Source organism: Lepus europaeus, chromosome 7 (genome assembly GCF_033115175.1).
Source record: "Lepus europaeus isolate LE1 chromosome 7, mLepTim1.pri, whole genome shotgun sequence".
Lineage (NCBI taxonomy): Eukaryota > Metazoa > Chordata > Mammalia > Lagomorpha > Leporidae > Lepus > Lepus europaeus.
Genome location: NC_084833.1, coordinates 112,310,134 through 112,382,222, shown reverse-complemented (window position 1 = coordinate 112,382,222; position 72,089 = coordinate 112,310,134). Strand labels below are relative to the sequence as shown.

The following is a 72,089-nucleotide window of genomic DNA, read 5'->3' as shown; positions in this document are numbered from 1 at the left end:
TTTCTGTAATCATTTCCTTAAATGTACTTACTTCTCTCCTGTTCTTCTCAAACCCTTATTGTATGAACATTAGGTCTGTTTTGATTGTGTTCCATAATGTCTGTAGGCTTTCTTTCATTTTTTTCTGATTACTTTTTTGTTTTATTTTTCTAATTACTGTAAGCTCTCTAATTATTTTTGAGTTTCATCAAGTCTACTATTTCAGCTTTCTAGTGCATTTACCTATTCAGTCATTGTGTCCTTAACCACTGATATTTCTAGTTTCTATACCAAAATATTTGATTTGCTCATTAAAGTTCTCGTTTTTACATATTCCATTTGCAATTAAAATTATCTGTTTATTCTCGTAGTTCAATCAACCAATTTAAGAGAAGTAATCATTCTTTGCCTGCTCTTTCATCAATCTCTACTTCTTTTGGATCCATTGTTGAGTGTTTCTTGTTTCTTTTAGAAATATCATTGCATTCTTAGTCCTTCCAAAACTATGTGCTTGTATTAGGGCATGTCTTTTGGAGTAATAGTCACTAATTCCAACCTTTTCAGGGGTTTCTCAGTAGGTAAATGACTTCACTATTAATACAGTGTGAGATTCTTTGCGTACAGGCTGATAACAAACCCACAGAAGCCTGACTTGGGGTTCTCTAGATAGCTAGAATGCGACCTTTGGTGTGAATTTTGGTGGGGAAGCTGTCTGGGTTCTGCTGGCTGGTGTAACCATTGGAAGAATTAATTCAGCAATTTTGAAGATCTGAGAAAAGAGCACTGAAATAATCTCTACTTGAACTTGGAGGCAGAGTGTTTTCCAGGACAAATTGGTGTTATTCTTCATGTCTTTGAGTTGGATAGGATTGCAATTCAAGTTCCAGGCAACAAACAGAGTCACTATTCAGGATGAACTGCACCAACTGTTAGCCTCATTAGAAATATCCCATTGAATTTTCCCTCCCAGCATATGTAGGAACTTCAGGTGGGCTTTGAGACTGTGTTGAGAAGTATTTAAATATTTTGGTAAGGTGAAAGTAACTCCCAGTGTTTGTTGCAATGAGTGGTGCCATGCATCTCTCTCCCTGAGTGCTGAAGATTGACTGTTTTGAAATTCAAGCCAGGTATATGTAGCCACCACTTCAGGAAGTAAGCAGATCAGATCTGTGCACTAGGCACTGTGTGTTCTACATCATTGCTTTATTTCTACCTGATCCATGGTGGTACAACTGTATAATTAGCTACTGGGTTCCACATGAGGTAGGACTGGAGTGGGCTTTGGGGAAACTTCTTGGAATCCTGTTGAAAATGACTGCCACATTTGCAGGCACTTTGGTCTGTACAACATTCTTTGTGAGGCATCATGCCAACTTAGCAGAGGAGAGGCATGATGTTGTCAAAGAATATCATTTCCCTGCCCTTTCTAAGACTCTATTCCATTCTGTCGTCTACACAGGTTTCCCAAGCTGGTTTTAAGGTACTCTTGTATGTGGGTAGTTGCTAGCTAACTTTCCTGAGATAGGGTTTTGAAACTTTGGATCTCATATTCTGTCATCATGCTGTTTTCTTTTTTCCTGAAAGTTCTTGAATTTTGGAAGGACAAAGCTGTTTGTTCAGAGCCTGTGCTAGCAGTGCTGTGAAGAACTAAATAGCAGTGTGTACATGGGGAAATGTTAGAACACTAAGTTTTAAAGAGTAAAAACTTCTATCGGCATGCAACACATGCAAAGATATTTTGGAAATACTCCAAGAGAGATAACACCTGAAGTGAGTTATGGAAGTCATTCCATGCTAAGTGAAATAAATCAATCGCCAAAAGACAAATATCATATGTTTCCCCTGAATTATAACTACCATGCAGCATACAAAAAGTGTAACGTGTATGAGCAGAATGGACATTTTGAGATTTGATTATAAAAGAAGGAGGGAGATTGGGAGTGATGTAAGGAGAGAGGATGGAAAGTATCATTATGCTCTTAAAATTGTATATATGAAATACATGAATCTTGTTTCCTCTTAATAAATTTTTTTAAAAAATTATACAAAGAATAAAGAAGCAGGAAGACAGACCTCAAGGAACATTTTGTTTAAGATGTGGGAAGAAATTGGGGGAAAATCCATTTCCCTACAGAGTTGAAGATCATGGAGAAAGATTAATTTTGGCCCCTCCTTGGGAGAAGTATATCTCTTTTTTTTTTAACATGCAGAGTTAGACAGTGAGAGAGAGAGAGAGAGAGAGAGAGAGAGAGAGAGAGAGAAAGGTCTTCCTTTTTCCATTGGTTCACCCCCCACACGGCCACTATGGCCTGAGCATTTCAGCCATCGCGCTGCGCTGATCTGAAGCCAAGAGCCAGGTGCTTCTCCTGGTTTCCCATGCAGGTGCAGGGCCCAAGGACTTGGGCCATCCTCCACTGCACTCCCGGGCCAGAGCAGAGAGCTGGACTGGAAGAGGAGTAACCGGGACAGAATCCGGCACCCCGACTGGGACTAGAACCTGGGATGCCGGCGCCGCAGGCAGAAGGTTAGCCTAGTGAGCTGAGGCGCTGGCCAAGGGAGAAGTATAATCTTGAGAATGAAGTGATAACCTGAGTAATATATTGAATCATTCAGCAGATAAAGACAGGTCATGATCTGATGTACATCTATAGTCTCTTTATTTATTTATTATTATTGTTACCTAGAATATGTTCCCTATGACAGAATGAGCATGTCTTTACCCTGCTTATCACCAAGTACACTACATCATTAAACGCAAGTTAAATCTCTGAGGCAAATGTCCTAATGGCACAGGTTGCTTAATTTCCCCTGGTACTTGAGATGGCAAGATTATAATCATGAATTGTGACCAGCAGCTCTGAAAGCTTATGACAGAATAGAAAAAAATAAGTCTATGCTATACCCTCTTAGCATAAAAGAAAGCAAAGTTACAGGGCCTGATACAGGTCACAGCAGGACCACAGAGGGAATAGCAAAATGGAAGCACTGAGGCTTTCTTCCCTGTTGAAGGTGAGTTTAGATTCTCTTCACATTAATATTTTCTTTTTTTGGCACTTTCATGGAAATATATATGAGGTACACAATTTAATGTTCTGAAATACGTACTCATTGTGAAATAGTCACAATGATCAAGTTAATTAAGATATCTGTCACCCCAAAGGCAGTTTCTCTTTTGCGTTTTATTTTGTCTGTGCATTATTGAGAATATCAGCTTACAAATCTATCTTCTTAGAAAATATAAAATACAGTAATAGAGTAATTTTTAAATTTTATTTAAGGTACACACATTTCATGTGTTTTATGCATACAGATTTAGTAATTAGTGATGTTTCCCACCATACCCTCCCTCCTGCCCACATGCCTACCCCTTCCTGCTCCTTCCTCTCCTATTCCTTCTCTTAGTTGTTATAATGACCTAATTTCAGTTTACTTATACTTATAAGATTAACCCTACACTAGGTAAACAGTTCAATAAATAGTAAGAAGAAAAATAAAACACTCATGGAACTGCTATACATTTGACCTCAAGAAATCAATCATCTTGCATAACTGAAACTTGGTAAACTTTAACCAACCCTACGTGATTTCCCCTCCCACTGACTTCTGGCATCAGGCATAGGGCTGCAATAACTTCATAAGAAAATTCCCTCCGCATTTTCAGAATTATCACACTTCCAGATTAGTAACTTTTGTTGAGTGACAATAGACAGTAACCAACCTCTCACAGACCCAGGTTCCTCAGTTTTAGTTAGAAACTGTCTCAGGGGCCCACCCTAGCAAATTCCATTCTGCATTACTGGTAACACCAAATTGTTAATTTCTTTTCTGATTTTATTAGTTGGGAAGGATTTAAAGCAAATGAGAAAATGAAGAGAGGTGAGAAGGACAACTCTGTCCATGTCTTCACTTCTTTATCTTTACCATTCCACTTTACCAGCAACTGAGTTTGCATATTAAAGCACTGGCATTCTCTCAGATGAGAGATAAACTGGTGTTGTATTTTGCTTTGTTTATCTTCTAAGCCTCCAATAAGGGATGCAATATGACCTTGTAAAGGCAGATGCTGTGACTTCATATGGGAATGGTCACAGAAATTCATGATAATTGACCTTACACTTATGTGTGAATATTGTTTTGAAAGAATGGGATTCTAATGCAATTCCTTTTCCTTGTGTCTGCGGATTCCCTCAGAGAAGAATGGAAAACACAATGGCTCTTTTGTAACAGAATTCATACTGGTGGGGTTAACAGATCAGCCAGTTCTCCAGCTGCCCCTTTTCTTCTTGTTTTTAGTCACATATATGATCACTGCTTTTGGAAATCTGGGCTTGATCATTTTAATTGTGCTGAATTCACATCTGCACACTCCCATGTACTTTTTCCTCTTCAATTTGTCTTTCATAGACTTTTGTTATTCCCCTGTAATTACACCCAAAATGATGATGAGCTTCGTATTGAAGAAGGATAATATATCTTACATTGGATGTATGACACAGTTTTACTTCTTTTGCACTTTCTCTCCTACAGGAGGGCACTTTGCTCTGTTTACCATTTAAGGCTTGCATAATAGGGAGACAGTATCACCCAGTAAAGGCAAATGCTGTGAGTTCACCTTAGGATAGTCTCCGACATTCACAATAATTGACTTTACATTTACATGTGGAAATATTATTGAATGAGGGGGGAATATAATGTAATTTTTCCCTTGTGTTCACAGATCTCTTGAAGAAGAATGGCACACACAAATGGCTCTTTTGTGACTGAATTCGTCCTGATGGGATTAACCGACCAACCAGACCTCCAGCTGCCCCTTTTCTTCTTGTTTCTAGTCACATACATGATCACTTCTTTTGGAAATCTAGGCTTGATCATTTTAATTGTGCTGAATTCACACTCCCATGTATTTTTCCTCTTCAATTTATCTTTCATAGACTTCTGTTATTCCTCTGTAATTATACCCAAAATGATGATGAGTTTCGTATTGAAGAAGAATAGTGTCTCTTACATTGGATGTATGACACAGTTCTACTTCTTTTGCTTTTTTATCATTTCTGAATGCTATGTGCTGACATCCATGGCCTATGATCAATATGTGGCCATCTGCAAGCCACTTTTGTACAACACAATCATGTCCCCTAAAGTCTGTTTCAACCTTATGCTTGGTTCATACTTGACTGCCTTTTCTCACACCATGATCCACACTGGATGCATTCTCAGGCTGAACTTCTGTGATACAAACACCATCAACCACTACTTCTTTTTTTTATTTATTTAATGAATATAAATTTCCAAAGTACAGCTTATGGATTACAATGGCTTCCCCCTCCCAAAACTTCCCTCCCACCCACAACCCTCCCCTTTCCCACTCCCTCTCCCCTTCCAATCACATCATGATTCATTTTCAATTCTCTTTATATACAGAAGATCAGTTTAGTATATATTAGGTAACGATTTCAACAGTTTGCCCCCATATAGTAACACAAAGTGAAAAAAAAATACTGTTGGAGTACTAGTTATAGCATTAAATAAGAGTGTACAGTACATTAAAGACAGAGATCTTACATAATATATTTTTTAAAAAATTAATTTTCTATGCCATTTCCAATTTAACACCAGGTTTTTCCTTTTTTCATTTCCAATTATCTTTATATACAGATCGATTCAGTATATAATTAGTAAAGATCTCATCAGTTTGTACCCACGCAGAAACACAAAGTGTAAAAATACTGTTTCAGTACTAGTTATAGCATCACTGCACATTAAACAACACATTAGGGACAGATCCCACATGGGATGTAAGTACACAGTGACTCCTGTTGCTGACTTAACAATTTGACACTCCTGTTCATGGCGTCAGTAATCTCCCTAGGCTCTAGTCATGAGTTGCCAGGGCTATGGAAGCCTTTAGAGTTCGCTGACTTTGATCTTGTTCCGGTAGGGTCACAGTCAAGGTGGAAGTTCTCTCCTCCCTTCAGAGAAAGGTACCTCCTTCTTTGATGGCCCCGTTCTTTCCACTGGGATCTCACTCACAGAGATCTTTCATTTAGGTCTTCTTCTTTTTCTCTTTTCCATGGTTTCTTGGCTTTCCATGCCTACAATACTCTCATGGGCTCTTCAGCCAGATCCAAATGCCTTAAGGGCTGATTCTGTGGCCAGAGTGTTGTTTAGGACGTTTGCCATTCTATGAGTCTGCTGTGTATCCCACTTCCCATGTTGGATCTTTCTCTCCCTTTTTGATTCTATCAGTTAGTATTAGCAGACACTTGTCTTGTTTGTGTGATCCCTTTGACTCTTAGACCTATCAGAGCCATCGAATGTGAACTGAAATTGATCACTTGGACTAGTGAGATGGCATGGGTACGTGCCACCTTGATGGGATTGTATTGGAATCCCCTGGCACATTTCTAACTCCACCATTTGCGGCATCTGATTGTGCATGTCCCAAATTGTACATCTCCTCCCTCTCTTTTTCCACTCTTAAATTTAACAGGGATCACCTTTCAGTTAAAATTTAAACACCTAAGAGTAATTGTGTGTTAATTACAGAGTTCAACCACTAGTACTAGAACAACAAGAACAACAACAACACCAAATACTAAAAAGGATAAAGTATTACATTGTACATCTAGAGCCAGGACAAGAGCTGATCAGGACATAGTTTCTTATTTTGTCCATTTCACTTCAACAGTTTTCCCCTTTGGTGCTCAGTTGTCATCGATCAGGGAAAACAAATGATATTTGTCTCTTTGGGACTGGCTTAATTCACTCAGCATGATGTTTTCCAGATTCCTCCATCTTGTTGCAAATGACTGGGTTTCATTGTTCCTTACTGCTGTATAGTATTCTATGGAGTACATGTCCCATAATTTCTTTATCCAGTCTACTGTTGATGGGCATTTGGGTTGGTTCCAGGTCTTAGCTATTGTGAATTGAGCTGCAATAAACATTAATGTGCAGATGGCTTTTTTATTTGCCAAATTAATTTCCTTTGGGTAAATTCCAACGTGTGGGATGGCTGGGTTGTATGATAGGGTTATGTTCAGGTTTCTGAGGAATCTCCAGACTGACTTCTATAGTTGGTTAACCAGTTTGCATTCCCACCAATAGTGGGTTAGTGTCCCTTTTTCCCCACATCCTCTCCAGAATCTGTTGTTGGTAGATTTCTGAATGTGAGCCATTGTCACCGGGGTGAGGTGAAACCTCATTGTGGTTTTGATTTGCATTTCTCTGATTGCTAGTGATCTTGAACATTTTTTCATGTGTCTGTTGGCCATTTGGATTTCTTCTTTCGAAAAATGTCTCTTGAGGTCCTTGACCCATCTCTTAAGTGGGTTGTTTGTTTTGTTGTTGTGGATTTTCTTGATTTCTTTGTAGATTCTGGTTATCAACCCTTTATCTGTAGCATAGTTTGCAAATATTTTTTCCCATTCTGTTGGTTGCCTCTTCACTTTCCTGACTGTTTCTTTTGAAGTACAGAAACTTCTCACTTTGATGCAATCCCAAATGTTAATTTTGTTTTTGACTGCCTGTGCTGCTGGAGTATTTTCCAAGAAGTCTTTGCCTGTGCCTATATCTTGCAGGGTTTCTCCAATGCTCTCTAATAATTTGATGGTTTCAGGTCGTAGATTTAAGTCTTTAATCCATGTTGAGTGAATTTTTGTGTAACGTGAAAGGTAGGGGTCTTGCTTCAGGCTTCTGCACGTGGAAATCCAATTTTCCCAGCACCATTTATTGAATAGACTGTCCTTATTCCAGGGATTGGATTTGGATCTTTGGTCAAATATAAGTTGGCTGTAGGTGTTTGGATTGATTTCTGGTGTTTCTATTCTGTTTCATTGGTCTATCCATCTGTTTCTGTACCAGTACCATGCTGTTTTGATAACAACTGCCCTGTAGTATGTCCTGAAATCTGGTACTGTGATGCCTCTGGCTTTGTTTTTGTTGTACAAGATTGCTTTGGCTATTCGAGGTCTTCTGTGTCTCCATATGAATTTCAGCATCATTTTTTCCAGATCTGAGAAGAATGTCTTCGGTATCTTGATTGGTATTGCATTGAATGTATAAATTGCTTTTGGGAGAATAGACATTTTGATGATATTGATTCTTCCAATCCATGAGCATGGAAGATTTCTCCAATTTTTGGTATCCTCTTCTATTTCTTTCTCTAAGGTTTTGTAGTTTCCATCGTAGAGATCTTTAACGTCTTTGGTTAAGTTTATTCCAAGGTATTTGATTGTTTTTGTAGCTATTGTGAATGGGATTGATCTTAGAAGTTCTTCCTCAGCTGTGGCATTGCCTGTGTATACAAAGGCTGTTGATTTTTGTGCATTGATTTTATATCCTGCTACTTTGCCAAACTCTTCGATGAGTTTCCAGCAGTCTCTTAGTAGAGTTCTTTGGGTCCCCTAAGTAAAGAATCATATCATCTGCAAAGAGGGATAGTTTGAGTTCTTCCTTCCCAATTTGTATCCCTTTAATTTCTTTTTCTTGCCTAATAGCTCTGGCCAAAACTTCCAGAACTATATTGAATAGCAGTGGTGAGAGTGGGCATCCCTGTCTGGTACCAGATCTCAGCGGAAATGCTTCCTACTTTTCCTCATTCAATAGGATGCTGGCCGTGGGTTTTTCATAAATTGCTCTGATTGTACTGAGGAATTTTCCTTCCATACCCAGTTTGCTTAGAGGTTTCATCATGAAAGGGTGTTGTATTTTATCAAATGCTTTCTCTGCGGCTATTGAGAGAATCATATGGTTTTTCTTCTGCAGTCTGTTAATGTAGTGTATTACGTTGATTGTTTTGCGAATGTTGAACCATCCCTGCATACCAGGGATAAATCCCAGTTGGTCTGGGTGGATGATCTTTCTGATGTGTTGTTGCATTCTATTGGCCAGAATTTTATTGAGTATTTTTGCATCTATGTTCATCAGGGATATTGGTCTGTAATTCTCTTTCAATGTTGCATCTTTTTCTGTCTTAGGAATTAAGGTGATGGTGGCTTCATAGAAAGAATTTGGGAGGATTCCCTCTTTTTCGATTGTTCTGAATAGTTTGAGAAGAATTGGAGTTAGTTCTTCTCTAAATGTCTGGTAGAACTCAGCAGTGAATCCATCTGGTCCTGGGCTTTTCTTTGTTGGGAGGGCCTTTATTACTGTTTCAATTTCTGTGTCAGTTATTGGTCTGTTTAGGTTTTCTATGTCTTCCTGGCTCAATTTAGGTAGGTTGTATGTGTCCAAGAATCTGTCCATTTCTGATAGATTTCCCTGTTTGCTGGCATCCAAGTCCTTGTAGTAATTTCTGATGCTTCTTTTTATTTCTGTGGCGTCTGTTGTTACGTTTCCCTTTTCATCTCTGATCCTATTGATTTGGGTCTTTTCTCTTCTTTTTTTAGTTAGTTGGGCCAATGGGGTGTCAATTTTGTTTATTTTTTCAAAAAAACAGCTCCTCATTTGGCTGATTTTTTGTAATTTTTTTTTTATTCAATCCTGTTGATTTCTTCTTTGATTTTAATTATTTCTCTTCTCCTACTGGGTTAGGGTTTGGTTTGCTGCAGATTTTCTAGATCCTTGAGATGACTTGAAAGCTCATCTATTTGGTGCCTTTCCAATTTCTTGATGTAGGAACCTATTGATATAAACTTTCTCTTAACACTGCTTTTGTCATCAACCACTACTTCTGCGATGTTCTCCCTTTGCTTGAGCTCTCCTGCACCAGCACTCACATCAATGAGGTAGAGATCTTCATTGTAGCAGGCATTGACATCATTGTTCCCAGCCTCATGGTCTTCATCTCTTATGGTTTCAGTCTTTCCAGCATTCTGCACATCAGCTCCACTGAGGGCAGGTCCAATGCCTTCAGCACCTGCAGTTCCCACATAGTTGCTGTTTCTCTGTTCTTTGGATCAGGTGCATTCATGTATCTCAAGCCATCTTCTGCTGGGTCAATGGATGAGGGAAAAGTCTCTTCTGTTTTTTACACCATTGTGGTTCCTATGATGAATCCTTTAATCTACAGTTTGAGGAACAAAGATGTTAAAATCGTCTTGAGAGAAACTCTGAGTAGGATCCAGTTTTAATTGGAAACACTATACTTCTGTGTATATAGTTAAGCACATATAGAATTTATGATTTGTCTTATTTTATTTTTATCGTGTAAGTTCTTCCAGGACAGGAGCCACAGTATTGATTTATTTATTTTAGGTGTCTTTTGTTTTTCCTAGAAATCGTTTATTCAAGGTATACAAAGCTTTTTTTTTTTTTTTTTAACAGGTAGAGTGGTGGACAGTGAGAGAGAGAGATAGAGAAAGAGAGAGAAAGGTCTTCCTTTGCCTTTGGTTCACCTTCCATCGGATGCTGCGGCCGGCACACTACACTGATCCAATGGCAGGAGCCAGGTGCTTCTTCTGGTCTCCCATGGGGTGCAGGGCCCAAGCACTTGGGCCATCCTCCACTGCACTCCCTGGACACAGCAGAGAGCTGGCCTGGAAGAGGGGCAACCGGGACAGAATCCGGCACCCCAACTGGGACTAGAACCCGGTGTGCCGGCACCGCAAGGCGGAGGATTAGCCTATTGAGCCGCGGCGCCAGCCACTTTTGCTTTTCATAAATACAACTTTAGGAACATAGAATCTGTGATTTAATTACAAATTGTTAGGGGCAGATTTCTTTCCTTATTCTTTCTCAGGACTCTCAAGAAAGTGTTCTCCCTCCTTTTTCCTTGTTGATGTTCTATTTACTATGCTTTTTTATTCTTTCATCACCAAGCACACATTTTCTGCTTTCACCATTTTACTTGACCAAGAATGTAGCTGAGGAAGAGATTTATCCTTAGTCAACACTGTAATTATGAAGTATATTTCTCTATAGAAGTGATTGATGTTCTGCAAGTGACAAAGTAAAGAAACAGGAGATTGACATTATTCCAATGGGTAGGACATGACAGTTCTTACCACTGGTAATGATGTGTACCATCCACCACTCGCAGGAGCATGATTCTATCAGACTTCAGAAACTCAGAGAAATAGACAATTTTATGTAGACAATCAATTATAACCCACAATGTTGTTGTAAACTGTATGCATCTAACTACGCAGGCAGAGTTGTTAAACTTGCTGTTCTGCTGTTGAACTTCACATTCTACATTGTCTATATGTATTTATTTTGTGGACCATGTTCTGAAGCTCTGAGTTTTTTTTTTAATTTTTATTTAATGAATATAAATTTTCAGTGTACAGCTTATGGATTACAATGGCTTCCCCCTCCCATAACTTCCCTCCCACCCGCAACCCTCCCCTCTCCCGATCCCTCTCGCCTTCCATTTGCATCAAGATTCATTTTCAATTCTCTTTATATATAGAAGATCAATTTAGTATAAAGATTTCAACAGTTTGCACCCACATAGAAACACAAAGTGAAACATACTGTTTGAGTACTAGTTATAGCATTAAATCAAAATGTACAGCACATTAAGGACAGAGATCCCACATGAGGAGCAAGTGCACAGTGACTCCTGTTGTTGACCCAACAAATTGACACTCTAGTTTATGGTGCCAGTAACCACCCTAGGCTCTCGTCATGAGTTGCCAAGGCTATGGAAGCCTTCCAAGTTTGCCGATTCTGATCATATTTAGACAAGGTCATAAAAGAGTGAGGATAGTAACCAATGATCCTAAGAGTGGCATTAGCTAGGACTAAACAATTATACAGCATTAAGTGGGGAAGAGGACCATCAGTACACACAGGTTGGGAGTAGAGCCATTGGTGGTAGAGTAGAGGTTATGATTACGGAGGAATGAGGCCCAAGTGCGCTAGACAGGGTCTAGAACAAAGGACAGAGTCATTATTAGAGGAGCTAAGAGAGGTGCTGTCTAAGCTACAATTAAGTTTTCTGATTGAGAGGCAAATAGAATCTGATAGAAGGAGCTTGATAATAATCTGTTGGTCTTTAGGCCTTGTAAGTTAAGAGGCCCAGACCTATCTATCTCTTCACATGGGGTACATCCTAAGGGAGGAGTGAACCTCCTAGGGGAAGGCACTCTGTTGACTTTCATTACTTGGCTGGGCTGGGAGGAGAGCTGGCCAGGTAAAGGCAGGGGGCATCTCTAACAAGAAATTTACAGTTCTGCCTGCAATGTTGCTGACCCTACTTGATAATACCCTCAGCTGCAGTGGTCACTTTGGAAGTAGGGCTGAGTGAAGGGCTTTTCAGCTTAGAGACAATAAGATCTGTGGCTCTGACCTGGGCATCCTTCAAGTCCAGGGCAGGTCCATTTCCAGTGATCCAACTCTTGGCAGAGCTGCCAGGGCTCTTCACACGCTGACTTCTGATGAAGCCCATGCTTACCACAAGAAAGCCACTGCAGTGGACTGGCCTGTTGGGTCTCCTTGAGGGCAGATCACTGTACAGATCAGCCATTAATAGGCCTGCCACCCATTGCTTCTGATGCCTAGCTTTCTTTTCCTCCTGGTTTGTGTTAAAGCAGACCAGAGGATGCAAGTCAAGGGAGTGCCCATGTCCCATTTCTAATCTTTGGTGGCCTGAACTACAAGTCTATAGTCACAGGCATGTTCTGTAGTAGTTTTTCTAAGGTAGACAATGCCCATGAGGAAAATTATATTCTCACTTTAAAACTTTCTTTCCCTTTGGTCTCAAAGGGAGGTTTTTTCTACATACTGTATACTTCGCTGATGGTGAAGTGAATCTAGCTATGAGATTATTATTTAAGTTCTTATTTTGGCTATGCTATTACAGAAAAATGTTAGCCATCTCTTTTATAAGGTCTAAAGATTAAATTGTGCGTCCTACAGATTCCTTCATAATAGAATTAGTTTCCTACCTTGAAGAGAATAGAGAAATGAAAGAACAAGATGGGCTTAGAATAGAGAAATGAGGGAGCAAGTCCTAGATCGCTTGCTGACAATAGCAATGTTACATGAATACTTAGCAAACCTATAGGAGGACAGCTAAACACAAAACCAACAACGCTTTAGTTTTATGAGCAGCAAATCATATATAACTGTGGATGACAAAAGACTTTAAGTCGCCATATTTAAAATTATAAACTCATCAACCAACAAGAGGCACTTGCTTACTTGACAGTATTTTTGAAAGCACCTGTAGGATTTTACAAGTATTTAACCCTTCAGGCCTCTGGGGCTTTCTCATTAAGATAACTATCATGTCTAGTAACACAAAATCATTAGACTTTTTAATTCTCAAACATTTGTATTAATAGCATTTTCCATTATACAAACATAAAGTTTGGTACCACATCACATCTTGACAGTATTTCTAATATAATCCAAATAGCCTGATTAGTTGGTGTCTCTATGACAGACATAGGTCCTTCAATTTTTTCAGTTGGACCCAAACTGGAAAAACCAAAGTCCAGGATTTACTGGAAATTTAGAGTCCAGATTGTTTGAAACTTTGATTTTTTGAATGCCTGTCAAGAATGCCAAGAAGGCTCAAAATCCAAAATATCTGGTTGAAATAAGATTCCTTAAAATCATGACATAACATAGACCAAATTTGATCATTGTTACAAGGTGATTATTCAAATCTTTGAAAATAAACACATATTTAAATAACCCATAGCTCTTAATAAAAATTCAGCTGTTTTTGAACAATTAGAATTTAACAGACATCAAGAGAACAAAATAGATTACTTTAACACATTGCTTTAACAGAGCATCAGAGTTTAATTCTATGTCAAAGAGAACTTGTGCTTCCTGTGACCTTTTGCTGTGAGGTTTCCTTCCTTTACCTTCTTTCATATTGGTGACCATGTTTCTGTGTTTCTGTGTGTAACACATATTTAAGCGTCTTTTGCAGGGCAGGATGAGGGGCAACAAATTCTTTCAGTTTCTGTTTGCTATGAAAAGTCTTAATTTCACCTTCACTCACAAATGAGAGCTTTGCAGGATATAATATTCTGGGCTGGCAGTTTTTCTCTCTTAATACCTGGGCTATATCTCGCCATTCCCTTCTAGCTTGTAGGGTTTCTGATGAGAAGTCTGCTGTTAGTCTAATTGGAGATCCTCTAAGAGTAATCTGACGTTTCTCTCTTGCACATTTTAGGATCTTTTCTTTATGTTTCACTGTGGTGAGTTTGATTACTACGTGTCGTGGTGATGATCTCTTTTGGTCATGTTTATTAGGGGTTCTATGAGCTTCCTGTACTAAGATGCCTCTGTCCTTCTCCAAACCTGGGAAATTTTCTGCTAGTATGTCACTGAAAATGCCTTCTAATCCTTTCTCCCTCTCCATGCCTTCAGGAACTCCTAGAACCCGAATGTTAGGTTTTTTAATAGTATCCTGTAGATTCCCGACAATATTTTTTAGATTTCTAATTTCTTCTTCTTTTCTTTGGTTTGCCTGTTTCCTTTCCTGTTCTCTGTCTTCTAAGTCTGATATTCTCTCTTCTGCTTCGCCCATTCTGTTTTTAAGGCTCTCTAATGTGTTTGTCATTTGATCTATTGAATTCTTCATTTCATTATGATTTCTCGTCACTATCACAGTTTCTTGTTCTACTAGTTGCTTCATTTCATTTTGATTCCTCCTTAATATTTCATTTTCTCGAGAGAGATTTTCTATCTTGTCCATGAAGGATTTCTGTAGTTCAAGAATTTGTTTTTGAGAACTTCTTAATGTTCTTATCAAATTTTTGAGATCTGCTTCTTGCATTTTTTCGATCTCATCATCTTCATAATCTTGAATTGGGGTGTCTTTTTCATTTGGGGGCGTCATAGTGTCTTCCTTGTTCTTGTTACCTCGGTTTTTGCGTTTGTTGTATGGCATGTTGGAGATATTTGGTTTCTTCACTGTGGTGTTTTTTCTTGTTACACTATGGCTCTATATTAAGTGGACTGTCTGCTTTCCGTGGAGCCTTAGAGGCTTGAGATGAGTGTGGACTGAGAGCTGTGTTTGGTTCCTCAGGGTTGAGGGTGTGTCAAAGATCACACTCCCAGGTTAGGCGTGGTAAATCTCTCTTTCTTTCTTTTTTTGATTCAAAAGGGAAGTAATTCCGCACAGCTGAACGTAATTGGAGGTAGTTAGCAGGCAAATGATATACCCACAGGAGCCAGAGATTGGAAGCTCTTTCCCAAGGACCACACAGGGAATCTCTGCTGCCCTCAGTGTAGGCTCCAATTCTCCTGCAGTCTCCCACTGGGTTGCCAAGTTAGATGCTAATCTCCTGTTATTTCACCCCTCCCCCTAGAGTCAGGTGTTTCTGCTAGGCTCAGGGCTGGTGCAGACCTGAGGTCACCCTGCTTATGACGTATGTCCAAAATGGCGCCTGCTCTTTGTCTTGCTAGCCTTTGAGGGGTGAGTGGAGAGAGAGAAACTCGTGTCTGTATCGGTCACTTTTTTTTTTTCCTCTCTCTCTTCTAGTTAGCCAGGTGAACTTTTCCCGACAGAGTTTCAAGCCTCGTTCCCTCTAGTCTCCTCTTTCCGCTTGCCCGCTGGTGTTTCGGGCTATTGAGGTTCGGCTCACCTAGCGTTCCAGCGCTGGTGTGTTGAATCTGCTGCTGGTGTCCCGAAGTTGGGGTCCCACGCTCTCCATGCAGGTCCACTGTGAATCACTATTTCCGAAAGAGTTTCCTCTGCTGTTTCTTCCCCTACTCTTCCTTGACCCTGCAGTATCTCCACTTTTATTAAACTGTCTCTCCGCCGGACTAATAGTGTGCTCCCTTCCTATTCTGCCATCTTGCCGCTCTCGAAGCTCTGAGTTTTTAACAATTAACAAAGCTTCTTAAATAAGACAAAAGCTAGGATAAACTCAGTATCATAATTTCAGATTTTCTATACTTCTATATATTTTCTGTATACTTCATTTTATAGGTTTTATTTCACTAAATATGAATTTTGAATCGCTTCTCAGCCTTTTGGCTAATATCAAGTGAAATTTGAGAAAAAATTCTACTTTGGAAAGTGACTATAGTTTTTTCCATGAATATTTGAAATTTATCTATAAGTCTTTGTGTCGTTTTTTTTTTGCCTTGGAAAAAAATTGCTGATTTTTCCATAGTCATACAGTGAAATTTATTTCACTTTATTAAGAAGATTATGAAGTAACAAGACCTGGTATCGAAGAGCACCATATCTAATTTAAATGATTTATGTGCTTTGCTTTTTCTGGTAATTATTATTATCTTTATCACAGTAAAATCAAGGAAAATTGAAAGAAATTCATATTTTCTAAAGAAAGCCCCTGAATATTTTGCTACTGTTTTTTTCATTTTGGGGAGAGAAGTAATTTCCAATGGCATCAAAGAGCACACTCTTCATTACTAGCTAATTTCTTACAGGTCAATCATTTTGTGTCTGCTGTAGAACTATTTAGAATCATCTTTTGTAGTGAAGAACAGGTCAGCAACCAAGAGTTTGATTGGATAATATAAGGAAAGTAACACTATAACTAAATTCATAACACTATAAGTAAATTAATTTCTTGGGAATCAATGAAATAATTTCCCATGATAGGCTTACTTAATTTGTATTGCTTTATCTTTTATTTGTTTATATATCTTTTATTTCAGTATACTTAGAACTTTACAGAATAAAAATTATATAGTTGTACATCTTCCCATTTAATCCCCACACAACTTCCCTATTATTAACATCTTAAATTAGTGTGTTTGTCTCAATCTGCAAACCACACTCAAGTTTCCCTAAACATTTTCATCCAAACCTCGTTTGTCTCTCCCATCCCTCCAGTCTATAGTAATCAATATTCTGTGGTCATATTTCAGTTTTACATTTGGCTGCCAACTGTGAGGAAGAACATGCAGGCTATCATTGTTGCATTACGACTATTTTTGTTAATGTGGAGGTCTGTTGGGCAAGGAAGTTGGGTAATCATTGGCTAAAGAAGAGAAATAAATCTTTTTTTAAAAAAATACATATAAATATAAATATGAATACATATATTTTCAACATCTTCAAGTGACATAATATGGGCTTGTAAAAAAAAATGAAACCTTCAGCCAGATTTCAAAGTGATAAATATTCAGTAAATAAGAATTTCATCTAAGGTAAATGTTCAATGGTGATCTAAATGCATTTCATTTTCAATTTGCATCTTGTCCTGGAAGTCCTGTAATCATGTTCCACTGCACTGTTCAAAGACTACTGAACAGTGACTACAAGATGACACTGTAATCCACAGCATCCACACACTGATATTTCCAGTGTCCTCATTTGTGAAGAACTAGGAAGTGAGAGGAGACAAACTAGTGCATAGCACGAAGTTAGAAAGAAGAAATTTGAAAGCTAAAATGATGAGAAAATGAAAATTCCTACTTATGATAAGCTTAAAAATATGAAGATCATAAAATGTCAGTGGCTATGATGGATTATAAATTAAAGTGAGAAATAAAGGATATTTAATATTAAAGCATTATTAACTCAGATAGCAGAAAGTTCTTAAAACAATGAAATGACTCACATATTGTTTGATTTTCAAATTGTAAGTAATATATCAAAAGGCAATTTAAATACTTTCTAAGATAACCATCGTAATATACAACGTTTTGTCATTTTTCTAATCTACCTCCGATGTTTAGGTATGGCATAATTTAGCATGAATCATTTCTTGGCTCCTCGGATTATTTTTAGATATTCAACACTGCTACATCTATGACCTAAATTTGAACTGACCTCTCTGTCTCCACACTCCTCACACAATGCCTCCAAGATCGTATCCTTGCTATTTCGCTCAACAAGTCCTATTTGTATAAAACGGCATAGCTTGATAGGTGTTAGCTTTTTTTCTTTATCTGCTGCTGCTTTTGCTACAATTATTTTCTGTATCAAATAAAATTCTATTTTACTATGAAAACAATGTGCATGTTGTTTGGGATCCTTTGCAGGCACTGCAGAAATTCATTCATTCCTCATGTGTTTCATCACCATTTGAAGAGATCAAAAAATGGACTCAATGAGATCACAAATGTTTCATTTGAAGAGCCACAAAATAGAAAAGAAGACTGTTCTATATTCAGAAAAAATATGCCTTCTTTAAGATTATTTCCATTCAGTTGATTTTTTCAAAAGGTCATTTAAAAAGCTTAAATACAAGAAATAACCAAGGTTTGGTATTTCTTTTTTTACATATGTAAGCTATACTGTATATATAGCTTAACTTTCTGTTAAGACTGTATAAATCTTTCACCTTTATATATGTAAGCTACAGAATGCCCAAGGATAATGTAATAGTTATCAGTGGTATTATTTTTTACCAAAAATAAGTATTCTTCTCTGGGCAATAGCTAATCTACATCAGCCTTTTTATTATGATGAATATGTAAAGACAGCGCAAACCATTTCTTTCACCTGAATATCAGACTAACCCAACAAAAGAACTTCCCAAAGTTGACCTTGTCAGTTTCCCCATGGTCTAATCTATATATCATCACCAGAGTGTGAATCTGAGTATTTTACAAGCATTACTTATTTTTTGGAGTATTTTTATTGTTGATGCCTCTAAAGAATTGATAAGAGAAAAATATATTTTTATAAATGGTGTCATAGCTGAGAGTTAAAGTAATTAGCTGTGGGACACAACTTTGCTCATGCACAAAGATGGTTGTGAATGCTTAGAAAACTTGTAATTTCTGTGCATTAACACAAAATCATCCCAGTGAAGGATCAGAAATAAACTTTCCAAAAAGGCAATTCCAACCTTGGTGTCAGAAATATATTGACACTTGCAAAAACTGATAAAAGATAGAAAAAGTTGGTGAGGATTTGGAGAAAAGTGAATATTTGCATATTCTTGCTGGAAATATAAGTTAGCAGAGCTAATGTTAAAAACAACATGAACATTCTTAAAAAAGCTAAAAGTTGGGCTACTTTATGACTCAGCAACCCCACTAGTAGATGCACATCCAAGAGAAATGAAATCACTCTCTTGAAGACACATGTGTATGCCCATGTTTATTGAAACACTAGTCACAACAGCCAAGGAATGGACACAGCCTAAGTTTCTGTGAATTGATAAATGGCTAAAAATAATATATATATGTACATATATACATATACATATATATATTCAATGTAATACTATTCAGCCATATAAGCAAAATCCTTTCATTTACAACAACATGGGAAGGACTGGAATTATTATTTTAAATGCCATAAACATAGCACTTTGAGATAAGTATCACATACTCTCATATGTGGAATCCTAAAAAGATGATCTCATAGATTTTGAGAGTATAATTTTGTGATATCAAATGTTAGGGAGATCATGGCAGGGGGAGATGTCATTTAATATGCAATAAATAATAATCAGATAGAAACTGCAAATTCTAGTGTTCTATTGCACAGTAAGTTGACCACAGATAATGATAGTGTGGTTTTTATTTTTCATGAAAAGAAACTTTGGGATAAAAGTATTTGGATATTTGTGGTATGGTAATATTATATGATAGTGGAGATAGGCAATTTAACCTTATTAGACACTGCTGAATACATTCATATATACTATAGAACAGTCTATAGGGAACTATCAGTAAAATAATAGTAGAAAAATTCCCCAACTAGGAGGAAGAAAGGGATATCTAAGTACAAGAGAAGCATCTACAACTTCTTATAGACATGATCAGGAAAGATCTTCATGACTGTACATTATATTCAAACTTTCATAAGTAAAACTTAAAGAAAAGATTCTAAAATGTGCAAAAAACAAATGCCAGGTTGCCTTCAAAGATCTCCAAATAGACTGACTGCAGATTCCTCAACAGAAACCCTACAGGTTAGGAGAGGACAGAGGACATAGTACAAGTATTAAGTAAAAAACAACACCTGTAAATTCAGAATACTATACATAGCAAAGGTCTCGTTTAAAGATGAAGCTGAAATAAAGACCCTCCAAAACCAAGAGAAATTAAAAGAATTTGTCGACACTCATCCAGCCACACAAATACTATTTAAGGGTGTGGTATATACAGAAACAGAGAATAGTCATCATTAATAAAGAAGGTGAAGGTACAAAATCTCCTAGTAAAAGTTCAAAGGAAATCCAAAGCAAACAATAGGAAATATATGGCAAAATGGCAGACCAATTTGTTACTTGTCAATAAAAACACTGAATGCAAATGGCCTAAATTCTACAATTAAAAGATACAGACTGGCTGAACAGAATAAATAAAAAAACCCACCTATCTGCTGTATACCAGAAACACGTCTCACCAACAAAAATACACATCAACTGAAAGTGAAATGATGATAAAAGATATACCATGGTAAGAGAAAGCAAAAATGAGCTGGAGTAGCCACCCTAATATCAGACAAAATAGACTTTAACACAAACACTGTTGAAAGAGACAAATAGGGCATTGTGTAATAATTAAAGAATCAATTCAACAGGAAGTTGTGACTGTAGTAGATATGTATACACCCAAGCCTAGGGTACCTGGCTAGTTAAAACAAGTGTTAATCTTGTACTATGTATCCTTTGACAATTTATTTCAATTGTAGTTATTCTAATAATTTTGTTTTTTAACTCTCACACTACATATAGAATCACTTCAGAAGCCAGTTTTTCAATTCTAGAGTATTCTGAATATGGTTTATCTTATGTACATCATTGAGTTTTGTACCACTGGGAGTTCTATGTGATTTAGTAATGGCCATTTTTCCAGCTTAAAGACCTCCCCATATCAACCACTGTGACATAGGGCCAATGATGATACTTAAGGATGTGCTACACACAGAAACAGAGAATAGTCATTGTCATGAAAGAATGTGAAGGCAGAGAACCATTTAGAATTTGTTTGCCTGGGACAGTTTGTGATTTCTTCCTCACTTGTGAAACACCACTTTGCTTGACAGAGTTTTCTCAGTTGGCAGTCTTTTTTTTTTAGCCTTTTTTTAAAACAAGAAAGTCTGAATATTATTACTTTTTTAATAAAAAAAGAAAGAGAAACAGACATACACATGCAGAGGGGAGAGAGAGAGAGAAGATACATGTGATGATAGGAGGATATCTACCACCTATTTGTTTATTAGTTTATTCCCTATATGCCCTCGATGCCCATGACTGCTAGGGCTAGGCCATGCTGAAATCAGGCACCATGAAACTTAATCTGGAGCTGCTACATGGGTGGCAGGGACCTAGGTACCTGGACCATCACTTACTGCTTTTCAAGATGTGCATTTTCATAGAAAATTAATCAATTTTTTAAAATATCATATAGGATCTCTGTCTTTAATGTGCTGTACACTGTTATTTAATGCTATAACTAGTACTCCAACAGTATTTTTTCACTTTGTGTTGCTATGTGGGGGCAAACTGGTGAAATCTTTACTTAATATATGCTAAACTGATCTTCTGTATAGAAAGAGAATTGAAAATGAATCTTGATGTGAATGGAAGGGGAGAGGGAGCAGGAAAGGGGAGGGTTGTGGGTGGGAGGGAAGTTATGGGGGGAAGCCATTGTAATCCATAAGCTGTACATTGGAAATTTATATTCATTAAATAAAAGTTTAAAAAAATGTGCATTTTCAGTAACCTGAAACCCAAAGTGGAGCCAGAAATCAAAGCTAGTCACTAATATTTTGAATGTAGAGGGCCAAACAGATTCTTAACAACTATGATATCATCCACCACTCTTTTGTATTTTGAACACATCAACCCACCCACATGATCTGCAGAATTTCGACAGAGGTATCTGATAATAGTTTTATTTAGGCTCTTTTGTATAAGCTGTGTTTCTTTTTTATTGCTACTTCAGATTATTTTTATACTTGATTTTTGGTATTTTGATCACTGTGTGCCTTAGTGAACTCCTCTTTGGATTGAATTTGATTGGTGACACCTCTTCTTCTACCTGAATGTGGTTATCTTTACCTAAATAAAGGAAGTTATCTGTAATTATTTCCCAAAATGTACTTCTTACTTCCTTTATCTTCTTCTTTTCCTAGCATGCTTACTGTATGAATATTACTTGTCATGCGATTACTGTAGGCTTTCTTCTTTTATTCTTTCTTTCAACTTTAGGACAATTTTAAATGTTCTTTGTTCAAGCTCTCTAATTCTTTTTTGAGTTTGAACAAGGCTACTATTACAGTTTATTATTGCATTTATCCATTCAATCATTGTTTCCTTAAGCACTGATATTTCTTTTTTTACCAAAATATTCACATTTGTCAAAGTTGTCATTTTTATATATTCCATCGCAAATAAAATATTTGTATATTTTTGTACTTCAATCAACATATTTAAGAGAAGTAATCTTAATTACTTTATTAATCTCCATTTCTTTTGAGTCTGATGTTGAGCTTTGCCAGTTCCTTTTAGAAATGTCAGGATATTCTGAGTCTTTGCAAAACTATGCCCTTGCATTAGTGCATGTAAATTTGGAGTGAGTCATCAACCCCAACCTTTACAGTCACGCATGTCAGACAAGTCACATTACTATTGGTACAACCTGAGATTCTGTGTTTATAGGCAGATGGGAATTCCACAAAAGCTGGATTTGAGTTCTCCAGGTAGCTAGGATGCAGCTTTGATGAATTTTAGTGAGGAAGCTGTCTGGGTTCTGTTGTCTGGTGAGAACATCGGCAGAATTCATTCAGCAATTTTGAAGATCTGTTAGAAGGGCACTGAAATGATTTTATTGAACTTGGGGGCAGTTGGTGCCATTCTTTGAGTCTTTGAACTGGAGAGGGTTAACAAGTTCCAAGGGTCAGGCTGAGTCACTACTCAAGATGGACAGGGTAAGGCTGACTAGAAATGTTCAGTTGAAGTTTGCTTCCTAGTATATGTATGGAGTTTGTGTGGACTTTGAGGCTATGCCAAGATATTTAAATATTTTGGTAACAAAATATTAGCTCCCAGCCTTTTTGAATGGGTGGTGCCAAGCACCTCCCTCCCTGGCTGCTGAAAACTGACAGCCTCAGAATTCAAGCCAGATGAATCTAGCCACCACTTCCGGAATGAGCCACTCAGCTTTGCAGGTGGGCTACCCTGTTAGGTGGTACCTGTGATCAGGCACCCCTCCTGAAAGACACACAGACCTGTTACCAAGATCTGTGCACTAGGCACTGTGGGCTTCACATCCTTGCTTTGTTTCTATCTGTTTGCTGGTGCCCCAGCTGTGTAATTACCCACTGGGCTCCACATGAGGTTAGACTAGAGTGGGTTTCTAGGGAAACTTCTTGGAATCCTGCTGAAAATGAATGCTGCATTGGCTATGGAGAATCTTCTCTGTGAGACATTATGCCAGTTTAGCAGAGGGGAAGCCTTGACATCGTCGAGGAATATCATTTTCCCACCCTTTCTAAGACCACTCCACTCTGTTGTCCACAGAGGTTTCACAGGCCCGTTTTCAAGGTTAGATTTTAGGTACTCTTGTAGGTGTGTAGTTACCAGCTAAACTTCCTGAGATGGGGTTTTGACAATGTTCTGTCATCATGCTGATATCTTTTTTCCTGAATGTTCTTGACCTTTGGAGGGACAAAGCTGTTTTTTTCACAGCCTGTGCTAGCTGCAGTGTTTAGGACTAAATAACAGTGTGTTATGGGGGAAATATTAGAACAGCTGTTAGGATACACTACAAATCAGCAGGATAGTTATCTTAGAACTTTACTAATCTCTGTCTTTGTGTGACAGCTGTGATAATAGAATGGGAGTCATTATTTTTGTAAACCATATTTTCAGTATATGATAAATATGGAGAAAAATTTGAAAGATTTAACAAGAGAACAGCACAATTTCCAGAAATGTTTGAGAGTGCCTACACTGTACTCTGTATTATATTTAGTAACAAAGTGGTAAAAATGACAGAATCAACCTATATTCGAAACTTTTATGTCAATTAAACCAAGGTGTATATGGTATAATGAGAAACACATTAACAAAAGAAAGCCAAACATTATTGATGAGAATTTTGCTGGGAAATTCAGCAGATGACATAATCAAACAGACATTCTCAACTTGTAATTTTCAAGTCACCGCTTTGTGACTTAAAATTGTATGAAAACACCAGGATTTTTTTTTTTTTTTGACAGACAGAGTGGACAGTGAGAGAGAGAGACAGTGAAAAAGGTTTTCCTTTTGCCATTGGTTCACCCTCCAATGGCCACCGCGGCCTGCACGCTGCGGCTGGCGCACCGCGCTGATCCGAAGGCAGGAGCCAGGTGCTTCTCCTGGTCTCCCAGGCGTGTGCAGGGCCCAAGCACTTGGACCATCCTCCACTGCACTCCTGGGCCACAGCAGAGAACTGGCCTGGAAGAGGGGCAACCGGGACAGAATCGGCACCCCGACCGGGACTAGAACCCGGTGTGCCAGCGCCTATTGAGCCGCGGCGCCGGCCGAAAACACCAGGATTTAAAATAAGTCATTCTTTAAGTTTTCATTTTTTCTGGAGTAAGGTTATGTTAGATGGTACTCTCCTGGGATGTAAAACTGTAGACTAACGAAAATATTCTGAGTATGTTTAAGGTTGGCTAAGCTATGATACTTATAGATTATGTTTATTCAATGCATTTTTTCATATTTTAAAATCTTTTTTAAAGATTCATTTATTTACTTGAAAGTCAGAGTTACACAGAGAAAGAAGGAAACACACACATACAGAGACAGAGAAAGAGAGAGAAAGGTTCAATACCCAATTGGCTGCAACAGCCAGAGCTGCACCCATCTGTAGCCAGGGGCAGGAGTATCTTCTGGGTCTTCCATTCGGGTGCAGGGCCCCAAGGACCTGGGTCATCTTGTCCTGCTTCCCAGGCCATAGCAGAGAGCTGGATCAGAAGTGGAGCAGCCAGGACTTGAACCGGTGCCCATATGGGATGCCGGCACTGCAGGCGGTGGCTTTACCTGCTATGCCATAGTGCTGGCCCCAAAATCTTTCTATTAAATGCAAATATTGTAACTATTTTCATGGGTTCAATGTGACAATCCAAAGTGTCATTTCATGTAAAGGATAAAATTAGGATATTTCCATTTTCTTATTATTTTTATGTGTGCTCCTATTCTAGTGGTTTTTAAAATCTAATACTTTGTATTCACTCTAAAGTGCAGTACAATATAAAGTCTCATTCCTTCTATCTGACTGTGTTAGTTCCTATTAAAAAATTCCTCATTGTCACTCATCCCTCCCACCTTCACTAATCACTACTCTAATATCTTCTTGGATATTAAGCTTTTTAAATTTTACGCAGAATTGAAAACTGCACTGTTTCTTTCTGTGTTGGGTATTTAACAAAACATCTTTCACCACTTGTGCTTTACTTTAGGCTTATGATATTTTCAACATAAGATGAGTTTATGAAAACAATATCCATCCTAAGTCCAAAACCATTGATTTTCACAACTGACACTTGAATGTTTACCAAATGCTATCAGTATTCCAACCATTTTATTTAATGGTTTGTCTTAATGTCTCAATACCTCAATAAAAGAGATGTTATTTTTATTATCTCTGTTTTGCAAAGATCCACCTGAAGTACAAAATTGTTAACTAATTTGTGAGAGGCACAGGTATTCCAACACAGACTTTCTAATTCCATAGACCACATTCTTTATTTTTTAATGGGAAAAAATTGATGATATCATTACTGAAATGTCACATCTTAGGAACCAGCATGTTAACCAGGTAGGAATTTCCAATAGTATGTAGAAATAAAAACTTTAGTAGGGATGCAACACAAGAAAAGTCATCTTGGAAATATCCTAGGAGGGAAAAAAACCTGAAGTAAGTTACTGAAATCCTTGAAAAATTGCATATAAAGAAATAAAGAAGCAGATAGCCATAAAATTTCAATTAAAGATATTTGAAAAACAGAGTTGAAGATAGTGGAGAACACTAATATTTGGCTTCTCAATGAGAGGAAAATATTCTCTGGAGTGAAGTGAAAACTTGAGTAATTATTGAATCACTCCTCACATAAAGGCAGATCATGACCTGATGTACATCTACCATCTCCTTATTGCATTATTCTTCCTAGAATGTGTTCCCTGGGAAGGGAATTGGCAAGCCTTAACCCTTCTTATAATCAGGCATATTACATCATTAAATAAGTTAAATCTCCAAGTGTCTCATCAGGCGGCAAATGTCTTAATGACACATGTTGTTTATTTTCCCTTGGTACTTGAAATGCCAAAAAAATATAATAATGAATTGTAACCAGCAGGTCTGAAAGATTATTATGGAACATGAAAAAATAATTACATGCAACATCCTGTTAGATTCCAAGGTAGCAAAGTCACAGAGTCCGACACTGGCCTTAGCAGGACTACCGATTTTATAGCAATAAGGATACACTCAGGATTTCTTGCCTGCAGAAGGTGAGTTTGAGATTCTATTTACATTCATTTCTTCCATTTTATTTGCTGCTTTCATAGAACATCAGTGACAAAATTATATACGTGCATATATATGTGTATATGTGAGGTAGGTAACATGTTTTGAAATATGTACTCAATGTGCAACAATCACAATGATCAAATTAATTATGATATCCATTCCTTCATAGGCACACTCTTTGTGTATTTTTGTTTATGTGTTGAGAAAATTAATTTTTACATGACCCTCCTTAGAAAATATCAAGTATACTAAATCAGTATATTAATTGTTGTTACATTGCTATATATCAGGTCTCTAGAAATCATTTATGTTGCATAGCTGAATCTTGGTGATCTTTAACAAATCCTATGTGTTTTTCTCTCCTAATGAGTTCTTTTTTTTTTTTTTTTTTTTTGGACAGGCAGAGTTAGACAATGAGCGAGAGAGAGACAGAGTGAAAGGTCTTCTTTTACCGTTGGTTCACTCCCCAAATGGCCGCCTCGGCCAGCACGTTACACTGATCCGAAACCAGGAGCCAGGCACTTCCTCCTGGTCTCCCATGCAGGTGCAGGGCACAAGGACCTGGGCCATTACCCACGACCCTCCCGGGCCACAGCAGAGAGCTAGACTGGAAGAGGAGCAACCAGGACAGAATCCGGCACCCCAACCGGGACTAGAACCCAGGGTGCCGGCGCCGCAGGCGGAGGATTAGACTAGTGAGCCATGGTTCCAGCCCCTCCTAATGACTTCTAGAATAAACATCCTCTTCCTCCCTTACATGAGTTTATTTATGGTAAATTTCACATATAGGGAAGATTATGCAAGATTTCTCTGTCAGTGCCTCGATATTAACAAAGCATGAGCTCCTCATGTTTTAAGTGAAATCCAAGGATCTCTATTTTCTCTCCATTTCATGAACTTCTTAGCCTCATGAATGTTGCAAAGATTCTTTTGAAAGAAGCTCAGAGAATATTTAACACATTGGTGTTCACAAGGGTTGCACATTCTTAATAAGATGATTCCCTCTGCATAGTCAGAATTATCACTGGTCTATATTCACAACTCTCATTCTCTGATAATAGGCAGTAACCAACCTCTTAGACTCAATTCCCTTTGTTTCAATTAGAAACTGTTTATGTTACCCAATCCAGCAAATTCTAATCTGCATTCATGATAGCTCCAAATTTGTCTCCGATTATGTTGGTAAAGAAGGATCTCCAAGCAAATGACAAAATGATGACAAGAAAGAAGGATCACTGTGTGCAGGTCTGCTCTTGATATTTTCCATGCACCTTCCCAGCAATCATATTTGGGAATGAAAGCACTGACTTTCTCTCCTACAGGAGGGCACTTTGCTCTGTTTACCATTTAAGGCTTGCATAATAGGGAGACAGTATCACCCAGTAAAGACAAATGCTGTGAGTTCACCTTAGGATAGTCTCCGACATTCACAATAATTGACTTTACACTTACATGTGGAAATATTATTGAATGAAGGGGGAATATAATGTAATTTTTCCCTTGTGTTCACAGATCTCTTGAAGAAGAATGGCACACACAAATGGCTCTTTAGTGACTGAATTTATCCTAATGGGGTTAACCGACCAACCAGACCTCCAGCTGCCCCTTTTCTTCTTGTTTCTAGTCACATACATGATCACTTCTTTTGGAAATCTGGGCTTGATCATTTTAATTGTGCTGAATTCACACCTGCACACTCCCATGTACTTTTTCCTCTTCAATTTGTCTTTCATAGACTTCTGTTATTCCTCTGTAATTACACCCAAAATGATGATGAGCTTCGTATTGAAGAAGAATAGTATATCTTACATAGGATGTATGACACAGTTCTACTTCTTTGGTTTTTTTGTCATTTCTGAATGTTATGTGCTGACATCCATGGCCTATGATCGATACGTGGCCATCTGCAAGCCACTTTTATACAACACAATCATGTCCCCTAAAGTCTGTTTCAACCTTATGTTTGGTTCATACTTGACTGCCTTTTCTCACGCCATGATCCACACTGGATGCATTCTCAGGCTGAACTTCTGTGATGCAAACACCATCAACCACTACTTCTGCGATGTTCTCCCTTTGCTTGAGCTCTCCTGCACCAGCACTTACATCAATGAGGTAGAGATCTTCATTGTAGCAGGCATTGACATCATTGTTCCCAGCCTCATGGTCTTCATCTCTTATGGTTTCATTCTCTCCAGCATCTTACACATCAGCTCCACTGAGGGCAGGTCCAAAGCCTTCAGCACCTGCAGTTCCCACATAGTTGCTGTTTCTCTGTTCTTTGGATCTTGTGCATTCATGTATCTCAAGCCATCCTCTTCTGGGTCAACGGGTGAGGGAAAAGTCTCTTCTGTTTTTTATACCATTGTGGTTCCTATGATGAATCCACTAATCTACAGTTTGAGGAACAAAGATGTTAAAGTTGCCTTGATAAAAACCCTGCATAAGTTCCAGTTTTAACTAAAAACACTATATTTCTGTGTATAATGAGGACATTAAGGAACAGGAGATTGATATTATTCCATTGCACAGGACAGTTCTTATTACTGCTTGCAATGTTGTGTTAAGTTCAATTTCATATGTCTACTCTTTTCTTTCCACCCTCTCTGGGCAGTAACATGATTCTACAAACTTCAGAAATTCACATATATAAATGTTTCTGTATAGACTATCAATTACAACCAACTTTGCAGTTGTAACCCATATGCATTGAACTACTCCAGGCAGAATTGTTAAATCTGAAATAGAATAGCTGAACTGCACCCACTGAATTCCTACTTTGCGTTTATTTTGTGTACCAGATTCTGAAGCCCAGATTCTTTAACATTTACATAGCCTCTTAAAGCAAAGGTTTTAACTTACAGTATCTTTTTTTAAAGATTTACTTATTTATTTGAAATTCAGAGCTACACAGAGAGAGAAGGAGAGGGAGAGAGAGAGAGAGAGAGAGAGAGAGAGAGAGAGAGAGAGAGGTCTGCCATCCTCTGGTTCACTCCCCAATTTGCTATAATGGTCAGAGCTGCATTGATCCGAAGCCAGGACCCAGGGGCTTCATCCAGGTCTCCCATGTGAGTGCAGGGCCCAAGGGCTTGGGCCATCTTCTACTGCTTTCCCAGGACATAACAAAGAGCTGGATTGGAAGTGAAGCAGCCAGGACTCAAGCCTTCATCCATATGGGATGCCAGCACTGCTGGCGGCTGCTTTACTTGCTACCCCACAGTGCTGGCCTAATACAGTATGTTTTGTTTATGCTTCATTTTATGTTGTATTTCACTAAATATGAAGTTTGAGAAGAACAGTTTACAATGGAAAATGATTGTATTTTTTTTCTCATTGAAGATATTTGAATTTATCTAAAGGTCTTTTTTTCATTTTCTTTTTTCTTCTTGCTAAGAAAATTGATTGTTTTTTCATAATTATTTGAGCAAAATTTATTTTACTTTATTTAAAATATCATGAAGTACCAAGAGCTGGCATCAATGAGCATCATATCTAATTTAAATGATTTATGTGCTTTGCATTCTTGAGAGTCATTGAAATAAAGGATTGCCCCATGGTAAATATACTTCATTTGTATTTGTTGAATCAGTTTTTATTCCCGTATAGTTATAAAGTTACAGAATAAAAAATTGCAAAGAAGTACATGTTCCCATATATCCCACATACAGCTTCCCTTATTATTAACATCTTAAATTTGTATGTTTGTCTCAATCCACAAACCGCAATCAACTTCCTCTATTTTTTGTCCAAATTTTCTGCATTTCTCCAATCCATCCCAGTCTGTAGCTGAAAAAAAGAATTATATATATATATATATATATTTACATGCATGTACATCTCCATATTTTTCTCTATCTATCTATCTATCTATCTATCTCAGAATCTTCCAATGATGTACTGATTTTGGGGAAAAATGAAACACTTAGCCAGAACTCGAATGGATAAATATCCAGTAAATAAGAGATTCATCCATGTGAATTGTTCAATGGTGATCTAAATGCATTTCATTTTCAATTTTCATTTTGTCCTGGGAGTCTTTTAATCACGTTCCACTGCACTATACAAAGACTACCGAACAGTGACTACAAGATAACACTTGTAATGTACAGCATCCACACACTGATATTGTGCATTGATTTCCAGTGCCACTTTTGTGAAAACCCAGGAAATGAGATGAAAACAAGTTCTGTAGACAAAATAGTGTGTATGAAGAAGTTAGAAAGTGGAATTTGAAAGCTAGAAGGATGAGAAAGTGAAAACTCCTACTTAAGATAATTTAAAAAATATACAGATCATAAAATGTCAGTGGCTATGATGAAGGACTACAAACTAAACTGAGAAATAAGGGATATTTAATAGTAAGGAAAGGTTAAACCCAGAGAGCAGGTAGATCTTGAAACAATGAAATGACTCACATATTGGTTGATCTTCTAATTATAAGTAATGTTTCAAAGGCAATTTAAATATTTTTAAAATAACCATCACAATATACATTTTATCAATTTTTAAATCTACCTCCAATGTTTAGGTATGGGGTAATTTAGCATAAGTCATTTCTTGGCTCCTTTGATTATTTTTAGATATGCAGCTGAAACCAAAAGTGGAACCAAAAATCAAAACTAGTCACAATGTTTTGGACATGGCAGTCCAAGCAGCTTCTTAACCACTGTGATATCGCCGCCACTCTTTTGTATTTTGAACACATCCTTCCACTCAAATGATCTTAGAATTTTGGCTGATATACCTGATAATAATTTTATTTATGCTCTTTGTATAGGCTGTGTTTCTTTTTTATTGCTGCTTCAGATTATTTTTATTTGATTTCTGGTATTTTGAACACTGTGTGCCTTAGTGAACTCCTCTTTGGATTGAATTTGATTGATGACATCTTCTCTTCCTCTACGTGAATGTTGCTATCTTTGCCTAAGTAAACGAAGTTCTCTGTGCTTATTTCCCAACATGTACTTCCTTACTTCCTTTTTCCTTCTTTCCCAGAATGCCTATTGTATGAACATTGGGTCTTTTGATTGTGTCCTGTAATTACTGTAGGTTTTCTTTTACTTTTTCTTTCATTACTTTAGAAAAATTTTAAATGTTCTTTGTTCAAGCTCTCTAATTCTTTTTTGAGTTTGAACAAGGCTACTATTACAGTTTATTGTTGCATTTATCCATTCAATCATTGTTTCCTTAAACACTGATATTTCTTTTTCTGTTTACCAAAATATATATTTATCAAAGTTGTCATTTTATATATTCCATTTGCAATTAAATTATCTGTATATTTTTGTAGTCCAATCAACATATTTAAGAGAAATAATCTTAAATAGTTTCATTGATCTACATTTCTTTTGAGTCTGATGTTGAGCTTTGCCTGTTCCTTTTAGAAATATCAGGATATTCTGAGACTTTCGAAAGCTATGTGCATGTATCAGTGCATGACATTTGGAGTAAGAGTCACCAGTTCCAGCCTTTACAGTCATTCTTGTCAGGCAAATAACACTACTACTAGTATAACCTGAGATTCTGTGTTTATAGGCGGATAGCAATCCCAAAAATGCTTGATTTGAGTTCTCTAGATTGCTAGGGTGCAGCTTTGATGAATTTTAGTGAGGAAGCTGTCTGGGTTCTGTTGTCTGGTGAGAACATTGGCAGAATTCATTCAACGACTTGGTACATCTAAAAATGGCACTGAAATAATTGCTTTACTGGGCAAGCTGTGTCATTCTTAGAGTCTTTGAGTGGACAGCATTGTAGTACAAGTTCCACGAGTCAGGCAGGATCATTATACATTATGGACAGGACCAATTTTTAGGCTGACTAAAAATGTTCAGTTGAAGTTTGCCTCTTACTGTTGTATGTGAATTCAGGTGGACTTTGAGGCTATGCTGATATATTTAAATATTTTGGTGACAAAAAATTAGCTCCCAGTCTTTTTGAATGGGTGGTGCCAAGCACCTCCCTCCCTGGCTGCTGAAAATTGACAGCCTCAGAATTCAAGCCAGATGAATCTAGCCAGCACTTCTGGGATGAGCCACTCAGCTTTGCAGGTGGGCTACCCTGTTAGGTGGTACCTGTGATCAGGCACCCCTCCTGAAAGACACACAGACCTGTTACCAAGATCTGTGCACTAGACACTGTGGGCTTCACATCCTTGATTTGTTTCTATCTGTTTGCTGGTGCCCCAGCTGTGTAATTACCTACTGGGCTCCACATGAGGTTAGACTGGAGTGGGCTTTCAGGGAAACTTCTTGGAATCCTGGTGAAAATGAATGCTGCATTGCAGGAACTTTGGCTATGGAGAATCTTCTCTGTGAGACACTATGCTAGCTTAGCAGAGGGGAAGCCTTGACATCATCGAGGAATATCATTTTCCTACCCTTTCTAAGACCACTCCACTCTGTTGTCCACAGAGGTTTCTCAGGCCCGTTTTCAAGGTTAGATTTTAGGTACTCTTATATGTGTATAGTTTCCAGCTAAACTTCCTGAGATGGGGTTTTGAAAATTTGGACCTCATGTTCTGTCATCATGCTGATATTTCTTTTCCTGAATGTTCTTGACCTCTGGAGGGACAAAGCTGTTTTTTCACAGCCTGTGCTAGCTGCAGTGTGATGGACTAAACAGCAGTGTTTCTGAGGGGAAATGTTAGAACAGCTGTTAGGACACACTACAATTCAGCAGTATAGCACTCTTACAACTTTACTAATTGTGTATTTGTGTGATGGTGTTGAGAAAAGTATGGAAGTCATTGTTTTTGTAAGCCATATATTCACTATGTGATAAATGTGGAGATGATTCTGAAGAATTTTAGCTAAAGAACAACACAATTTCCAGAAATGTTTGAGAGTGCCTACACTGTACTCTGTATTATATTTAGTAACAAAGTGGTAAAAATGACAGAATCAACATATGTTATAAACTTGTAAGTCATTTACAGCAAGCTGTATATGAATTAGGGAGAAATACATTAATTAAAAGAAAGCCAGATGTTGATGTTGAGAATTTTTATGAAGGATACAGCAGAAACAATCAGATATTCAAAACAGAAATCCCTAGCTTTAGAATTTCAAGTCATTATTTTATGACTTAAATCATATGAAAACAGTAAGATTGAAAATAAATCATTCTTTGAATTTTCATTTTGGGGGATAGGGTTATTAGATGGTACTCCTTGGGGTGAAAACTTATAGACTAATGTAAATGTTCTGAGACTGTTTAAGGTAGGCTAAGCTATGATGCTTGTAGATTATGCTTATTCAATGCATTTTTTATATTTTAAAATATCCCCATTAAATGCACATAGAGTAACTGTCTATTCATGGGTTCAATATGACAATCCAGAATATCACTGCCATGTGTAAGGGTAAAATGAGTATAATTTTTATTTTCATTTTCTTAATATTTCTCAGTGTTTGGAAACTTCAAATCTCCTATTCTAATGGATTTTAAATTAGTAGTTTGTCATCACCCTACAGTGCTCTAGAATATAGTCTTATTCCTTCTATCTGACTGTACTTCAGTTCCTGTTAAAAAATCCCTCCGTGTCACCCTCCTATCCTTAATATTCTGAAATAATCTCTTTTTTTAATATCTTCTTAGAGATTAACCTTTTTACTTTTATATAGAATTGAAAACCACAGTGTTTGTCTTTCTGTGTTGGTTTATTTAACAAAATATCTTCCATCAATTGTACTTTACTTTAGGCTTTTGATATTTTCAATGTAAAATGACTTTATGAAAACAATATCCATCCTAAGTCTATAACCATCGATCTTCACAACTGACAGTTGAATATTTACCAAATGCCAGCAGTATTCCAACCATTTTTATTTAATGTTTTGTCTTTTTTTTTTGACAAGCAGAGTTTTTTTTTTTTTTTTTTTTTTTTTTTGACAAGCAGAGTTAGACAGTGAGAGAGAGAGACAGAGAGGAAAGTCTTCCTTCCGTTGGTTCACACCCCAAATGGCCACTACAGCCAGCGCACTGTGCCAATCCGAAGCCAGGAGCCAGGTGCTTCCTCCTAGTCTCCCATGCGGGTGTAGGGCCCAAGAACTTGGGCCATCCTCCACTGCCTTCCCGGGCCACAGCAGAGATCTGGACTGGAAGAGGAGGAACTGGGACAGAATCCAGGGTGCCGGTGCCGCAGGCAGAGGATTCAGCCAAGTGAGCTGAGGCGCCAGCCTAATGTTTTATTTTTTTATTTTTTTTTTATTTTTATTTTTTGACAGGGAGAGTGGACAGTGAGAGAGAGAGAGACAGAGAGAAAGGTCTTTTTTTTACCGTTGGTTCACCCTCCAATGGCCGCTGTGGCTGGCGCACCGCGCTGATCCGAAGCCAGGAGCCAGGTGCTTCTCCTGGTCTTCCATGCGGGTGCAGGGCCCAAGTACTTGGGCTATCCTCCACTGCACTCCCGGGCCACAGCAGAGAGCTGCCTAATGTTTTGTCTTAACATCACAATACCCCATTAAAAGAGATACTATGAAATCTTGAAAAATTTCATATAAAGAAGCAAAGAAGCAGATAGACAGAACCCAAGGGAAATTTCCGTTAAATATGTTTGAAAAGTGTTGGGGGGCAATCCATTTCCCTACAGAGTTGTAGATGATGGAGAACACTTATTTCTGGCTCTCCTGTGGGAGAAAAATATTCTTTGGAGTGAAGTGAAAACTTGAGTAATATATTGAATCACTCTTTAAATAAAGGAAGATCTTGATCTGATATGCATCTACCATCTCCTTATTGCTTTTTGCTACCTAGAATGTGTTCCCTGGGAAGAGAATTAGCAACCTTTACCCCTCTTATAATCAAGTGCATCATATCATTAAACATGTTAAATCTCCTAGTGCCTCATCAGGTGGCAAATGTCCTTATGACACATGTTGTTTAGTTTCCCTTGGTACTTGAGATGCCAAAAATTATAATCATGAATTGTGGCCAGCAGTTCTGACAAGTTATTAAGGACTATGAAAAATAATTCTTTACTACACTTAGCTTCCAATGTAGCAAAGTCACAGAGCTTTACACTGGCCTCAGCAGGACCACCGTTTTAATAGCAGTAAGGAAACACTGAGGATTTCTTGCCTGTTGAAGGTGAGTTTGAGATTCTGTTCACATTCATTTCTTCCTTTTTATTTGATGCTTTTATGGAAATATCAGTGAAACAAAATTTTATACATATGTATATGTGAGGTAGACGATATGTTTTGAAATACGTACTTAATGTGTAACAATCATAATGATCAAATTAAGTATGATATCCATCCCTTCTTAGGCACACCCTTTGTGTTTTTTGTGCATGTATTTAGAAGATTAATTTTCAAATGAATTGTCTTAGAAAATACCATGTATAATTATTCATATTAACTATTGTTACTTATATATCATATATATTATATTATATGTTATTATTAACTATTGTTACATTGCTATTCATTATGTCTCCAGAAATCATTCATCTTTCATAACTACAACTTGGTGATCTTTAATCAACCCTATGTGTTTTTCCCTCCTAATGACCTCTGGATCAAACATCGTCTTCTTTCCTTACATGAGTTTGGTTGTGATGAATCTCAAATACAGGGAGGTTATCCAAGATTTCTCTATCAGTGCCTTGATATTAACATAGAATTTTTATAAGTAAAATCCAAGGATCTCTGTTTTCTTTTTATTTCATGAAATACTTAGTCTCATGATTGTTGCAGAAGATTCTATTTGAAAGGAGATCAGAGAATATTCAACACATGTTGGCCACAAGGGTTGTACCTTCTTAATAAGATGATTCCCTCTGCATGGTCAGAATTATCACTCTTCTATTTTCATAACTCTGATTCTCTGACAATAGGCAGCAACCAATCACTTATAGACTAAAGTTTCCTTAGTTTCATTAGAAATTGTTTAGGGAGCTCACTCCGGAATATTCTAATCTGCATTGGTGGTTGCACCAATTATTTTTCTGATTTTATTTGTAAGGAAGGAACTCCAAGCATATGACAAAATAATGAGAGGAGAGGGACCATTGTGTCCAGATCTGCCCTCTATCCTTTCCATGCACCTTCTCAGCAATCATATTTGCATATGAAATCATTGACTTTCTCATAGGAGGGCTTTTTGCTTTGTTTAGCTTGTAGGGCTTGAATAACAGGATGACAATATTGCCTGGTAAAGGCAGTGCTATGACTTATTGTTGGGGTAGACTTAGAGACTTACAACTTTGAACTCTCACTGAATATGTGAAAATATTGTTGAAAGAGGGGTGTTCTAAGGTCATTCTTATTTCCTGTGTCCACAGATTCACTTAGAGAGTAATGGCACACACAAATGGCTCTTTTGTGACAGAATTCATCCTAATGGGGTTAACCGACCAACCAGACCTCCAGCTGCCCCTTTTCTTCTTGTTTCTAGTCACATACATGATCACTTCTTTTGGAAATCTGGGCTTGATCATTTTAATTGTGCTGAATTCACACCTGCACACTCCCATGTACTTTTTCCTCTTCAATTTGTCTTTCATAGACTTCTGTTATTCCTCTGTAATTACACCCAAAATGATGATGAGCTTTGTATTGAAGAAGAATAGTGTCTCTTACATAGGATGTATGACACAGTTCTACTTCTTTGGTTTTTTTGTCATTTCTGAATGCTATGTGCTGACATCCATGGCCTATGATCGATACGTGGCCATCTGCAAGCCACTTTTATACAACACAATCATGTCCCCTAAAGTCTGTTTCAACCTTATGCTTGGTTCATACTTGACTGCCTTTTCTCACGCCATGATCCACACTGGATGCATTCTCAGGCTGAACTTCTGTGATGCAAACACCATCAACCACTACTTCTGTGATGTTCTCCCTTTGCTTGAGCTCTCCTGCACCAGCACTTACATCAATGAGGTAGAGATCTTCATTGTAGCAGGCATTGACATCATTGTTCCCAGCCTCATGGTCTTCATCTCTTATGGTTTCATTCTCTCCAGCATCCTGCACATCAGATCCACTGAGGGCAGGTCCAAAGCCTTCAGCACCTGCAGTTCCCACATAGTTGCTGTTTCTCTGTTCTTTGGATCAGGTGCATTCATGTATCTCAAGCCATCTTCTGCTTGGTCAATGAATGAGGGAAAAGTCTCTTCTGTTTTTTACACCATTGTGGTTCCTATGATGAATCCACTAATCTACAGTTTGAGGAACAAAGATGTTAAAATTGTCTTGAGAAAATCCCTGAGCAGTATCAAGTTTTAATTAGAAACACTATACTTTTTTGTACATAGTTACAGGAAAGAGACTCTATGGATTTCATCACCAATTTTTAGGGGAACTTTTGTTTTCCTATTGCTTTCCCAACATTCTGAAGGAAATTCTCTTTTCTTGATTTTTCCATGTTTTATCCTCTAGAGGTTTTTTCCCCTTCCTTTTCCTTCTCACCATACATACAATTTCTCCTTCACCCTATAACTGCTTGAGATCATCATTAAGTAAGAGTTTTAACTCTTGATTTTCATTGTCATTATTCACTTTACTTTTAAATTTAATTGTCATTGTCATTATTAAGTTTATTTTTCCTTAGAAGTGATTAGTGGCTGGTGCTGTGGTGCAGTATGTTAATCTATCCCATATGGGCACTGGTTCTAGTCCCTGCTGCTCCTCTTCTGATCCATCTCTCTGCTGTGGCTTGGGAAAGCACTTAGAAGATGGCCCAAGTGCTTGGGTTCCTGCACCCTCGTGGGAGACCTTGAAGAAGCTCCCGGCTCTTAGCTTCGAATTTGCACAGTTCTGGCTGTTGTGGCCAGTTGGGGAGTGAACCAGCAAATAGAAGACCTCTCTCTCTATCTCTCCCTCTCACTGTTTGTAAGTCTACCTCTTAAATAAATAAATAAATGTCTTTTAAAAAAAAAAAAAAGATGTGACAAGGGATAATGTAAAGGATCAAAAGATTGAAATTATTTCACTGGGCAGACAGTTTTTATTAGCACTTGTAATGATGTGTAAGTTCAACAACATGTTTTCCATGTGAAGGAATAAGTTTCTATATTGAATACGCTTAGTCAGTAATTCACAGATACAGTTATTTTCTATGTGAACTATTAAGTACAATGCACTTTGCAGTTGTAAACAGTATGCATTAAACTAATTCTGGCAGAATTGTTACATTTACTATTGTTTAGTTGAAGTGCACATACTAGATCTTCAATATGTATTCTGAATCTCAGAATCTTTAACAACTTACACAGCTTTTTAAAAGACAACAGCAAGAAAAAAACATCAGTATCAAAATTTCAAATGTTCTATACTTATAATATATTTCCTGTACACCTCATTTTATGAACTCTGATTCTCTAAATATGAAATTTTAGAAAACAATGCTATTTTGGAAGATGACTCTGCTTTGTTCCCAGATGTTGGGTGAATTTACTTAATAGACTTTATTTCATTTTATTCATTTCTTCTCATGAAAACAACCTGATATTGTTTAATAATTGTAGAAGAAATGATTTCCCTGTATTAATAATAATATTATATAACAAAATCCATAAACCAAGAGCATGATAACTAACTTAAAAGATTTATATTGTTTACCTATTTTAATAATTTTGATTATCTTTTGTATGATGTAAACAAGGAAAACTACAAGAAAATTTGATTTGCTCCTAAAATTCACAGGTATTTTGCTACTGTTTGGTTCACATATTTCAGAGAATTCATTTCTTTGAATAATTTCAAGAAAGCACTCTGTAATGTTAAAGATACTTTCAGACTTACCAAAATTTGAATATGCTTTAGAACTATTCATAATTGTTTTTAGTTTTGAAGAAACAGGTAAGAAACCAAGAGTTTAATTTGATAAGTTAAATAAAATAATACTGGATGCTAAAATGTATTTCTTGAATCCTTAAAATAAACTATAGTCACATTTTAAATATAATTAATCTATATTTTTTAACTTTTTAATTTTAGAGTAGTTTAAAACTACATACCAAAAATTTTAGAATTATGCAAAGTATCCATATACCTGTGTTCTGCTTTTTCTACTCTTAACGTATTATTTTAATATATTTGTCACAATCTCTAAATCACACTCGACTTCCCATAGTTTGTAACACAAGCCCTCTTTGTCTTCCGCATACTTCCAGTTCTCTAGTAACCAACATTCTGTGTTCATATTGTGGATTTTTTTTCTCATTTTTATCTGCTACCTATTAAGTAGAACATGTTGGGCATCATATTAAGTAATAATTTTTGTGTGTATGTAAGTGGAGGCCTGTTGAACTTGGATAGTTAGGAAATTTTTGTTTCAATTATAGAAGTGAAAGTTTTCAAAAAATAAAAAGAAATGAAATTGAAATATATCAGAATGTTTTACCTGATGTAACAGGGTTTTGGGAGAAAATGAGAGTATGAGCCAGAAGACAAATGGATAAATAGCCAGTAAACAAGAGGTTCATGCATGGTAAATGGTCTAAATACATCCAATCGAAATTTGTATCCTGTCCTGGATTCTCATAATGACCTTCCACTACATTTGTTCAAAGGCTATTGAAAAGTCATCACAACAGTGTCATGGCTTTCTTTTTGTAGGAAAAGCTGTGAGGACTGTTGAGCTAAGATAGTTGGCACATGATTGGCTTGAGTTAGTTAGGGAATTGACTTTGTTGCAGAATGTAAAAAACAAAAGCAAGAAGATTTTAAATGTTTTCAGGGTCTTATAACTGATGGGATAGATCCTTTTGTCATGACCTAAAGATTAAGTAGCTAATAAATAAGAGATCCACGTGTGTCAAATGGTCAGTGATGATCCAAACAATATTTAAATCTCAAGTTGTGTCCTGTTCTGGAGAATGTTATACTTATCCTCCACTGTTCTAAAAGTGTTTGAACACGAGATCCATACATTAATAATTAAGTGTAGAGAGGCCTCGTTAGGTAAGGAAGCCAGATATGAGCTTATGTGTGTGCGACAACGGCCTAAGCAGACATCTATGTCCAGCATATGCATTCCAAAGTCATCCGGATAACCTTCCAGGGGCAGCCCAGTGTTTGCATCCTGCCCAGCCCCTTCTACCAGATAACCTTCCAGGTGGGGGTCCCTGCCCCTTCTGCCTGATAATCTTCCAGGTGCAGTCCAGTATCTGCATTTCATTATCCTGCTCCAGATCCTGATCCTCCAGGGGGTCCTGCTCATCCTTCCTCTGTGCCAGCCAGGCTTCCTCCTGTCTGATAACTTCAGGGGGAAAACTCAGAAAGGAATTTCTACTATTTACATTCAAAAAGTCTTTTGTTCCAGGAGAAGACCTGGGAAGACAAAAACCCATCTCCTTAAAAACCCCCAGCCAAAATGTGAACCTGGCACTCTCTCTCAGGTTCTGTCTGGAGAGGTGCCCATCTGTTCTTACGGATGTCCCTGCTCTAATAAACCTTGTTATTTGCTTTCCACTTACTCTCTGTCTCATGCCTGAATTCTTTCTTGTGCGAAGACAAGGACCCTGCCATTCTCCGGTAACAGCCTCATTTGTGAAGAATCAGAATTAATAAAACAGTAACTTTTAAAGATAATGTTTAATGGAAATTTAATCCCCAGTTACAAAGAAGCAGTTTGAAAACCAGAAGAATAAAGTAGAAGACCCTAAACACATGAAGATCATAGGGTTTTAATGGATATGATAGAGGCTTATCATTTAAGGTAAGAAAGAAGGCTTATTTGACATTGAAGAATGATTAAACCTAGAAGGCAGGATGATTTTGAAACAATTAAATCACTGATTTTTGTTGACTCTCCACATGTAATTTAAGGCATTAACACCACCTATGTGGCTAGGGAGCAATGATAATTTAAAAGGAACATTTGTTGAATAAAACCAATTATGATAATGTATTTTTAGGAGTAGGATGTTAGGATATTATCCATTTAAGAAAAAGGGGAACTATGACTACTCTGAAAATTTTAAAATGTGACTTAAAGAGGGAGAATTTAAACATTTTCTTTGCTTCTTTTTGTAGAAATTTATTTATTTGCTTGAAAGTCAGAGTCAGAGTTACACATAGAGAGAGGAGAGGCAGAGAGAGAAAGAGAGAGGACTTCCATCTGATGGTTCACTCCCCAATTGGCCACAATGGCTGGAGCTGTGCCAGTCCGAAGCCAGGAGCCAGGAGCTGCTTCTAGGCAGGGGCCCAAGAACTTGGGCCATCTTCTACTTTTTCCCAGGCCATAGCAGAGAGCTGGATTGAAAGTGGAGCAGCCGGGACTGTACCGGTACCCATACAGGATGTTGGCACTGCAGGTGGCAGCTCTACCCGCTACACCACAGCGTCAGCCCCAGAGTTAAACATTTTCTAAGATATAATAATGTATAGTATTTTACCTTTAAATATTTTTAAAATATTTATTTATTTGAAAGGCAGAGTTACAGAAAGAAAGGAAGGAAGAATAGAAGATCAGGGAGAGAGAGAAAGAGAACCTTCTATCACTTGTTCACTCCCCAAATGTCCACAATGGCCAGGACTGGGTGAGGCCAAATCTAGAATCTGGAACTCCATCCAGTCTCCCATCTGGGTGGCAGGAGCCCAAGTACTTGGGACATCTTCTACTGCCTTTCTAGGCACATCAGAAGGGAGCTGGCTTTTAAGTGGAGCAGCCAGGGCTTGATCCAGTGCTCATATATGATGTTGGTTAACAGGCAGTGGCTTAACCTGCCAGCACCACATTGTTGGCTCCATCATTTTTTTAAAAAGCTTTAATTTTTTTAAATCGAAAGGCAGTGTTAGAGAGGGAGAAACAGAGATAGAGATAGAGAGAGAGTGTGTGTGTGTCTATTCATTGGTTCATCCCCTGGATGATCTCAATGGCTGGAGTTTGGGCAGATTAAAGCCAGGAATCTGCTACTACTCCATCATGGTCTCCCATGTGGGTGGCAAGGGCACAAATGCTTGGACCATCTTCTGATGCTTTTCCAGGCACATTAACAGGGAGTGGATTGCTACTGGAGCAGCTGAGATTCCAACTGGCATCCATATAGGATGCCAGCCTTGCAAGCAGCAGCTTAATAATGTGTTGTGCCACAAATCCAACCATGTTTTACCATTTTTCTAATCTCTACTCAATGCTTATATATTGTGAAATTTAGCATAAGTCATTGCTTATGTTGATTATTTTTATAAATTCAGCATTGCTAAATCCCTATGATATTTATCCCAGAGACTAAAAACCTATGATTTGAAATTACTTCTTAGTCCTCACACAATAGCTCCAAGATCAACATGCTTGGCTTTTCATTCAGATTGTTCTATTTATATAAAATAGTATAACTTGGTCGGAGATTCCTTTTTAATTTTACTTTACCTGCTGCTTCCTTTGATAAAACCACTTTTGGTATTGAATAAAAATCTATTTAAATAAGGAAAATTGTATGTGTCATTTGCTACCCTCTGCAGAAATATATCCACTCCTCAGATATTTCATCACTATTTAAAGTGACCAAAAGTGTGAATTCAACCAAATCACTAGTAGTTCATTTGAAATTTCCCAAAATACAAAAAGAGATTGCTTTGTTTTCAGAAAAATACACCTTCTTTAATTTGCCTAGCTACACCTTTTTGAAAATGAATTTCAAAAGAAAATGAATTTAAATAGCTTAAATACAACCTACATGTAGATAAATTCCAATAGGTTGTAGAAAGCCAAAATAACTCTGAGAATTAACTATGCAGTCATAACGAACTTGTGAGGTACTGACAAGGGATTTTTAAATAAATATGGCACAGTTTATTTTTCTTTCTTGCGTTGAGACATTTCACTGGTAATTCAGCTGAGCACCAGAGGAAGTGAGGAGTTTAATACTGAGCTTTGTTATACAATCTGAGGCAGAGCCTCCCACCTTCCTTAGTAGAGGGGAGGCTAGTGGAGTCCCCAGCGGTGTTTCAAGTCTCTTGTTGACATGAGTTGAGTGGGCCCACTTCTAACATCCATCAGAAACATGTGTGGGTATTAGAATTCCTCCTAGGTAAGATAGATAAGATTGTCCATAAATTTAAGCTGCTAAAATCAATCAAAGATACATTTTAATTCATGTGACCTGAATCTCTGTATCATATGTTTTAAACTTGTTGGTAGAAAGAAACTAAAAACATTTTATATGGTTGTGCTTAAGTTTACTGGTTAAACAAACTACACCATGTTAGATATTTAAGAGGTGTTTCCAAATACACGATTCTAAAATTTATAGAAGGCATTGGACCTTCTGGTAAATGTTTTCTTAACTTGTTATCTAATGGTTGAAACTGTTTGCTAAGTATTCATGTAATATTGCTATTGTCAGCAAGCGATCTAGGCCTTGCTCCCTCATTTCTCTATTCTAAGCCCAACTTGTTCTTTCATTTCTCTATTCTCTTCAAGGTAGGAAACTAATTCTATTATGAAGGAATCTGTAGGACACACAATTTAATCTTTAGACCTTATAAAAGAGATGGCTAACATCTTTCTGTAATAGCATAGCCAAAATAAGAACTTAAATAATAATCTCATAGCTAGATTTACTTCGCCATCAGCGAAGTAAACAGTAAGTAGAAAAAACCTCCCTTTCAGACCAAAGGGAAAGAAAGTTTTAAAGTGAGAATATAATTTTCCTCATGGGCATTGTCTACCTTAGAAAAACTACTACAGAACATGCCTGTGACTATAGACTTGTAGTTCAGGCCACTGAAGATTAGAGATGGAACTTGGGCACTCCCTTGACTTGCATCCTCTGGTCTGCTTTAACACAAACCAGGAGGAAAAGAAAGCTAGGCATCAGAAGCAATGGGTGGCAGGCCTATTAATGGCTGATCTGTACAGTGATCTGCCCTCAAGGAGACCCAACAGGCCAGTCCACTGCAGTGGCTTTCAATGTGGTAAGCCTGGGCTTCATCAGAAGTCAGTGTGTGAAGAGCCCTGGCAGCTCTGCCAAGAGTTGAATCACTGGAAATGGACCTTCCCTGGACTTGAAGGATGCCCAGGTCAGAGCCACAGATCTTATTGTCTCTAAGCTGAAAAACCCTTCACTCAGCCCAACTTTCAAAGTGACCACCGCAGCTGAGAGGACGGCCAAGTAGGGTCAGCAACATTGCAGGCAGAACTGTAAATTTCTTGTTAGAGATGCCCCCTGCCTTTACCTGGCCAGCTCTCCTCCCAGGCCAGCCAAGTAATGAAAGTCAACAGAGTGCCTTCCCCTAGGAGGTTCACTCCTCCCTTAGGATGTACCCCATGTGAAGAGATAGATAGGTCTGGGCCTCTTAACTTACAAGGCCTAAAGACCAACAGATTATTATCAAGCCCCTTCTGTCAGGTTCTATTTGCCTCTCAATCAGAAAACTTAATTGTAGCTTAGACAGCACCTCTCTTAGCTCCTCTAATAATGACTCTGTCCTTTGTTCTAGACCCTGTCTAGTGCACTTGGGCCTCATCCCTTCGTAATCATAACCTCTACTCTACCACCACTGGCTCTACTCCCAACCTGTGTATACTGATGGTCCTCTTCCCCACTTAATGCTGTATAATTGTTCAGTCCTAGCTAATGCCACTCTTAGGATCATTGGTTACTATCCTCACCCTGTCTTTTATGACCTTGTCTAAATATGATCAGAGTCAGTGAACGTGGAAGGCTTCCATAGCCTTGGCAACTCATGACGAGAGCCTAGGGTGGTTACTGACGCCATAAACTAGAGTGTCAATTTGTTGGGTCAACAACAGGAGTCACTGTGCACTTGTTCCTCATGTGGGATCTCTGTCCTTAATGTGCTGTACATTGTGATTTAATGCTATAACTAGTACTCAAACAGTATGTTTCACTTTGTGTTTCTATGTGGGTGCAAACTGTTGAAATCTTTACTTAATATATACTAAATTGATCTTCTGTATATAAAGAGAATTGAAAATGAATCTTGATGTAAATAGAAGGGAAGAGGGAGTGGGATAGGGGAGGGTTGCGGGTGGGAGGGAAGTTATGGGAGGGGGATGCCATTGTAATCCATAAGCTGTACATTGGAAATTTATATTCATTAAATAAAAGTTAAAAAAAGAATAAAAAAGTATAATAGTAGTAATCATTCAAATATATAAGTAAAAATAGGAAATGCAAATTAACTAAGCACAATATTTAAATGAGACTTTCAGACTGGGAGGGGTCCAGAAGCCACACAATTCCCAATCCTTCCCCAGTACAGCTATGTTCTTTTCATAAAAGATTAATGTTGAAGGAGAAATAAAAATCAATTAAGAATAAAGGACTGAGGGGCCGGCCCCATGGCGTACTAGCTTAATCCTCCATCCCATATGGGCGCCGGTTCTAGTCTCGGCTGCTCCTCTTCCAGTCCAGCTCTCTGCTGTGGCCCGGGAAGGCAGTGGAGGATGGCCGAAGTGCTTGGACTCCTGCACCCACATGGGAGACCAGGAAGAAGCACCTGGCTCCTGGCTTCAGATCAGCTCAGCTCTGGCTGTTGCAGCCAGTTGGAGAGCGAACCAGTGGATTGAAGATCTTTCTCTCTGTCTCTCCCTCTCATGGTCTGTAACTCTACCTCTCAAATAAATAAATAAATAAATAAACAAAATATTTTAAAAAGACTTCTATCTATGAACTACATTGAATCTGTTCTCTTTTTATTAATATCATGTTAACATGGGAATTGATGAATATTGTATTGTAGTAATTATCATGTGTTTGCTGTGACCCTGAGAATCTAATGTATCAACAAATTTCTTACAAAATACAAAACCTACTAAATTAACTCCATAATTAAATTAAAACAAATGAAATAGACTTTAAATATTAATATTGGAAGTAAATCATTGCATGCTAATATAAATAACAAGATGAAATAGTTTTGATATACACTTACCAACATTCTCAAAATATGCACAATCTGTCAGAATTTTAAGAATTTACCGATTCTAAAAGCGTAGTATGAGATTTTTTCTTTTTTATTTTAATAGAAAACTTTTATCTAATAAATATAAATTTAGAAAGTACAACTTTTCAATTATAGTGATTTTTCCTCCCATAACCCCCTTCCCACCCGCAAACCATCCCATCTCCTATGCACACTCCCACCCCATTCTTCATTAAGATTCAGTGTGAGATTTTTATAAACCTCTCATGAATTTATAGATAAAGGGGTCTGAAAAGGAAATATCCTCTTTGTACAACCAAGTTAATGAACGAGCTCTGCAGATGTTACATATAGGTCTTGAATTCAACAATGAAATATATTTTGTCACTTTTAAATACATGCAGAATTTGCTTATGAACTAATGCTTATTCTGTCTCAACAAATACAAAGAAGTGACATGAAGACAATAGTCTCCATTATCATACATTAAAATAAGAAATAATAAAAGCATTTACCTTCCTTACATTTTGAATTCTGTGAAACACTTCCAAATATTCCATAGTGCAAGAAGTAGTTCAAAATGAGAATTAGAAAATGTTCAGAACTGAATGACAATCGAAACATATATAGTAAAACTTGAAAGACATTGAGTAGTGGTTAGAGAGGCAACAGCCATTTTGAAACTGGTGTGTCAGGGTTAGAATGTAAGCATTAAGGTAAATTGAAAGAACAATATTATTTTAATACTAATATAATATTCATACTATAATATTATAAAATGCTATAATAGTTTAATAATATTAGAAGAGGAAAAATGTGAAAAATACAAAAACAGGAATAAAACATCAAAAGTTGACTACTCAAATGACCAATAAAGTAGAAAATAATTCTGTTAAAATTAATCAAGAAGTAATGGAGATTCATATAAGTATCAAGAATGGAGAAAGGGGACATAACTTAAAAGATGAAGCAAAGCAAAAAACATTCTCACAATACCATGAATGATTTCCCATAAGGAATCTGAGGGGTCAGCTAGTTAAGCTTCTGCTTGCAAATGCTGGCATCCCATATAGGAGTGCCAGTTCAAGTACTGGCTGCTCCACTTTTTTTTCTTTTTTTGACAGGCAGAGTTAGACAGTGAGAGAGAGAGACAGAGAGAAAGCTCTTCTTTCCCTTGGTTCACCCCTGAAATGGCTGCTACAGCCGGTGCACTGCGCCAATCCGAAGCCAGGAACCAGGTGCTTCCTCCTGGTCTCCCGTGGGGTGCAGGGCCCAAGCACTTGGGCCATCCTCCACTGCCTTCCCGGGCCACAGCAGAGAGCTAGACTGGAAGAGGAGCAACTGGGACAGAACCGGCGCCCCAACCGGGACTAGAACCTGGAGTTCCGGCGCCGTAGGCGGCGGATTAGCCTAGTGAGCCCTGGCGCCGGCTGGCTGCTCCACTTCTGATCAGCTCCTTGATAATGCACCTGAGAAGGAAGAGGATGGCCCAAGTATTTGTGTCTCTGCCACCTATGTGGGAGACAGATGGAGTTCCCGGATCCTGGATTCAGTGTGGCCCAACTCTAAACCTTGAGGCCATCTCAGAGAGTGAACTAGCAAATGAGAGACTCTCGCTCTCTCACTTTCACTCTCTGTCTCCCTCTACCTCGCCCTCGTCTGTCACTCTGCCTTCAAAAAATGATATTTGAAAGCTTAGATGCAATAGACAACTATTTGTAACAATATACAACTGTTTGTATAGTATAAAAACCTCATTTAAAAACTGATCTGAATAAATATATAATCAGTAAAGAAATTACATTGCTAGTTTGAAGTTCCTATCCCCCCAAAAATTCTTGAGAAAGTTTTGCAAGTGCTTTGTAAGAAACTGTAAAAATGAAGTATCTCTAACTTATGTGAACATTTCTATGGACCAGAAATAGAAGGGCAGTATAAGAAAGGACGATTAATAAGGTAATGTCATATGGTGAGAAGGTTACAATTTATTCTAATTATTATGCTACATAAATAAATAAAATTATCTGACATGGTGTCACAAAGTAGAAAGCAGGAGTTTTAATAGGTGGTCTGACTAATTAAATTATAAAGTTATTTCTTCATGGGAAAGAATATTTCAATAAGATATGCTCCAGAAACAATTATAAGTAAGGGTGTGTGTTCCCTTATCAACTTTTATTACAGCTTATTAAACTGGAAAAATTCAGGAGCCTTCCCTAACTACAATTCATTTTGAAACTGTCTGAAAGTAACTAGTCTAGAGATTAAGGCAGGAAAGTTTGTTAAGAGAATGATGGTTTTCAAAACTCTTGGCAAATTCTAAGGTTTTTTAGGAGGACAAAATATACATTTTTATTTTTATTTATGCTTTAATTTTACTAACAGAGATAAATCTCTTGGGTGATGAATCTTTCAGTGATTATGTGGAGCTCTAATTTGTTTTTTTGTTAATTGTGTATGGCACACAGAACCAAATCTTGAGAGATTTTGTAAACCTTTGGGAATTAGTTGTTGTATATTTCTAAGTCAGACACCAACGTTTCCAAGTAATGCTAGGATTCAAGTTTTTGATGGTAAATGTCTTAAGGTAAGTGAATGGCAATCCTCAGCAGGTTGTATAAATTGTACATGGGGTTTGGATTGATTCTATTTAAATGTTCTAATTAATGGTTAGTCCTTCAAATGACCAAATGAAAATGTATTATTCTTGATGACTTAGGCAACACTTATTGTTTCAATTCGGATTAAACATCAGGGGAAACTAAGTCAATGTACAAGGAATTCTCTAGTTCTGATCTAACAGGTTTGAAAGTTTGGTGTGAAGTCATGCATAACAGAGAAAGACAAGGAGGGAGGCACTGATTTGTTGGAGGTTCAGATATTACACCTAAAAGTTCACCTTACTTTGCTGTTTCTGCAACAGAAAAAAGTTCAAACTGAAGTCTAATAGCTATTAGCACCTCAGTTCTATTATTTTGTTAGTCATGTCCACACTGATTTGAGTGATTCCTATAATTTAGAGATTTTAAAACGTTTCTTAGGCTCCAGGTTTAGAGACTGTTAGTTATATTCATTCATGTAGATAAATCAGGAAATGGAAATGAGCTACTCTGAAATCATTAGAACTAGACTGGAAGCCATGTTTATCAAATCTGAAGGCTATATTGGGATATGCTCTGAATAAAAGGGTAAGCAGTCTTATTTTAATGGTATTTACAAAAATGTAATTAGGTCAGGGTTGTTTGTGCTTTCTATAAAAGTGAGGTAATTTGGGACTTAAGCCTGGGAACAAAATAAAAGTATGCAGAGTTAAGAACAACATTCAAGAAGGTTGGGCAGAATCCAGGCTCCGGGTTACAATCAGAGTCATTGTACTTCAGCTTTAAGAAGTCCCTGAAAAGGATCAAATTATGGGATAGATGGAGCTATCAGGGATGGAGTCAACCAAGAGGGGCATTCCATTCTGCTTTGGGAATCAGGAACCAAGACTAATGCCCCCTTCATTTCCTCCTACAGATCTCTTGTGAGAGATGGCTGCTTCAAATCATTCTTCAGTGACTGACTTTATCCTTGAAGGGTTAACAAACTGCCCAGAGCTCCAGCTGCCCCTCTTCCTTCTTTTCCTGGGAATATATGTGGTTACAGTAGTGGGGAACTTGAGCATGATCCTCTTAATTTCTATCAGCTCTCAACTTCATTCTCCAATGTATTATTTTCTCAGTCACTTATCATTCATTGACCTCTGTTACTCCTCTGTCATTACTCCTAAGATGCTGGTGAACTTCGTGTCAGAGGAGAACATCATCTCCTTTCTGGAGTGCATGGCTCAACTTTACTTCTTCCTTATTTTTGTAATTGCCGAAGGGTACCTGCTGACAGCCATGGCTTATGACCGTTATGCTGCTATCTGTAGCCCACTGCTTTACAATATTGTCATGTCCCATAGGGTCTGCTCCATCATGATGGCTGTGGTATACTTCCTGGGTTTGTTTGGGGCCACAGTCCATACTACCTTCATGTCAATGCTGTCATTCTGTGGGTCTCATGTTGTCAGTCATTACTTTTGTGATATTCTTCCTTTACTGACCCTGTCTTGCTCCAGCACTCACATCAATGAGATACTGCTGTTTATTATTGGAGGAGTTAACACCTTAGCACCTACGCTGGCTATTCTCATTTCTTATGCTTTCATCCTGTCTAGTATCCTCCGCATTCGATCCACTGAGGGACGGTCAAAAGCCTTTGGCACATGTAGCTCCCACCTCATGGCTGTGGGCATCTTTTTTGGGTCTATCACATTCATGTATTTCAAGCCCCCCTCCAGTGTTACCATGGAAGAGGAGAAGGTATCATCTGTCTTCTATACCACCGTGATCCCCATGCTGAACCCCCTGATCTACAGCCTGAGGAACAAGGATGTGAAGAATGCACTGAGAAAAGTTGTTGGGGGAAGGTAGTCATCTTGAAAATGTGGGTTCTAAAAAGGAGTAAGGAAAATCAACCAGATGAAAGGTTGCCAAGAGCCCATTGCAACTTCACTTTCCTTCCAGTAAAGCAAGTTCATGGTTGTTCACAAAAATATATTTTTAATTTTTTAATTTTTTTAATTTTTTTAAATTTTTTGACAGGCAGAGTAGACACTGAGAGAAACAGAGAGAAAGGACTTCCTTTTCTGTTGGTTCACCCTCCAATGGCCACCGTGGCCGGTGCACCACGCTGATCCAAAGCCAGGAGCCAGGTGCTTATCCTGGTCTCCCATGCGGGTGCAGGGCCCAAAGACTGGGACCATCCTCCACTGCACTTCCGGGCCACAGCAGAGAGCTGGACTGGAAGAGGGGCAACTGGGACAGAATCTGGCGCCCCGACCAGGACTAGAACCCAGTGTGCCGGTGCTGCAGGTGGAGCATTAGCCTATTGAGCCATGGCGCTGGCCTACAAAAATATATTTTATACTTCATAATGGCTGACCCTTTTTTGGAGATTATCAAATAGCATGATTTTCTTTGGAAATGTATTTGAGAAAAAAGTACTGACAGAGGGCAAACAAATAGCACAATTTATATTGAACAAATAAATTTTGAGAATGCTTGAGGACTAACGTGTGAGTTAAGGGCTGTCTTTGAGATGGGATGATGCTAATTGGAAAATCAAAATTCCTGGAGGGCAGGATGAGGAGTGTCTTTAAACTTTTGACAGAAGTGGTTGTTTTTGTCTAAATTCCAAATATTGAGATATTAAGGATATTGAGATGGGGTTGTTAGGGATGTAATATAGTGAAGAACAACTGTGGGTAGATCATAGAGGGTAGAACAGTGGAAAGAGGAGTGAAGAGAAAAAAATAAAGGAAGAGTGAGACCATTAGGTTTAAGTGGTGGGTTAAGATGGCAAAAACATAGGCTAATCTTATCAACAACTTACACACATTCAGTTAAGGTCACTAATAACCTCCCTGGAGTTTTGTATTCCCTGCCTTTGGAGACCATTAATTAGCTGTGATTATACATTAAAAAGTCTGGCAAAATGTAGCTTCAATCTGGGGAGATGAATTCATTTTTTATTTTGTATTAGAATAATTATTTTTAAATTTATTTGTTTGGAAAGAGCTACAGAGATACAGAGAGACAGAGAGACAGAGAGAGAAAGAGAGAGAGAGAGAGAGAGAGAGAGAGAGAGATCTTCTAACTGCTGGTTCACTCTCCAGATGGCTGTACCAGCCAGGCTGGGGTCAGGTTGAAGCTAGGAGTCAGTCATATGGGTTTCCCATGTGGGTGGCAGGAGCCATCTTCTGCCATTCTTCTCCAGCTTATAGCAGGAAATTGGATCAGAAGTGGAACATCCAGGACATGACCTGGTGCCCAGATTAGATAGTGGTATTGCAGGTGGTGATCTTACTGACTACACCACAATGCTGGCCCCTTAGAATAATAATTTTTAAAATATCAAGGTTTTTTTTTTTTTTCTCTCAGGAGTCTATAGTAGTTTTCTACTTCCTGCAAAGATCCTGGTTCTCGAACACCCTGTGATTTGCCTCTATCCACCATTTTCCTGAGGTGGAACAGAAACGATCTCATTCCACCACGCTGGCACATCATTTCAGGCAACAGACCACACAACCTCTATGTATAAAACTCTTCTGGAGTCATGTGCAGGAGGTGGGTTGATGACTGCATGATTTAGCATTCCTGGATTATGTCAGTGATGTGCATGAGAATAGCAAAGAAGTCTCATTCAGATAGGCAGATTATGTGAAGTTCTGATTTAAGAATTGATTTAGTGAGTAATAGAATTATGATTCACAAAGACTGCTAGAGGCTTGAATCATAAACATATTTAATGAGATTAAAATGTAAATAGTAGATATAACAGTCTGTCCTTCTACAAATGAAGAGAATGGGAAACTCAATGATGAACTGCAGAGAATTAAGGGCTTTTGATGACAATGAAGTCAAAATACATAAACAATATAACTACTAAAAACAGTCACATTTCCATGTCTGCATTAGAAACCATTTAGTATTTAGAATAAGAATTATTCTAGTCATCATTTCCACTATAAAAAATGGACTATTCTACTTGAATGTAATTTATTTTGTGAATATCACTTTCCAATAGGTCATTGGCATTTTAAAGTATATTCTGAGGATGGTGGTCATGAAAAGGAAGAAAGATGAAGAAATCTTACATCTATTGATTTGTTCATTCATTTGATCCTTCTTTTAACAAATATTTTTCAAATCTCCAGTGCTTGCCTGGAAACCTTTCTGATTTTGGATGATTAACAGAGGAGCAAAAATCACAAAGTCCTTGCCCTCATTCGATTTAGGTTTCAGTCTCAAAGACAGAAAATAAACACATACATATACAATCTAAGAAATATTTTCAAATGAAAACAAAGCAAGAGAAGAGAATAGAGACTGGTCATAGATATTGGAGGACAAGTAGCTTACACATGGAAGAGCTGGGGTTAATTATTGAAGCTGTAGTGGTCTTTGCTAATGGCACAAATAGGTTGGATGGGAGAAAGCTCCACAATGGCACATCTTTCCTCCAGTAAGGAGCACTCTTCCAAAAATCAGAACTATCCAAGTAACAACCAAAATCTTAGCTAGTTTGTGAGCTATTCAGCAAGAAGGATTTGGGTAGAGACTAAATTGTCCATCTGTGACGTTTCTGAGGAACTTAAATACTGACTGGGATTTGGCCAAGTTAATCCATTTGCTCAATTCCATCTCTGAGGCTTTTGTGATCCACTCTGTCTTTCGTAGACATCACAACTGATCCTTTATGCTCCCTTCTTTTTCACGGTCTTCGGCCTCCCCTCCTTTCCCACAGCACTCACTCTCTTTCTTTCCTTTCTTCTTTCTTCTTCTGCTTCCAAGGTCCTGTAGGTGTAATTGCTTTTATTATTTTCCTCCTTATTGTTTTTAGCTGATAATAAGGACTATTTTTAAATAAGATTTTTTTTGAATATGAACGTTATTGAGGCCTTAGTTGAGTACAATGTTTAATAGTTATTTAAAGTTTTTTTTTTTTAATTTTTTTGCCAGGCAGAGTTAGACATTGAGAGAGAGAGAGAGACAGAAAGAGAGTTATAGACAGTGAAAGAGAGACAGAGAGAAAGGTCTTCCTTCCGTTGGTTCACTCCCCTAATGGCCACTATGGCTGGCACGCTGCGCTGATCCTAAGCCAGGAGCCAGGTACTTCCTTCTGGTCTCCCATGCGGGTGCAGGGCCCAAGCACTTGGGCCATCCTCCACTGCCCTCCTGGGCTACAGCAGAGAGCTAGATTGGAAGAGGACCAACCGGAACTAGTACACAGCACCCTAACCAGGACTAGAACTCGGGGTGCCAGCGCCGCAGGCAGAGGAATAGCCAAGTGAGCCACGGCGCCAGCCAGTTATTTAAAGTTTTAAGCAACAGTAGTTTATGTCCACAGTTGTGTATCATGAAGTATAAATATTTGTGTTCTTGCATTCTTATCATTCACTTTACTAAAATAACCAAAAGTTTAGATCATCTATATCAAATAGTACAATTCGCATTATGTCCTGTTTGCCTTAAGAGTTTTACTTTATTTTATTTTAAATATTTATTTATTTATTTGAAAGAATTACAGATTGAGGGAGAGAGATTGATCTTCCATCTGCAGGGTCACTCCCTATATGGCCAGGACAGTCACTGGGCCAAGCCAAAGCCAAGAGCCTAGAACTCCAGCTCAGTCTCCCATGTTGGTGGCAGAGACCCAATGCCTAAACAGCATCATTTTCTGCTTTCCCAGGTGTACTAGCAGGGAGCTGGATAGGAAGTGGAACAGCTTAATGTGCTGAACCACAATGCCAACCCCTGCCTTCATAATTTTAGCTAACCAGATTACCGTCAATACTCTTCTCCAAGATGCTCCTCATTATTCAGATCAGTATTGCTAATAAGCATTTCCTGTGCACAAGTTATAGTCAACTCTGTATCCTGTGATAATCTAATTTAGGAGATTTTTGTGTTGAGCACTTCATGTGCTATATTCTGAGATGGTTACATTGTATTTATTTATATATAATCTTTATAACAAATACCTGTAATTTGGCACATTTATCTTCAGATCACTAATGAAAACATTGTCCTCAGAGTTTAAAGGGACTGCTCAAGGTCACATAGTTTGTAAAAGCCAGGACTTGAACTCAAATCTAGGTCAGCTTGATTCCAAATCCCTGCCTTTTCCATTGCATCAGCCTCCTTGCTTGTTAGGCTTACAACCAACAAGACTTGAGAAAGGAGAACCCTGGTATTTAATTAACAATGGTTTATTAATGAGATATTGAGTCTCCTCTGAGTAATTTAAATCCAATGAAACTTTCTGTATAATTTCTTTCACTTTATAATCTTTACACAAAATTCCTGATTTGAACACTTACTGAGGTTCAAAATGTAGCTTTTTATGAACTTAAGACATCATTTTTCAAAAGATTTATTTGAAAGTCAAATTTACAGTGAGAGAGAGAGACAGAGAGAGAGATAGAGAGAGCAGGGGCTGCGCTAGGCAGAAGCCAGGAGTCAGGAGCTTCTTCCTGAGCTTTCATATGGAAGTTTGGGTCCAAGCACTTGGGCCATTTTCTGCTGCTTGAACCAGCACCCATATGGGATGCTTGTTTTGCACCCAGAGGCTTTACCTGCTATGCCACAATGCCGATCCCAAGACAACATCATGTCAAAGAAAAAAAAAATTTTGATTTTAATACAGCAATAAATATTCATGTTCCACATAATTCATTAACATTTGAAAAGTTTATGTATATATAAAATAAATGTGTAATGTCATGTTATTTGGCATATGGATATTAATGTTACCTTCACTGAATTATTTCTTTTACATAATAATATGCCTTTCTCCCCTCATTTTATGATATTTGTAATGAGTTACACATTATGTGATGTCAATACAGCCATCCTTGCTCTAAAAATAGTATATATGTCCAAGTCTGTAATTTTGTGTGGTGTGTGTGTATTAAGCAAATAAGGCAAAATGTTGGAAACTGTTAAATTTATGCAAGAGCACAACAGGTTAAACCACCACTTGCAACACCTTCATCCCATGTGAGAGTGACAGTTTACGACTCGGCCCCTCTTCCTCTAATTCTGTTTTTTGTTTTTGTTTTTGTTTTTTTAAGATTTACTTATGTATTTGAAAGGCAGAGTTACAGAAAGAGAGATAGAGATAGAGATAGAAAGAGAGAGAATCTTCCATTTCTTGGTTCACTCCCCAAATGGCTGCAATGGCCAAAGCTGGGCCTGGCTGAAGCTGGGAGCCTATAACTAACTCCATCTGGGTCTTCTATGTGGCTGTCAGGGGTCCAAGCACATGGATCACCCTCTATTGCTTTCCAGTATCATGAGTAATGGAACTAGATCACAAGTGGGGCAGTCAGTATTTTTACAAGCACTCATTTGGGATGCTGGCATCTCAGGAAGCAGCTTAACCCACTGTACAACAATGCTGGCCCCTCCAATACAGTTTTCTGCTGTTGCACCCTGAGAGGCAGCAGATGATACTTCAAGTGCTTGGGCCCCTGCCACCCACCAGGGAGATGAGGATGAGTTCTGTGCTCCCACTTTTTCCTGAACCAGCCTTGGCTACTGCAGGCATTTGAGGAAGTGAATCGTCTCTGTCTCTGTCTCTGTCTCTCTCTGATTCTCTCTCTGTGAGTGTGTGTGTGTGTTTCTGTCTGTCCTTCTATCACTGTGTCCTTCAAGTATGCCCTTTAAATGTTGTTAAATTTGTTCCATGATCATTTAAGTCTTCATTGTTTGTTTCCTGTATTTTTTGAAATATTTATGATAAAAATTATATAATTATATATTTTATAATAAAAATTACCAAATCTCGATCCACTAAAAGGTTTTCCAGAGTCCTCTCTCTTTTCCAGAGGAGATATTACATTGCATTGTAAGCCATAAAAATGTATGTTTTGTGACAGTTATAATGAAATAAAATTGAAAATAAAATTAATTCTGTGAGATTGGAAAGATATTTTCACCAGTATATTCTACCCTCTTTGGGATAAGTTGATTATTTATGATATCTTTGTCACTTAGGGACTCGTGAGCCTTGATAACATTTTCATCTCAGAGGTGTAAATGCTGAAGACTTGAATCTGCCATTCTTGGATTTCTATGTGAATATATGTCGATAATAATAAGAATTGAGTTTGGTGATGAGAACTTCAAGTTCAGTGAATCCTTAAATCCATAATTTATTAGCATAAGTACTTGAACAGAAGAACAGCAATAAAATGAAACCGTGGCTTGTAATGTTGACTCCGTACAGTAATAGGCTCTCTCTGAGACATGCGCAACTTACAGAATCAATATGTCTACAAAAGACATCTTTATCATTGGCAGTAGCATACATGTTAAGATGTGGTAGTATTATGTAGAAAAGGTTTACCAATGATGGTATTTTAAAAATTGAAAATGATGAAGTAGAACCGAATCACAAAGTCTTCTAATAAAAAGTCTTAGTGTTTGGGGGCTGGGTAAGGGTATGGTGTTGATGGAGGGATGATGAAGGACAGGTTGGCAACGAATCAGTACTTAGGTTTGTAAAGGTGTGAGTGCAGCACAGGTGAGAATATCACACCCAGGCTCCCAAGTACAAGCGTGGCATAGATAATCCAGAAGCAAATGAAAAGCAGGGGCTGAGTGCAAAGAATGTTTGTTGAGAGATGAAAGTGAGAGTTTGGGTCTGCCTTGTTGCATCTGTTTTAACAGCTCTTTAGCACTCAGTGCAGAAAAACCTGGACGTGAATTTAGAAATAATGGAATATGCAGTATAGACTATTGTTTTTTTTTTTAACTTTTATTTAATGAATATAAATTTCCAGTATACAGCTTATGGATTACAATGGCTTCCCCTTCCCATAACTTCCCTCCCACCCGCAACCCTCCCCTCTCCCACTCCCTCTCCCCTTCCATTCACATCAAGATTCATTTTCAATTCTATTTATATACAGATGATCAATTTAGTATAAATACTACAACAGTTTGCACCCACATAGAAACACAAAGTGAAACATACTGTTTGAGTACTAGTTATAGCATTAAATCAAAATGTACAGTACATCAAGGACAGAGATCCCACATCAGGAGCAAGCGCACAGTGGCTCCTGTTGTTGACCCAACAAATTGACACTCTAGTTTATGGCACCAGTAACCACCCTAGGCTCTCGTCATGAGTTGCCAAGGTTATGGAAGCCTTCCAAGTTCCCCGACTCTGATCATATTTAGACAAGGTCATAAAAGACAGGGTGAGGATAGTAACCAATGATCCTAAGAGTGGCCTTAACCAGGTCTGAACAATTATACAGCATTAAGTGGGGAAGAGGACCATCAGTACACACAGGTTGGGAGTAGAGCCATTGGTGGTAGAGTAGAGGTTATGATTACAAAGGAATGAGGCTCACGTGCACTAGACAGGATCTAGAACAAAGGACAGAGTCATTATTAGAGGAGCTAAGAAAGGTGCTGTCTAAGCTACAAGTAATTTTTCTGATTGAGAGGCAAATAGAACCTGATAGAAGGGGCTTGATAATAATCTGGTGGGTTTTAGGCCTTGTAAGTTAAGAGGCCCAGACCTATCTATCTCTTCACATGGGGTATATCCTAAGGGAGGTGTGAACCTCCTAGGGGAAGGCACTCTGTTGACTTTCATTACTTGGCTGGCCTGGGAGGAGAGCTGGCCAGGTAAAGGCAGGGGGCATCTCTAACAAGAAATTTACAGTTCTGCCTGCAATGTTGCTGACCCTACTTGGCCGTCCTCTCAGCTGCAGTGGTCACTTTGGAAGTTGGGCTGAGTGAAGGGCTTCTCAGCTTGGAGCCAATAAGATCTGTGGCTCTGACCTGGGCATCCTTCAAGTCCAGGGCAGGTCCATTTCCAGTGATCCAACTGTTGGCAGAGCTGCCAGGGCTCTTCACAAGCTGACTTCTGCTGAAGCCCAGGCTTACCACATTGAAAGCCACTGCAGTGGACTGGCCTGTTGGGTCTCCTTGAGGGCAGATCACTGCACAGATCAGCCATTAATAGGCCTGCCACCCATTGCTTCTGATGCCTAGCTTTCTTTTCCTCCTGGTTTGTGTTAAAGCAGACCAGAGGATGCAAGTCAAGGGAGTGCCCGTGTCCCATCTCTAATCTTCTGTGGCCTGAACTACAAGTCTAAAGTCACAGGCATGTTCTTTGTTAGAAACCTCTAAGATATGCCATGTGAACCACTGGAAATGAACCATCCTGATCTGGCATAACTACTAAGCTGTGTGCTTACAGAAAGAAACAGAGAGGAAAAAAAATAGGAGAACCAGAAGCGTGCCAGGTTTTTTTTAATACAAGATCATGAACAGCGAGGGGGAGAGAAACCATTTTTGTTCGATGATTTTTAAGGGCAAATGCCTTTGCTTGCTTGTAAAGATTAGCACTGAGTAGCCTCTGATCAAGGATCAGTTCCTTGTCCCTTGGAAGAAAGCAAATGAGTAAAGCTGTGGAGAGAGAAGTTAAATATCCCATCTCCATGCACCACTGCTCACTCCCATGCTGTGTTCTCTTCTAGTGGGTTACAAGCACAGTCTGTGAAACACAGGCTTGGCTAACACTGGCACTAGAGGCAAAGGGCAGGCTGTCCCGGTCTATACTTCCTGACAGTCTTCCTTAGCTATTTGCCACTTCTCTGTGGATGTTCTTGTGATCAAAAAGATAGACAATTTATCCAATGTGCACAGAAATTTTTAAAACATGAAAAAAAGATAATAATTTAAAGTCTTTTTTACGTAAGCCAAAAAAGTCACCTCATATTCTATTTTCCATTCATGCTATACCCAAACACATTATATAGCATCAAGCAACAGAAATTGTAAATGAGTCCCAAACTTTAAAATTTAGTTACAAAGGACTTATGCAGACATACTAAATAATCCACCAGAGATGAAAAGTTTAAGTGGAAAATTTCCATTAAGAATTAAAATTATTAATTATGGAGAGAGGAACTGAATAAATATAGCCCCAGTAGATTCAAGGGGAAATTCTGCAAATCGTTCATGGAAAAAAAAATAGTGATAAGGCTTAAAAAATTTTGAAAATAAAAATAAGGAAAAGGTTTCAATCCTCTTATAATAATATACTAGGATAACTAAACCTGATAGAAGTAACACAAAAAAGACGTTGCATAACATCACCACTAAGAATATCAAATGAAAAATGCTAAACACAATGTTAATCAATGAATTCAGCACTGAACTAAGAGTATAAAGCACCCAGATTGAAAAGGACTTATCATTTGAATATAAGGCTTTTCAATATTAAGATACTATTATATAATATTATTAAATTTAAAGATAAAAGAAAAATCTAAAAATGTCTACAAGCGATGAAGAAGCCATTGACAAAAATCATTTTTATTCCTTCTCACTAATGTGCTCTATTAAATAGAAGATAGATAACACTATAAAGATGCCTCCTTAACTATATGTGTGTGTGTGTATAGAGAGAGAATGAGTGCATACATTATATTGTTGTATATATAGTATATTATAGTATATATTATATATACAGATAAGGAACAGAGTGGTTATTTCCTTCCCTACTTCTTATTTTGAACAATTTGAAACTTACAGAACTGTTTCAAAAATGAGACAATGATCATTCACATATTATTCAACTGAATTTACCAGTTATTAACACTTTGCCACCTTGGTTTCAGCAATTTTACTTATACTACACCAGATGCATGCACACATACACATGCTATACATATATGCTGTACCATGTGGGAGATGTTTATACATCGTGACACTTCATCTCTAAAATTTTCAACACCATCTAAGAGTGCAGATATTTTCCTTCAAAGCCACAATACAACTACCACACTTAGTAAATTTAACATTGATTAAAATGTATTATTGAACATATAATCCACATTTAAATGTCATTAGTGATCCCAATAATGTAGATCATAGGCTCTTTTTCTTTTTTACTTTTTTTATTTTTTTAAAGAATTTATTAATACATTGGATTCAGAGTCACAGTAAATGCACGATAATTACTACAGCACAGTTCTCATCAGTTCTAAAGTTAATGTTTTACTAATACAAAGAGACTAGATTCAGTGCAGTACATAGATACAATTCAAAGAATATAATGATACTTTCATTCCTCTCTCCTTCTTTCCTCTCCTTCCTTAATCCTTCTCCTTCCTTCTTCCTCCCTCCCCCCTCTTCTGCCCCCTAATTTTTATTTACATCTAACTACCTGGACTACAGCTATCAATTTTCTTTAGTATGCATTAACCTGGAATTTTTGCTCTGTCTTATAATATTTTTAAGCATTTACTTATTTATTTGAAAGTCAGAGTTACACACAAAAGAGAGAAGGAGAGGCAAAGAGAGAGAGTTCTTCCATCCGCTAGTTCATTTCCCAATTGACTGTAACAGCCAGAGCTGCATCAAACAGAAGCCAGGAGCCAGGAGCTTCTTCCAGATCTCCCATGCGGGTGCAGGGGCCCAAGGACTTGGGCCGTCTTCTATTGCTTTCCCAGGCCATAGCAGAGAGCTGGATCAGAAGTAGAACAGCCAGGACTTAAATCAGCATCCCTATGGGATGCTGGCACTGCAGTCAGTGGATTTACCCACTAAGCCACAAAGCCAGCCCAATGATATTGATATTTTTAAATAATGATATTAATTATACAGATACCTCTCAGTTTTTTCTCTTTTGTTAAAATAAATAATGTTTTTTAAAGTTTCTGAATAATTTTAGATTTACAAAACAAAAATTGTGAAGTTTTACAAAGGGTTCCCACATACTGCACCCCCAATTTCCCGTTGTTAGCATCTGCTTTAGCTTATTTGTTGCAATCTATAAGCCACGCCCAGTTTCCCTTATATTTTTTAATCCAAATTCCGTCTTTCCCATCCCCCGAAGTCTCTACTTATCAACATTCTGTGTTCATATTGAAGTGTTTTTTTTTTTAATTAAGCTCCTACATATAAGGGAGAACATAAGGTATTTGTCTTTCTATATCTGGCATTTCATTCAACAGGGTGCCCTCTAGTCCCATCCACTTTGCTGCAAATGATAAGATTTTATTCTTTTTATTGCTGACCAATATTCAGATTTGTATATTTATCACATTATCTTTATCTACTCAACTGATGATGGACACCTTTGTTGATTCTATGTATTGGTTACTGTGAAAAGTGCTGCAATAAACATGGAAAAGTAGGCATATCTTTGATGCAATGATTTCGTGTATTTGGATATATACCCTATTTATCTGTTTTCTTCCTCATGGTTAGATGTAGTTTGATACGATATGTTATGATATAAAGTGATATATTTAATCTTTCTCTAGTGGATATAAGAGTATTCTGAGGAGAATGAAAGTGCTCTAGGTTGAGAGTAAGGCCCTCAGTGAAGAAGTGGAGGTTACCAAAAATAAACCATTTAAACATCGTAATTTAATATGGAATTGATTTGAAACTAGCTGCTCGTGCAAACAGCAATGAAAGATAAATTCTGTCTTTAAAAGTGCTAACTATTGAAAGTGTCATTTTTTACACAGACTCAGAAAATATTCTACTACTGAGAAATTTCTGTAGAGCTTCCTTGACATCCTTATTCCTAAGGCTGTAGATAAGGGGGTTAATCATGGGAATCACTGTGGTGTAAAATACAGAGGCCACCTTCTCCTGGATTGTGTCGCTGGTAGATGGTTTAAAATACATGAAGATGATGGAGCCATAGAAGACCCCAACAGCTGCAAGATGGGAGCTGCAGGTACTGAAGGCTTTGGACCTACCTTCGGCTGAATGAATTTGCAGAATGCTGGAAAGGATGAAGGTGTAAGAGGTGAAGATGGGTAACACACATGCCAACACGTTAAATCCAACCAGAATCATCACTAAAAGCTCCTTAGTGTTGTCTCTTGAGCAAGATATATTCAGAAGAGGAAGGATGTCACAAAAGTAGTGATGGATGACATTAGTCCCACAGAAGGAACGGCTAGATATATAGCTGGTATGGACAAAAGCCCCCAAAGCTCCCATTGTATACACGCTGGTGACCAGTAGAAAACAGATACGGGGGGACATGGTGACATTGTAGAGCAAGGGCTTACAGATGGCAACATAACGATCATATGCCATGGCTGTCAGCATGTAGGAGTCATCAATGCCAAAGAAGCAAAAGAAAAACAGCTGGGCCATGCACTCAGGAAAAGACAAGGAATTCTTCTCTGACACAAAGTTCATTAACATCTTGGGAATTATGACAGACGAATAACAGAGATCTATGAAGGACAAGTTACTGAGAAAATAGTACATAGGAGTGTGCAGCTGTGAACTGATCCTGATTAAAAAGACCAAGCCCAAGTTTCCCACAATGGAGACCATGTAAATCAGTAGAAAGAGTAGTAAGAGAGGGAGCTGGAGCCCTGGCTCATCTGTCAACCCCTCAAGGATAAAATAGGCTACTGAAGAATGATTTCCTGCATCCATTCATCTCCCAGTTGTGATAGTTCAAATCATCTGGAGAAGTTCCCGTTAGAAAAACATTGTCATCCGATAGGAACTGGTGGCTTGAGAGTGCTGAATGAAATAATTTCCAACTGATCCAGAGTTTGAATCATAAACCAAGTGACTCAAATATACTTTCGATTGAATCTTTATCAAGATGGTGTTAATTATTTTGGGTTCAGTGTTTATAACTCTCATGGAGTTTAGAAGTGAAAATTATTTTGTTTCCAATAGATCAAGCTTTAGATTTTTACCATAAAAGAAAAATAACTCTTCTTATTTGATAACCTTCAAAGAGGATCTTACAGAGCTGCTATCTTCTTCTTTGGTTTTCTATCTGAACACTGTTCTCCTCTGACTTGGAACTTGAACACTTCCTCACTGATGTCCCTTCAGCTTCTGCTGACCTCAGCACCTTCAAGGAATTGATTTGGCTCTTGACTTCAATCACAGGAGCTTTTGTCTCCCCAGCTTTGGTCCTTCCACTCCTCTCCGTTATTGGTTTTGAGTTTGCTTTGAGAGGAATAAAGCTGTGCTCTAGGTGGTAGAAAGAATGGAATACCAGAAAGGGGAGTCATTGTCATGTACTGAAAGAATCTGAGGAGAAGGAAAACCAACAACAGAACAAGGTGCAACCATTATTGAGCCCCTATCAGTTTCCATGAACAATGTTAAGAACATTACATTTACGGCCTCATTACATCTCATGTGATGCCATGACGATGATATATTCACTATTCCCTTTTTTGTTTTTAATCTCAATACAAAGAGAACAGATTTCATGTATTTATAGATATAATTCTGAGAAGATAACCATGCATCCCTTCCTCCTTCTCCCCCATCCTTTCCTTTTTCCCTTTGATTTTTGCAATAGCATAATTTCAATTTACTTTATAATTATAGACTTAATGCACCACTTGCCATAATGTTACAGAAGTAAAAATTAGAAAGACCATTGCACCACAGGAGTATAGATAAGCAATAAAAACAAGAATCAAATCTTAAAATATCAGTTGCATTCTTATACGTTGTGTGGGTTTTTTTTTTTTTTGTATTCTATATTAAGACTGAGATACAGAAAGGGTTAAGAAAATACTTTATCTGAGTTACAAATCTCAAAGCAAGATAATTTCCACTATCTTAAAAATGTTTATGTGCATATTTTTAGGGCATCCATTAAGATATAGAAATACAACTCTTAAATTTGTCTGTTTAATTAAAAGATCAATGTCCCCTAAACATCAACATTTTTTTTGAACCTGAACATTGAATAGTAACTTCTGCATAGCTGTAAATATTATGCTACTCTTACTGTCACTTCAATATCATTACCTCTATATTTTATTCTTGTTAGATAAATTAGAGTAGTTTTTATATACTTTTATAAACACTGAAAACATATCTTGTGTCTAAGAAAGAGTATATTATCTCTTCAATAACGTTAAGGTGGAAAATAAACAGAAGAGGAAGATATTCATGTATATACACACACCCATTTCTTCATGTGAAAATAAATGAGCCTCAAATCTACATATACCCATTTGAACAGCAACAACACAATACAACTGAGTATGCAACCCTTCCTTTTAGCTTTTTATTTATGGAGCAAGCTGTAAAATAAAACATTCTCTCTTTGCAGACAGTAAGAAAGTTCATAAGAAAACAGGCTTCTTGTTCAAGATAGAATATACCAATACTAAGTGGATGAGGAGGTCAGTGAAATATTGTAGCAAGTTCACAGAAGGCCTATCATGAATAATATTTTGTTTCTAGGTTCCTTGGATATTATCTAGTAGTCTTACCTATAACATTTCCTAAATGCAACTCTTCTTTGTTGGATCAAACCAGGATTACACATATTTTACAGAAGTCCCACTTTTTTTTCTATAAATTTTCCCTTATTCTTATGTCTACACTCATTTCTCCCAATAGTCCAACTTGTGTCTAACTATTTAAAATGTCTTTACCCAGGTAACTTCTCATTCCACATGACCTCATTTGCTTTGACTTCTTCCCTTCCCCTAAAGACATTTTAATCCTTTAAGGACATATATAATGTAATTTCTTATATTTGCGGTTTTTCTTTTCTTTTTTTTTTACTGGTCATTGTGAGGTGATAAACAGTTCAGACTTGATGTCAAATCAAAGTGGTTTCATTTTCAGGCATGGATACTTTCTAGCTGTGTTAACCTGAAGGACTTACTACTGTATAAACTCCAGTAACTTCGCTAATGTAAGATGAATAATTCCTCCCATATGCCCTTATTTATCCAGGACTTTATTGGAAGTCAGCCTTCTGTTGCTGAGAATACAGTATCATAGAGACAAATTCATAAATTTTATGAGACAGTCTCATAAAAGCTATATTCTAACAGGTGACATCAATAAACTAACAGATGCATGTGGAATTTAGAATCAAATAGTGAGAAAATCTACAAGGAAATAATGTGAAAGGAAGTGATTGATAATTAGCAATGGCAGTGGGAGGAGGACTGCTTAGGGGGTGACCACTGAGGTGAGTTCTGATTGAAGTGAGAGAGGGAGCCGTGGAAGTACCAGGTTGAAAGATGGTTTCAGACAGAAGGAGCACCAAGTTTAAAGTCTGTGACACAAAGCACGCTTGGCACATTTGAGCAGCATTCCAAGAGACCAAGATGGCTGCAGCAGACAGAGCAAGGGAGGGAATTATACAGGTGAAGGTTTTCGGTAGAACCAGGTGCCAGATGCTGGCCCATCCAGAAAGTGGGATTGTTACTCCAGGTGTGATGGGACAGCTTCAGAGAGTTTGCAGAAAGTGGAGTGTAAAGGTTCAACCAGGCTCACTGTTCTGTAAGAATATTCATTAAATAGTCACCTAGGAGTGCATTCAAGAAGCCACAGAGGAGGCAAAGTGTGACAGCTGAGAAATGATGGCTTTTGCCATTCTGTCAATGACAGTAATATCAAAAATGAATCAGATTAATTTGGGATGGATGATACTTGTTGGATATGGGTGTATGAGAATAGGAATTTTGGGACCTAAGATATTGGCTTGAGAAGCATCAATGGTATTATGAGGGTAGGTTGGGGATTTTTCCATTTGTTTTGTTTTACACATACATAGTTTGATGCCTATATCATTACCAAGTGGGTATGTTGAGTAGGAAACTCAATGCATGACTCTGCAAGTCAGGGAAAAGGCATGACAGGGAAATGGTTTTCTAGGTATTCACTACGTGGACTTCTTTAGAGCCAGGAGGTCTGATGAGGTCAATCAAGTGTGATGTGTGCAAAGACTTAACATGAAAAATTGTCAAAAATTTTAGGTATTGTCATTTTTACTGTTATTATCAGAAATTGTGTTAGTATTTTAAAAATTTCCTTCCATTCTATTTTTTTATTCCTTTTCATTTCTTTATTACCATATATCCAAGGCAGTAGTCCATCTGTGCATCTGTCATATGAATCAGAAGCATCTAGTGCACAACCTAGGATCTAGTGGAGACCTTGCATCTATTCTCTTTCCTCCCTTTCTTCAAATTCTGTCTACACATTGACTCCTGCCCACTTCTCAATTCTATTTTTCCATAATATTCCAATAAAGCAACACATCCAGAGATACATAAAAACGTCTTATTTTTCCTTTCAATTCTTTTGCTTTTCTTGTGATTGTATTCACATGCTTCACATATCTGTTTTTTCAGAAAAATTTAAATAATAAGCACCAGATTTAATTCAGTTCACATTTCCAACTTGATTCCCTTATGAAAAATATTCTTGTGTCGACTGTGTCATTAAAATTGACTTAACCTTTCTTTGTAGGGCAAGGTATTAGATAAAATGATTCTTATTACATCTCCAAGTACTGTATGAACCCTGAGGAACAGTGTCTCTCAAAAATATGGGTGTTTGAAGAAATTGGTTTGAGGACCGAGATTTTTAATCCTCAATAAAGAATTATTAGTGTATTTTATTAGAAACATTTGATTTAATTAAAAACTGGAATAGATTTTTTATTCCATAATTATAGCCAGGGGAGAAAGGAGCAGGCAGAAAGTTGATTATCTGGGATAAAAATGTCAGAGATAACATCAGGAGTTTCTTCCTTTCATTTTCAAGGTGGGTTTGAGAACAATTCTGAATTCATTGTTTGAAAAGCATAAAGTAGAGGAGGGCATAACTTTAAAAAATTAAAGATATTTATATATATATTTTTATATATCAGTATTTATGTATACATGTATATATATAAATAAACATAGATAGAGAGATAGATAGATAGATAGATAGAGAAAGACAGAGCTATTATCTGCTGCTTCACTTTCTAAATACTCATCAACTGAGGTTGGGCCAGCCTGAAACCAGGAGCAAGGAATGCAATCCAGTTTTCCCACATGGGAGACAAATATCCAATCATTTGAGCCATCATCTGCTCCCTCTCAGGATGTGCATTTAGGACTTAACTCAGGCACTGTAATATGATTTATGTACATATTAACCATGAAACTAAATACCTGATTCAAGAAGGGCATAATTTTTGCCCCTAAACATAGCAGTTTTTGATGTGGGCTAGGAGAGAAGAGCTTGAGACATTTATGTGAATATGGATGGATGGATGGATGGATGGGAAGGTGGGACTATCCCATCCACAAGTTTATTTCCCAAATGCCCAGAATAATGGAAGCTGAGATCTAGGAGTTCAATCCGAGTTTCCCACATAGGTTTCAGGAAATTAGTTACATGAGTCATCACTTCTGCTCCCAGGGCCTGAGTCAGGAGCCAGGGCCATTATTTGACGCCAGACAATCCAATGTGTGACACAGGCAATTTAACTGCTAGGACACATGCTTATTCCAGGAGCTCGAGTCTTTCTTCATATATTAGCTAATTATTTACTTAGCGGTGTTGTGTAAGTAGGCCAATGTTAGTATTCTTTCAATAAAAGGAATTTCTGACCTGATCAAATATTGCACTAATATGCTAATCAGTGCAACTGAGAATGGTCTATAAACTGACAAGTTCAGTACAAACGAGAGTTGTGATTGTGAATGGCCTTTCCATGGGAAGAGAGACAAGAGTCTGAGGTCAGAGACAGAGGAAAAGGAAGACTAATTGGTCTGTCCACATAACAAGTGTGCCCATAACGGGTCTGTCATGGAGCAGACCCTGTTAGCTTGATGTGTCTCACCCAGTGGGTATAAAACACCAGCTCCATCAGCATAGCTATTAAAAATGTTTAACCACCTTTCAACGTTAGATTACAACTACAGTATTTTATCAAATCTAGGTAGGAATTTGTGACTTACCTGAATATTATCATCAAGGAAAACGCTGTTGGGTTAGAACTTTAGTTTTCTACATTGCATGCATGTGCACACACACACACAGTCACTCACAAGATACTTTTATCCTCAAACACTAACAGCCCAGCATCTTTCACACTCAGGCAAAATAGTGGAGCTGATTCTGTATGAGAATTCAAGGGATATCTTTGAACAATAGCAGTTTAAGAGACGTAAACAGAGCATGAAAAAGTAATCTCAGTGACCACTACTGTTCAACTGTTAAGGGGAATTTTTATTTATACCTGTTTAGATTATACAAAATGATTATAAGCAAATGTTCTCTTTAGGGGCCATCATCTCAGGGGCTGGAGTATAAGGAGGAGGCAATTACAAATTACACATCTGCTGGCATTATCCCAGAAATCCAGAGATCCCTGAGGTATTTAAAACAAACATCAAACTTTGTCCTTTGAGTGTTGGCGAAATTAATTATGCTTCTATGGTTATCATCAAATTTTTAACATCATGTGCAAAATTATCCTGCTTTACAAAAATTAAAAAATAATAAATTATATTCCTTAGCATTTTAGAATTTTCCATAAGGATGTTCAAACTCACTCCCTCTCCATACACAGGAGCACTTTGTTTTATTTTCAACCAGTCTTCACATTTTAAAAGATTATATGTAAAGAAAACGAATAAGTGATGTGTTTTCTTTCTGTAGTTTCAAAATGTGTGGCCTGTGTTCCCACGGCACCTTCTCATCATATCACATGTATACAGAACATCTACATCCATATAATTTTCTGGCTTTAATTAAAGATAACATATATGGGCCGGCGTCGTGGCTTAACAGGCTAATCCTCCGCCTTGTGGTGCCGGCACACCGGGTTCTAGTCCCGGTTGGGGTGCCGGATTCTATCCCAGTTGCCCCTCTTCCAGGCCAGCTCTCTGCTATGGCCCGGGAAGGCAGTGGAGGATGGCCCAAGTGCTTGGGCCCTGCACCCGCAAGGGAGACCAGGAGAAGCACCTGGCTCCTGGCTTGGGATCAGCGCGATGCGCCGGCTGCAGCGGCCATTGGAGGGTGAACCAACAGTAAAGGAAGACCTTTCTCTCTGTCTCTCTCTCTCTCACTATCCACTCTGCCTGTAAAAAAAATAAAAATAAAAAATAACATATATGGCTTTTTGTCAATCTAAATTATTGTGAGTTGCCTGTTCATTTCTCTTTCTTGTTAAAGATTCTTCCTTCCTTCCTTCCTTCCTTCCTCCCTCCCTCCCTTTCTTTCTTTCTTTCTTTCTTTCTTTCTTCCTTTCTTCCTTTCTTCCTTTCTCTTCCTTCCTTCCTTCCTTTCTTCCTTCCTTTCTCCCTTTCTCTTTCTCTTTCTTTTTTTCTCATTCTTTAGATTTGCTCAATTATTTGAAAGTCAGAGCTAGAGAGAGTGAAAGACACACACACACACTCACACACACACAAAGAGAGAGAAAGATTTTTCCATCCTCTGGTTCATTCCTCAGAAAGCCTCAAAAGCCAGGGATGGACCAGATAGATACAGAGATCTTCCATATACTACTTCATTTCCCAAAATGGCTGCAACAGCCAGTGTTGGGCTAGGCCAAGGGCAGGAGCTGAAAGTTTCCTCTGGATCTCCCTCTTGGGTGCAGGGGCCCAAGGACTTGGGCCATCTTCTGCTGCTTTCCCAGGCCATAGCAGAGAGCTGGATCGGAAATGGAGCAGCCAGGACTCGAACCAGCGCCCATATCTGATACCAACACTGCAGCCAGTGGCTTTATGTGCTATGCCAAAGCACCAGCCCCCAAAATAAACATTAGAGTAGCAGAAATTTATTTCTGGAAGTGGAGAGAATTCTAAAGAGCATTAAGAGTAAAAGGCTTAGGTATCCATACTATACCTTGGTTGATCTGGAACACTCAGAATAGCCCTTCTTCTTTGTGGGCTTAGATCCAGATCTCTATAGAAAGATCATTGCCTTGACTCATCAGAGCATGGGAAATGACTGAGGTGTCTCCTCTCGCTGAAACTATGCTTTTCAGGATGCCAGTGGGGCTACCCATGGGGAGGGGATGAACCTCAGAACTGACTAGGATCTTGAGGAAGTTGGTAGATTCTAGGCACTATGGAACCAAGTGCCACAGATGTCACCCTATACATGAATCTGGCACAATTTCAGGTCCATCTTGGGTTTGGGTCACTTCAGGATGGGTGAATGAGACAAACACTGGGCATCCATCTTGCTAGATCATCTGCCTTTTGGGAACCCATCTGCAGGTTGCAGGCTTGTTTTCTGGGACTCCTGACTATTACACCACTTCTTCAGTTAAGTGCTGAAGAAAGTAAATGGTGGGAAAATGGTGAAGGAGAAGCTATGAGAAGGCAAATAATGGAAATTAAAAAAAAAGAAAGAAAAGAATGCTCTGTATGATCTTGGCAAGAGTGTCAAATATTAATCAGGACAACAAAACTTCTTCCTTTTTCAGTTTCATTCTGTATTCCTCCATTGTCAACTCTTACCAAGTAGCCTGAAGGCAAAGAGGAAATATTTTAAATCTTTGGCTTCATTTTCTAAAATCCTAAAAAAAAAGGGGGGGAGGTAGGTAAAACAGAACTGAGAGATGAAAAAATCAAATGTTGACAGAAGAAATACTCAGTGTTTGGCCACTAGACATGATGCTAGCCATTGACCTTGCAAAATGACTTTCTACAGGTTGAGGAAGGGCTACTCTATTTTAAATTTCCAGAAGGTTTTTTTTTTGTTTTTAAGATTTATTTATTTTACTTGAAAGTCACAGTTACACAGAGAGAGAAGGAAAGGCAGAGTGAAAGAGAAAGAGAGAAAGAGGTCTTCCATCTGCTAGTTCACTCCCCAGATGACTGCAATGGTCAGAGCTATGCTGATCAGAAACCAGGAGCCAGGAGCTTCTTCCGGGTCTCTCACATGGGTGCAGGGGCCCATGCACTTGGGCCATCTTCCACTGCCCTCCCAGGCCATAGCAGGGAGCTGGATCAGAAGTGGGGCAGCCAGGTCTTGAACCAGTGCCCATATGGGATGCTGGCACTGCAGGCTGTCACTTTACCCACTACATCACAGTGCCGGCCCCTCCGGAAAGTGTTTGATGAAGATGTATGCTGATTGAGTTTTTTTAAAGACTTATTTGTTTGAAAATCAGAGTTACACAGAGAAAGAAGGAGAGGCTGAGAGAGAGAGAGAGAGTAAGGTCTTCTACCTGCTGGTTCATTCCCCATTTGGCCGCAGCAGCCGGAGCTGCACCAATCTGAAGCCAGAAGCTAGGAGTTTCTTCTGGTTCTCCATGCAGGTGCAGGGGCCCAAAGACTTGGGCCAACTTCTACTACTTTCCCAGGCCATAGCAGAGAGCTGGATTGGAATTGAAGCTGCCAGGACTTGAACTGGCACCGACATGGGATGCCACTGCTGCACCACAGTGCTGGCACCCTGATTGACTTTTATGGAATGCTTTCTTGTCAGAAGACTACCTGAATTATTCTTGTTCATCTAGTTTATTTATTTATTTTTTTTTTTTGGACAGGCAGAGTGGACAGTGAGAGAGAGAGACAGAGAGGAAGGTCTTCATTTTTCTGTTGGTTCACCCCCCAATGGC

The 72,089-nt window shown here is 38.0% G+C and overlaps 5 protein-coding genes across 5 annotated transcripts; 4 read left to right on the top strand and 1 right to left on the bottom strand.

Moving 5' to 3' along the window:
- Positions 1–4,711: 4,711 nt before the first annotated feature.
- Positions 4,712–10,052, top strand: LOC133764741 (olfactory receptor 8B8-like). Its single transcript, XM_062198426.1, has 2 exons — positions 4,712–5,220; positions 9,638–10,052. Exons 1-2 carry the CDS (start codon positions 4,712–4,714, stop codon positions 10,050–10,052), a joined length of 924 nt encoding a protein of 307 aa, XP_062054410.1.
- Positions 10,053–27,810: 17,758 nt separating this feature from the next.
- On the top strand, positions 27,811–28,752 carry LOC133763513 (olfactory receptor 8B8-like). Its single transcript, XM_062197237.1, has one exon. It carries the CDS (start codon positions 27,820–27,822, stop codon positions 28,750–28,752), a length of 933 nt encoding a protein of 310 aa, XP_062053221.1. The 5' UTR covers positions 27,811–27,819.
- A 7,841-nt stretch (positions 28,753–36,593) lies between these two features.
- On the top strand, positions 36,594–37,526 carry LOC133763511 (olfactory receptor 8B8-like). Its single transcript, XM_062197236.1, has one exon. It carries the CDS (start codon positions 36,594–36,596, stop codon positions 37,524–37,526), a length of 933 nt encoding a protein of 310 aa, XP_062053220.1.
- Positions 37,527–49,663: 12,137 nt separating this feature from the next.
- On the top strand, positions 49,664–50,596 carry LOC133764740 (olfactory receptor 8D2). The gene has a single exon (XM_062198425.1). The coding sequence runs from the start codon at positions 49,670–49,672 to the stop codon at positions 50,594–50,596; it is 927 nt and encodes a 308-aa protein (XP_062054409.1). The 5' UTR covers positions 49,664–49,669.
- Positions 50,597–62,227: 11,631 nt separating this feature from the next.
- On the bottom strand, positions 62,228–63,169 carry LOC133764738 (olfactory receptor 8D2-like). The gene has a single exon (XM_062198424.1). It carries the CDS (start codon positions 63,167–63,169, stop codon positions 62,228–62,230), a length of 942 nt encoding a protein of 313 aa, XP_062054408.1.
- Positions 63,170–72,089: the final 8,920 nt, after the last annotated feature.

Excerpts from the sequence above, each read along its gene's own strand:
- LOC133763513 (XM_062197237.1), top strand. The coding sequence starts at position 27,820 with ATGGCACACACAAATGGCTCTTTAGTGACTGAATTTATCCTAATGGGG.
- LOC133764741 (XM_062198426.1), top strand. The coding sequence starts at position 4,712 with ATGGCACACACAAATGGCTCTTTTGTGACTGAATTCGTCCTGATGGGA. Across the intron at positions 5,221-9,637 it reads AACTTCTGTGATACAAACAC|CATCAACCACTACTTCTGCG; the intron begins CATCAACCACTA and ends CACTGCTTTTGT.
- LOC133764740 (XM_062198425.1), top strand. The coding sequence starts at position 49,670 with ATGGCTGCTTCAAATCATTCTTCAGTGACTGACTTTATCCTTGAAGGG.
- LOC133764738 (XM_062198424.1), bottom strand. The coding sequence starts at position 63,169 with ATGGATGCAGGAAATCATTCTTCAGTAGCCTATTTTATCCTTGAGGGG.
- LOC133763511 (XM_062197236.1), top strand. The coding sequence starts at position 36,594 with ATGGCACACACAAATGGCTCTTTTGTGACAGAATTCATCCTAATGGGG.